General features: G+C 34.8%; 1 non-coding gene across 1 annotated transcript; it reads left to right on the forward strand.

Annotated features, from left to right (window-relative positions):
* Nucleotides 1-31,639: 31,639 nt before the first annotated feature.
* On the forward strand, nucleotides 31,640-31,742 carry LOC143436517 (U6 spliceosomal RNA). Its single transcript, XR_013106485.1, has one exon. It is a non-coding gene; the product is annotated as a U6 spliceosomal RNA (small nuclear RNA).
* Nucleotides 31,743-72,089: the final 40,347 nt, after the last annotated feature.

The following is a 72,089-nucleotide window of genomic DNA, read 5'->3' on the forward strand; positions in this document are numbered from 1 at the left end:
ATTGTGTAAATTTGGTTTTGTCATGGAATATCTTGGTTTCTCCATCTATGGTAATTGAGAGTTTTGCTGGGTAGAGTAGCCTGGGGTGTTCTCTTAGGGTCTGTATGACATCTGTCCAGCATCTTCTAACTTCTATAGTATCTGGTGAGAAGTCTGGTGTAATTCTGATAGGTTTGCCTTTATCTGTTACTTGGCCTTTTTCTCTTACTGTATTTCATATTCTTTCTTTGTTTTGTGCACTTGTTTTTTCAATTATTACGTGACAAGAGGTATTTCTTTTCTGGTCTAGTCTATTTGGTGTTCTATGGGCTTCTTTTATGTTTATGGGCATCTCGTTGTTTAAATTGGAGAAGTTTTCTTCTATAATTTTGTTGAAGATATTTATTGGCCCTTTAAGTTGGGAATCTTCACTCTCATCTATACCTATTATCCTTAGGTTTGGTCTTTTTATTGTGTCCTGGATTTCCTGGATATTTTGTGTTAAGAACTTTTTGCATTTTCCATTTTCTTTGACAGTTGTGTCAATATTTTCTATGCTATCTTCTGCACCTGAGATCTTCTTTTCTATTTCTTGTATTCTGTTGGTGATGCTTGTGTCTGTGACTCCTGATTTCTTTCCTAGGTTTTCTATCTCCAGGGTAGTCTCCCTTTGTGATTTCTTTATTGTTTCTACTTCCATTTTTATGTCCTGGATGGTTTTGATCAATTCCTTCACCCATTTGGTTGTGTTCTCTTGTAATTCTTTAAGGGATTTCTGTGTTTCCACTTTAAGGGCTTCTACCTGTCTACCTGTGTTCTCCTCAAATTCTTTGAGAGTGTTATTTATGTCCTTCTTAAAGTCCTCTATCATCATCATTAGAAGTGATTTTAAATCTGAATCTTGCTTTGCTGGTGATATGGGGGATTCAGGACTTTCTAGTGTGGGAGAACTAGATTCCAATGATGCCAGTTACCCTGGGTTGCTGATGCTTATATTCTTGTGCTTGCCTTTTGCCATCTGAATCTCCTTAGTGCTACCTGCCCTGTCTCTGACTGGAGCCTGTCTTTCCTATTATCTTGGTTGCATCAGAACTGTGTGGAGTGGGTGTTACTACTGGGGTAAGAGCTGTGGCCCCAAATCTGCTCAGTGCTCTGGGCCAGAAGTGACTTCCTGGGTCCTTATGGGTCCCAGTTACTCCCTGTTTAGAATCGGCGTTGCTGTCTGCTTACCTAAGATAATATAAAATATCTGGGTTAGAGCACCTAGGAGACCCGCTTCCTCTGGGTTCTATCATTATTGTCTTTTTTTGATTGCGTGCTTTTGTTTTATTTGTAACAATCTGACCTCTTTTACTCTTATAGGTCATATTTTAACACTGAGTTGCCTTCACTATCAAATAGTGGACAAATAAATTCATGTAATTTTAGAAGTGATTTGGAGCCAAACCTTATTCAGTAGTGATTCTGGGTCTTTTGAACAGCCTCAATTGTTCCTTCATAATATCCTAATATACTAAATTACTAAATATCCTAAAATCACAGCTGTTTTCAACAGAGTATGGAGAGAAGTAGACCAACAAAGAAAAAAAAAAAGATAGACATCATGGATACACAATGATGCCAGGCATTACAGGGAAAGTTTACAAATGAATCATTGCTAAAATAAAGTATGAGGGAATGAATGTAGTATGGAGAGGAAATTTTTTCTAAGGATTGAAAAATAATAGAGATTGCATAAAATGAAATAATTTGTTTATTACATTTTTTTGTGACTGCCATCCAAATTTTTACTAGAGAGTGAGATTTTTTTCCTTACACATTCCATTGATAAGGATTTACATGAATGTTGAGAAACATCTGGACATCTTAGTTCAACAATTAATTTAAATTCAACTAGTAAAAGGAAAAAAAATCTGGCTGTTGCATCATGGAACCCACAGTGGAAGAATGCATCTAAATCAAGAAAGATTTTTTATGGTGTACGTACATGAAACATAAGAACTTCAGTATTCATGTAACATTTCCATACTACTTAGTACCCTTGGAGTTAAAATATGTGCTATACTAGGAAAAACACCGAACGTACCACTTATATAAGCACAATTGTTAAGTGTCCACCACAATCTTACCTTCCTACCAGTTAACTCTATTTAATTAATGATACAAATTTTGCAGATGAGAAATTTGGGGTTGAATATCTTTTTCTCTTTTGATTGGCAGCTGTTAGATTTTATTACTGGAAGAGGGACAATTTGTTATTGAGGAAAATATGGTTAGCATCACCTTGCTTTTTATTAAGTGTATATTTATAACCTTTAGAGGCAAATGTACTCTATCCACATGACTAGCATTTATTGTTTTATGTTCTGCACGCAAAGCTGCTTTTCTTAATAATAAGAAACAGCTGTTGTAAGCACAACAATGAAGGCAATGGGTCATACATGTCTAAATTGGATACAAAGGGAGCCAAGGAGGATGAAATGCTTTAATTCTGTCTCACTCTTCCATGATTGATGCACTCTAAGAAGAATTGTTACATACCGTGCTGAGATTAAACAGATGCTAAAAGGGGCTCATTCCAGTGTCCATTTGTTAGGCAGCTGTGATTTACATCACGCTGATTCCAATGAGGAATCAATATTTCCACGACAGTAAGATTGACAGAGCCTACACAGTACAAAGTGAAAAATAAAAGGAAAAATATTATGGAAATTCATAGATGTCATCAATTGTTTTACGAGGTAAATATAAATGTTGTTCTACCATTAGGTAGCAGCCATTGGTTTGTTATAATAACAGTTTCTTTAGATCACTAATTTCATCTAAGGTTTGATTATTTGCTTAATAATCATCAAGTTATTGAAATAAAATAATGGTGGCTATAAGATATATTGAGTGTTGAGCATTTATTGAAGAAATAGGGATAAACTTATAATTCAAGACATGTTGTACATGATGATTGCCAACAATTTAGCTTCAACTTTAATGCCTGCTCTCATGAATTTAAACATCACTTTTGATTATGATTTTCATATGCTGATAGTTAAGTGCTCACCATAAGGTTAATATTACATGGTTTGAAATGTATTTTTTATTTGTATGGCATAAATTTTGAACAAGAAATTTAAGTTATACCTAAAATGCATTAAAATTTACATAATTCAATTACAAAAATTTTCTAGGTGAGAATATAATTATACATGTATTTCCATTGTAATTTTTGATTTGTAGTAAGGTTTAAGGTATTTTGAAAGGAGCATTATAGGCAATATTGTTGTCTTATACAGGAAAATTAGCCTTACAGAAAATGTAACATTATGTGAATGGCTCACTGTTTTTATTATATTGGCATAAATAAGCATTTTATTAGGATTTTACAAGTGTTAACATTGTTGATGTTATAAACACAAATTTTCTCTGAATGACATGTTTTAGTGAATGACTGCTAAAGCTCCATACCAAGGAAGCTATAAACCTAATGTTAAAAAAGTAAAAATTTCAAACCCCAGAAAAGACATTGTAAGTATCTAACAGGTGTATGACAAGATGTACAATATTTCTGGTCACTAGGGAAAAGCAAGCACAGCTACAATAAAGATTACACTGCACGAGTTGTGACAGTTCCAAACAAAAAGGTGTCAGCTGTCAGAAGAACATAGAAAAACTGTAATATTTCCATACTGTTTGGGTGAATATAAAATGATTTAGATAGTGTCAAAAGGAGAATAAAGATTGCTGCAAAAGCACGAAGATTCCTGAAAAGGTTAGCGGTAACAGCCATAGAATCCAGCAAGCTCATTTTTTAACATTTATCTAAGATACAAAATCAAGATCTTCAAGAGATACTTGCATTTTCAGGTTCACTGCAGCACCATTGAAATAGCCACTTTGCAGAAATAGTCACAATATTCATATACAGATAAAGAAACTAAGATTGTTTTTTACATACTGGAATGTTATGTCAACTTTCAGAAGAAAAAAAAAATGACATTTTATAACCTGCTAAAAATAGAAGCTATTATTACCAATGTAATATATCAGGATTAGAAAGAGAAATGTTGCATAATTCTACCTATGAAAACCATAGGGTTGCCCAAATAATAGTAGTAAAATGTAGAAGAGTAGTTAACAAAGACTGGCAGGAAGTGATTTGTCAACTGTTGTACACTTATCCTAACATTTCCTTTGTGTTAGATGCATAATTCAGAAAATTCCCTGTGAAATGATTACTTTTTTTTATTAATATTACATTTGTACTTCAGTATTAAGCATATAATTACTATGTTAATTTTCTGCAGCATTTGTACACATGCATACATCTTTTCAGATATTAACACAGACCCAAACATTAATAGAAGATGGATATGTCTGTTTACTTGATGGAGGTTATAATGTCAAGGATGTATTGATATAGCGAAACTTATTAACACATATCATGTTGCAGAACTAATTACATAATGATACCTCAATAAAAACATTAAAGGTGAAAATTCAAAGTGAAGCTAAGAACACAGTAATAATGACTCAGAGGTACAGCATCATGCATGAAACATTTATATTTACTATACATGATATATATTACATGTTTTAATATTTGTAAGTTTTAATTTTCCTAATAAATGGAAACAATTTTATTGAAGTAAATTTATATTTAATTTAGTCTTTTTTACCTCACTTTTATTAACTTTCTGAAAATTTCAAACAGTTTACTTTTATTTATATTATCAAAATTTATTCAAAAACTTCTTTATCCAACTCTCCCCCAAAAGGAAAGTAGAGTTATTTGTGTTAATTTTGTATATAACATATTTTGTTGATAGTGTCTCTCCAAAATCTCTTCCTAAATCCTTCCCATCTCCCTACCCACCCAACTTTATATTCTCTCTCTCTCTCAAAAAAAACCAAAACCCAAAAACACAATGTATTTTAATAATAGTTACTCCCTCTCTAAAATCCTCCCAGATCTACCTACCTTCCCTTTACTCATGTAACTTTGTGTTCACATTTTTGTTGTTGTTGTTGTTGTTTGAATATCATCAAGTATAATTCATGCTATCCAAATACACTTGGGTGTGTGATCTTCCAGAAGCAAATGGTTAAATCACAAGGGACCACACTCTTTACAAAAAGCTGTCTATCTCTCAGTGGCTATCAATTGGCAAGAGTGTTTCCAATATCAATGGCATTTCATGAGCAAGTCTTTTTTATCTATTCTGGATTTTATATGTCTTTTGCTTGCATCACTTTTGCTCACATTATCTCAACTGCAATGGATTCGTATATACAATTGCTCTATTTTGTCTGAAAAAAAAAAAAAACTTTTCTTATAGTCATCCAGAACTTTTGACTCTTACAAATGTTCCAACCACTTTTCGACAAAGATTCCTGAACCTTGGAAAGTGGACATTGCCATATGGATGTCCCATTTTTGTCTGAGTTTTCCATAGCTCCTTATCTTATGAACCTTGACAAGCTGTGTGTTGTTATATTGACTGATACCTACTGTACAAAAAAGCTTACTATTGTTGGCTTGGAGATGCATGAATTTTAGAGTGAAACAAGTAATTACAGGTTTCTTTTATATTATAACCATTTAGCATAGTGATAGTAATAGATTATTCCCTAGTGCCTATGACCTGTTTAATCACATGTATTTTGTTTTATATCAGGTAAGGATATCAGCGTGTGAATCAGGCCTCAAATTCAATCAGAAACTACTTGGTTACTCCCATGAACATTCATGCCAGTGTTGGTTATTGGGAATATCATAGTGTGTTGTTATTGTAGCTCACAGCAGTCACAACTGGGTAAGGCTGGTGGATGTTTTTCTCTTCCACTAATATGCACAGTTCATTCCAGTACTAAGGAAGATAACTTTGGTATCATTAGCAAATTAATAACTACTGTATTATTATTATGTTCATATATTGTATTTCCTCTTGTATCGTAAAATTCACATTGTAGAGTTAATAAATGAGTATGAGGTATATTTGAAACAAATGAATTAGAAGAATATGTACTATGCAACCATCTGCATTTTCATTGATTTTCAGCACCTCCTGTATGGGAATTTTACGTAAATCATAATTCTGTTCTACGATCAGCTCTCTTAAACTACATTGTATCTCAGACCCAGATTTATGCTGCAAGCTTTTGAGAATTTTTTTTTTAAATGTAGAGTTAGAAGCTGGAAAAGCTATTGTTATTTACAACTGAACATGAAACTTGCTTATTAACTGATTTCATCTCATTTTATTGAATCATGGCCCACAGCTTCTTCATATTCTCCTTGGATTTGATATTGTATTATTCTTTTGATTTTTTTTATCATTTTATATATTCATATTTCCTTTTTCTTTCTCCCACATTAGTTTAAAATAAAACTAAGTGTGATCCATATTTTTCAACCATAAGCCATGAAGTTTTTGCATGCATGACTTGAGGGTTGTAAGAAATTTGAAAAATTTGAAAGCATTATTCACTTAGGTGCTTTTGCTCAGCTTTAAAATACCTTTCAAATTTGAGCCATTAAAATCACAAATAGACTCAATAAAATTTTATCTTAAAAGTAGAACAGAATATTTCATTTCTTTATTGTTTTATCTCTAGTTGTTATTAAAAGTTAGGACATTTTTATAGTCTCTGAGTTTGCCCTGACATCACAAGGAGCTGTGAGGGACACCAAGAGATTCCTGCTTCACATTGAAGGTCTTCAGAGCCCTCAAGAACAACCATCTTGGACACTGCCCCACCACTTCCCTTCTAGTCAGGTCTTCCTGAAGCACATCCAGGAAAGCTGTGCTGGTTATAGCTCACTGATCTCAATTGTTTGGCTCTGGTCTCAACCTTCCATCCTGAAGAACGTTGGGGAACTCCAAGAGCATTCTTTTGTACTGTAATATCAAATGTTATTTTTCTAAGATTTTAATTATGAAGCAGAAAACAAAACTCTCAAGTTTCAGCATGGTTGCATAATGGTTATTATATAATTACTAGTTCTTTTTCCATTATCTTCCCCATTTAATATCTATAACTGTGACCAAAAGCAGCCTTTTATATTTCTAGCCATTTTATAGCAATATTCTTTTTTCTCCTCTTTTCACTATGTGATGTTGAAATCTCGAGCTATTGGATAGAACAGAAACAATCGATATTTTTCACTTAATGGATCCGATGGAAAACACCAGAAAAGACAAAACAATCTTCTCTCAGTTGTCTCATTCAAAAACAAATTTTATAAAAGTCATGTCTATATCCCCTAAGACAAAACAAAAGAAGTAGAATGTTTTTTTGTTCTTGTCAGATGGGAAAATATAACAATACTTATTTATTTTGTGAAGGAAAATTCCTGAAAAGATAAAAAGACTTGTAGAGCCTCATGACTTAAATATGAAGGGTATTGAGAGACTGGATACTTACAGTTTGAAAACTTAATTATAATATGTCTCAGGTGATGTTTAGTCTGTTACATAGATATTCCTTTTACACAAATCCTATAGCCCTTAATGTTCTCACAACAGATAAAATTTTTGACAAATATTAACCTGATACATGTATAAAATTTTAGCTGATAACATCTGAGCTCTGTAGCTGAGAAGTCTCTATTCAACAATATTACACCTACCTACTTAATACTTACATTTTTTAAAAAATGCCTTGATTTATAAGTTCCTTTGTTATGTTACTATAAAACTCCACTAACTCCATTAAGCTACTTACATGTTGGATATATAGCATAAAAATAATCTAAATTATTTTTTCCTGGGCTTTGGTTACTCAAAGTTTACTTCAGAATTAACTTCATCTTATTATTTTGAGTTGAAAGCTATGGTTTTGTACAAATAGTTTGAATTTTAGATTTTCTTTCTATTGAAATCTCATTTTCGTTATAAAATAGTATTCATTATCTACGCTAGAAAATAAATATTATTTCTATTATAGATTTTCATTTTAGTGTTTTCATGTTTAAATTTTAGTGCATATTGTTAAATAGAAAATAAGTTTATTCTATAATTTATTTAAAATCTTGTATTTACTAAATCATATCGCTACATATTGAGCATAAGTTTGCATTTCTAATATATATATATATACATACATACAAACATGATGGCACAGAATCTAACATAAAAATACATAACAGGAAGGAAGAAAACTGAAAAATGACATTAATCTGTTATAAAGGATAGGAAAGTATACTAGACTCTTTAAAGTTAAATGTATGAATATAACATGAGATTATTCATTAGCTATTAAGTTTGGTGTATTGGGCAGAATTGTGGGCAGGAAAAAATATTCAGATAAAAAACAACTTTATAACTCATACTTTAGTGAGAAAATGTTTTCTTAATGTCTAAAAGTAAAATGAAAAACAATATCATAATGCTTTTTAAATTTTAAAATGTATTATTCTTCTTCATTTCTGGCAAATATCTGACCATTAACCTAAGGTTGCTACCTGGAGGTGGGAAAAAGTGCTTGCAATCTTACAGGTCTGGTGTTAAATTCTAGCTGTCATCCAAAATATTTGTGGCAGTGGATCCAAGTTTTCTTACCTAAAAAATGTTAAAAGATTGATTGAGTCATATCTAAGGCAACATGTAATGCGTTCAGCAAATAAAGCTTGTAGTTGATATAAGAAATTTTCCTTTCCATTTCTTGAAGAAGCTGAAATATCACACTCTAAGGAAAGGCTCAACGTCGAGGAAAATGACTTCATCAACAAAAGCCTACCCTTATTTTTAAAAACAAGAAGAAATAAGTTACCTTTAAAAATTACAACGCAATGCTGTCTGGTTTCAGAAACTGAGATTATGTTTAGTGTTCACAAAACTTCAGAGTAGCATTATTCATACGCATTCAATCAACACAGAGAGCGGCAGAAAACACAAGGAAAAGTAATACTGTATTGATTAGCAGTCAAAATTCCACATGCTGAACAGTCATCTAGCCGATACTCTTGTAGAAAATAGTTTGCTCAATATTTCCAGCTGTGCAAAAAAATTCACTCAACATTTTCAGATGGGCAGCAGTTTGAATGTTCATCTTTTAGCTTCAAGTCTTTGGGAAATAAAGCTTATGCCTCTAATATTTTCTGGCTTATTTTTCTTTTTGGCATAGAAAGAGTCAGGTAAACATTTAACAAAACATATTTACAGCTACACAGTGCTGTATTTCTCTGACAAATTCATTATTGTGCCTTTACTTTTCAGTGTACACAAATACGATTTAATGTCCCCCTTTTCTGTCTCCAGTCTATGGCTACTCAGTATGATGTTAAAATATCAAATATTTAAAGTTACTTCTGCTTTTTCACTTATTTTATTACTTAGTGTAATGCCATTTCAATATGCTTGAAGTATTGAAATTAAATGAAAATTCATGTATGTGAATATATGAGTGTTTGAAGACTCTGTTGGGAGGGGAACTTGTGTGTGCACAGGTGTTGAAAACCAGAAAGGAACCTAGAATATGACCCTCAGGACCACGGTCCTTCTCCTTTGAGACAAGGTGTCTACTTGTCCTAGAACTCAACAGTTAGGCTATACACCTGCCAGTGAGCTTCTGTTTCTCTCTCTCCAGAACTTAGATAAATACACCCCTCCAATACCTGGCATTTTATGTGGGTTCTTGTGTTGCAAGGTAAGTACTTTATTGCTATGCCTTTCCCTAATCCTCTTAATGTCCTTATACTCTGGAGTTTGTCTTATAACAAAATGCAATCTCTCCTGATCCATGTATAAATGGAAGAGTATTCTCTGATTTTGCAGCTCCACCTTGTGAAATAGGCTCAATAGGAATAAGTGTTGATGGGTCTTCTGATCCTCAGTGCTTATCTTCATTCTTATTCAATTACTGAAAGCTAACTTTTAATTTCCTATTCACTTTTAGTTTTGAATACTTCTCTCTCTCTCTCTCTCTCTCTCTCTCTCTCTCTCTCTCTCTCTCTCTCTTTCTCTCTGCTGTTTCATGACTATTTCTTCAAGCAATTTTCTTTTTTATTATTTTTACTTGATTGTTTTTTAGAAATCTACGGATATTTTAGTCACATCATTTCCATACTAACCTTCCACCTCCTCTCAAAGCCTCCCACACACTCTAACATTCCCTATCAAATTTATTCTATAAATTATTATTTAACACACACATACATGAACATACATGCAAGCATACACACATATGAGCATACACACAAGCACCCACACATGAGCATACACACAAGCACACACACACACATACACACACAGAGCACTGAGGTCATTGACTGTTATTCTTATGCAATTATGTTTAAGGCAGAAAACTTAAGATTATATAAACTCTCAGAGGGCTAGTTCCCAACAAAGAAAAAATTCTACCTCCCTCTGTCAGCAGTTATGTATGTCCTGAATTCTTAACCTAGAAGTGGTGTCTTCTGAAATTCTCCTTTCCACACTGGTATCTCAAATGATGTTTTTACTGTGTTTGTCTTGTTAGGGTACCTATATCTGAGATTTCACAAAGTCATCATCCCTATGATGTCTGGAAGACAGTATCTAATTGGCATCCTGGACCCTTACCCTAACCATCTTTCTGCCCTCTTCCCTGAGATACATGTGTAGGGGTTGCATTATAGATGTAAATATTGGACATAGGCACTACTCCGTGGTCACTTAATCTCTGCATTTTGACAGGAACAGCTATCGTCTGTGGGCATGATGATAAGTGTTTAGAATATATTGGACAGGACATATCAAAGGGACTTTCATGAAAATACAAGACATTTTCCTAGTTTTTATTTTATTCCTAGACCAAGAAATAAGACCTATTGAATATAACATGAACCTTGCACATGGGACTTGGAGAAATCCAACTGGAATTGACTTCGAAGCTTCCACCCTGAATATTCTGAATATTCTCAATATTCAGAATATTCTGAATATTCTCAGAATAATGAAAGGTGCCATCTAGGCCAGCTATTAAGGGGCAAAAACAATTATTAACAGCTCTACTTATCTGGAAGCCCAGGAAGCACAAAATCCAGCCAGAGGAGCAAGATGTCTGCAATCGTACAACAGTACTACCTACAGTACGCAACAGTTGTTTCCTTGCACATAAGGGCCACTCAATAGGAGGGAAAACTTACCTGGGAATGAAACCTAGCCAACTACCAGTGACAAGAAAATGCATAGACTCTACTTTTGACATTTTCTTAAACACAAACAACCGCTTCACAAACTGAGATAAACTTTTAGGGATATGACATCATTTTGGTGAATTAAATCGTCTTTCAGAATTTAAATTACTACTTATTTCTGAGAAATTTTACTGCCAGAATCTTCCCTTGCCTGATATTATTAAGGTCAATGTACATTTCTTTTGATTAGATTTTAGATAACATATGTTTTATTCTTTATGTATATTTTTATTCAAACTGATACTTTATTAACAACATGTAAGATAATAGAGTCATTGCATCAACATTTATATTTAAAGTGGTATTCAGATTATATAATAATAATAATGTTATCATTGATATTTTTGGTTGAAATCTCCAGCAAGTTTTTCTCAACATTCTTCTTTAAGTTTCCCTTTTCTTTCTTTCTTTTTTATTTCAGTCAGCTTTTGAGTTTATTTTATGATATACTTTTATCTTCACTTTTGACTAATAAGATTTTAGTTATTTTCAGTTTTTCTGTTTATTCCAATAAATGTCCTAGTGATTTCTTAAACCTTTTGCAACTAACCTTTATATAGCATTATATAATGTCAGTTACTGTTCTAGGATGTTCTAACTTTCCAGTTCCCTCCTATAATTTACATTTGTGGTGAGATTTATATATATATATACACATACACACATACTAATATATATATGTTATATATACACACAGATGTATATTAGGACAGAAGATAAAAATGACTGTGGAAATATCAGATTATATAATAAAAAGCCATGTAAGATAAAAATTAATGGCATGAACATCCTGCAATTCCTATAGGAAAGTAGAAATGTTATAAATCACTTTGTAAAGTTAAAAGACATTTATACTCCAAGTTATTAAACAGCTGATATTGTTTTTAAAGAGACTGCATGTACAACAGTAGTTCTTTTAGAGTATTTTAGATAATGACAATTCTTTAGGTCTCTGTGACATGGATTTTTTATTTTTTATGCAGTGACAGTTCAAATTCTGTCAAAGAGGATGCTCAAGGCCTATTTCTCATGTATTTCTATTTTAGGCTGGGAATCAACCTTTTCTCCCTGGAAACCCAGTTTATATTCCACCCAGATTTTATAGAGAGCTGATTCATGTAGTGTGTTCATCAATCTTCATCTCCCTCTGGATAAAGCATGAGAATAGATGGACCGAACTATATTTATCTCTCTAGATATTTACATTTATATTGAAAATCATAATTCGACATTGCCCCCACCAATGTCATTCCAAATCTACAAGGTTTACTTGCCTTTGTCCTTTGTTTTATTTGTGACACTTCCCCAGACAGTGAGACTCCTGGCTGACTACACACAATGCATTTATGTATTAGAATTACCTCCACCATCACTCACACATAACAGATTTGTTGTAATAACCATATACAACATAGATACCCTTGTCTCTAACTAGGTTCTGAGAGTTTGCCAGGCTTCTGGCTAAGATTCAAATACCTCCTTTCTACTTACTATGAGTCCCATTTCCTACGGTGGTACTGTATTATACTCTATCTATCTATCTATCTATCTATCTATCTATCTATCTATCTATCATCTATCTATCTACCTACCCTCTGTTTGTGTTTGTCTGTCTGTCTATGGATGTGTACATTTTATATCTGCCCCTGGTTCCCGAGATAGAATTGCTAAATCTTTGCAGAGGAGCTAGTAAAATGTCTGAAACAAGTTATAAGATAATCGTTTGCTTCTTTTGTTCTACTGCAGCAACTTTAGCAGGCCTTCTTAATAGTCTGAGGGGGAAATGAATTGCTAAGCCAACCAAGGTAAGATTACAGATGTGGTTCAGCTAAGCAAGGTTTATAGGGGCTCACAGGGACTTAAGTGTCAACCATTGGTCTGCATTAGGCTGTCTGCATACATGCTGTGGTTGTTTAGCTTGTTGGTTTTGTTTTTTGTTATTGTACTCAGAATAGTGGGAACGAGTGTCAGTTAGATTTTTACGTTGCTCTTCTCTGAAGGCAAACAGAGGAATAATGAGTATGGCAAATGGGAGGCTGGGAGGGGAGAGAGGGAAAAGAGGAGACGTAGTGTATGCGAGAAAAATAAATGAAAATAAGTTGATGGATTAAGAATTGCATTTTTCAATATTCTGTCTCTTTTGCTACTGAGAGAGTGTATGTATTAGTATATTCTAGAGAAAATGTGTTACTAGTTTATGGTCATAACCTCTGCCCAAAGTCGGGTTTGAGTCCTTGCTTTCAATAAGCCAAATAAAAGAGACAAACTAAAATTAAGGCAGAAAAAGGAGATTGATTCAATGTGGAAACAATAAAAGAGGGCAAGGGGATATAATGAATACTTCTCCACCATTGTGAAGTGTGGTGAATGTTTAAACACTTGGCAAAGGATATTCAGACACCAATAATGAACATATACATGTACCTGGTACACACCTACATAATATAGACACTTACATGTAGGTAAATAGGAAAACCTCCTGCCCATCTAAATTAATTTTTCATACAGAATGTACAGATGTCCCGGATGATTTGTGGGTGGATGTATTGAAAATAGTTTGTAAAGTTTGAATGGGTGGAAGGTGAATGAATGGATCCTATCTAAACATACATAAGGTTGCCCATGTAAAAAGTTCTCTTTCCAGACACTTCCTGCCAATGTTCTGTAAAAATGGAGAAAACACTTTAGGAGAGCATTTAATCTGCTAGATCTATTTGCCACAGAAGTGTTCAGCACTAAGAATTGTTCACTTGAAAACTTACTTGTTTGTTTTGAAAAGATTGGCACTCTGAGAAATCAACAGAATTGGTGATGGTTATGTTTTTGGATTTTGTAAATGTAATGATATATCTACTCAAGCTGTACGGAAAGAGTAATTACACTTTCTACTGAATTACTTTTATTCTGAAAAGAGACTCCAAAATTATTAAGGAGCAGAGGGGAATGTTTTAGAAAAGTTGGAATAAGATCATGAGGAATGTCTAATCCCAGCACTTGAGAAACCAAAGCAGGAAGATCCAGGTCCATCGTGAACCACATGACTTGTGAAATCTGCACAGGAAAAAACTTCTCTTGGACTATAGGTCCTCAACAAAGTCAAATAAAGGTAAATGAAATTCAGGAAAAGTATTTTAGAGTCAATTAATATGGTGTATGGTGCAGAGAGACTTGCACTTATTTATGCAGAACATGATGTTTACAGAGTGATGGAGCCTAGGGATCCAAACACTTCAGGATTGAGTGCAAGCAGAAGCAAGAGGAAAGACAATAGTGCGGAAGGTAATGTCCCAAAGTGGCTTTGTGCAGCATTCAGGATGGGAGATGTTGGAGGGAATGTGCACACAGCACATTTAGGATTCAGGATGACAAATGTTGGCAGAAATGTGCACATAGAATCCTGTGGAATTCAGGAGGGAGGGTGTTTGTTACAGGTGAAGTGTTAAGACAGGAAGCTACATAATTCAGGAGGGCAGGTGCTCCAGGTGAGTTTGAAAAAGTATGTTCTGCAGATCTCCTCTTCAGCAGGAAGTACTGGGCCTTTCTGTTCTATTCATTCCTTCTGATCATTAGAATAGATGAACCCCCCCCCCCCCACTGTCAAGAGCAAAGACATCAGCTTTATTCACACCCTGTCCTTCAGGCTTTGCTTCCTAATTGGATCCTGATGGCATGACTGGATCCTGAGCAAAGAAGCAAGGCAGGAGCACCTGGGGTTTGGAGACCTCGGGCAGACTTTGAGCATTAGGAGGAAAGACTATTGGGAGCCAGGCTTCAGTGAGATGACTCTTTGATCTGAAAGAAGAATCCTATTTGAACCTTTATGGGATGAGCATACATCATTGGCCAGGGCCAGGGTTCTAGGGATGCCTCATTTGCCTAAAGAAGAATTTCTGATACTGTTGGACATGGCCTTATAATAGCAAAGCAAGTTTAACCTGGCTACTGGGCTAAGCAACCTCCCCTGGTGGGAAAAAGGTGGGGGGCACAGGGTTATGTGTATAGGACAAGGAGGCCATCAGCAGGAAGCAATCCTACTCCTGATGATGTCAGGACAAAAATTCTATGGTGTGGACACACCTCTACCCCACTCTTGCTCCTTGCATGCTCCCTTGCCCCCAACCTACCCCACAGCTCCCTGGCCTGACAACACTCTACACTTTTACAAGCTTATGAAGACTCTAAAGCTCTGTCAACTGACACATAAAATGAACTGTCAGAGAAATGGATAGGTATGTAATATACAGTAAGAAAACTGTAGGAATTCTACTTTTTTGGGGTGTGTGTGTGTGTGTGTGTGTGTGTGTGTGTGTGTGTGTGTGTAGGTGGTTAGTGTTTAAAGAACTAAGATCAAAAGACATTTCTAACCAGGTAATGTTTTCTTTATAGAAGCCATGCACATCAGTGCATGAGAATGACATTCTAATCTACAGAAGAGAAAATTGTCATTTTATTTCCAGCATGTTTGTTTCAGTATTATTTAAAAATAATTAATCTTTTACGATAAAAGAAATAATTTGCAAATATTAAAAAAAACAAACCATAATAATACTTTTACTCTCAGGATTTAACGTTTATTTGTTATCACTATTAATATGAAAGCAAAGTAAATCATTGAAGAGTTATTCATGTTTTTTTTTATGCTGTAAACAATGAATCTTATACCTGAAAGTGAATCTAGAGAATGCACTTTTGAAATCAGGTGACCTATTCTTGTCCTCAGAACGTCTTCATTTATGAAACTGATATTTTTCAACTTGAATTTGCTGGTGTATACTGAGTTGGCACCAGCTCTCTCGGTGCTAGAGAGAACTGTAGTCAAGATAATCCTCTCAGATTCTGTTGTCTAACATCACACAAGAGCTACTGCTAAACTGATATGCAGTGATTAAGATAAAGGAAGCAATCAATGCTTTTCAAATAAAACACAGCAATTTATCTATTGTACCTTTTCTTACCCTTTTCACTGGTAATTTTTAACACACTTTGTCAAATAGCCATGTAAGCTGTTTCCAAGTCTTAGAGAAAGGAATGGTGTTATGAGAAGTCTTAAATTAGAAACCTAAGAATATAATGACCACAGGATAAATAATACTGTGGTCGTATGTTGCTGTTAAACACCAGGGTCTTAGAATTAGTCACACTATAAAAGAGAAGCAGGCATGCTGATACATTGTATCAGTAGCAGTATTGAAGTAGTTGAGTCAAAGTATCACCAGCTGAAGACAGCCTGGGCTGCATAGCAAGACACTATCTTAAAAATAGAAGCAACAGTTACAGAAGATCAAGAAATATTAATTATACATATATTAAGTGCAGGAGAAATAGATTGTTTTCACATAGATACAGGATTATTTATAGTAAGTATGGTTGCATTTTCTCACCTAATCAGCCAAGACTAGGGATATTTTCATCTGTTTTTGTTGTTGCAGTTGTCCTTGCTGTTGTTTTTTGTTTTGCTTTGCTTTTTAATTTTCTTCAATATTTAGCAAGCATACAAACAACATAATTCTAAATAAAATTAAGTATTCATGGATATTGATATTAAAATAACAGCTGTAAGGAATTAGTGGATAACTATTGAGTATGCCTATTCTGTCTTCAACCTGGACTGAGAGCCATGACCTCTCTGGGGATTATCCAACATAGCTAATTGTGCTGTTTGTGGTAACTCAACAGCAACATGCCTATGGTCATTCAAAGCTTTAGCTACCCACACTAGAATAAGAGGGTAGAAAGATTAATTTGAGGCAAGAAAATGACAGTGTCCTAAAACATACAGTTTTCTTTTTATACAGAGAGCAATTTCCCAGGTCAATAACAGGGTTTGTGATGACAATAGTTGGAATTTGGCTTCAGCAAGGTTTCCAATGGCAGAAACTATTAATCTCCTACAGACTAGCACTCATTGCTGGATATTTCATTTATTTCTTTTCAGAATATCAACTGGAAATATGAATTAGGATAAAAGTCTATAAATAAATGATTTTATGAAAATTGAGCATATAAACCTTTATGCAAAATCTTGGCTACAGATTCAAATTTCAATTTGTAGTAATGAAAAACCTAAAAACCAAAAATTTGTGTTGTCTTCTAAGATTCTCAATTATTAGAATATCTATATTATTTATCCTGCTTTTATTACAAATTTCATTCATTTTCTATCAGTAAGGACTGTTTATATTAAAACTATAATTTAACAATTTTTAGCCAAGATAGAATAAAATTACATAAGGTTTATATTTAAAATGCAGTGGTTTATACTTTATATAGGACAAATATGTAAAAACAAATTGAAACTAAAGTTTTATAATTAGAAATGCCTCTTTGTTGTGACCGTTCTATCTGTCCTCAACACCAGCACATAAATGTGAGTTGTTATTTCCTTTACACAATATCTAGGGGTCTCTTAATGACAATCTGATTATATAGAAGTAATTAAGTGGCTAGAAGATATGTTTTATACAAAATAGCCTTAGGTAAGATTCAAATAGTATGAGGAAAGGTGAGTAGATATTATAATACCAAACAGGAAAAGGTACTAAGTGGTCTCAGGTATTTTGCATGCTCACTTTTGATTCTATATGACCTATAGTTCCTATGTGTATAACAGTTATTCTAAACAATGTAGTAGAAGTAGGCACTTTTCTCACCTAAATTTATAAGAAGTTTTTTTTTTTTTTAAATAAAAAATGGGAGTAACTGTATGTCCCCTTTATTCAACCTTCAGAGTAGAGAAATTGTCTGCTGCAAAGATGTTTATCATTAGTCCATTCAAATGAGAAAAAAACCTTTCTAACATGATTAAAAGTCTGACTGTGATATATGTATCTTTTCTTTTAGATGTCATAAATAGTGTATAAAGAGTTGTGAGGAAAGTAAGTGTGTGTTTTTATTCCTGTGACCGTGATGACTGGAAAAGCTAACAACAGTGAAATAGTGTTGTCAGTAAAAGAAAAATATAAGGAAGAAATAATTCAATGATATGGACACTATTCCAGCAAAATATACCGTAAGAAAAATCCAAAGACAGAAGAAAAATGAAAATAGCTTTTCTTGGTTTGGGAGTACTTAACCTCTTATCAGTAAACAGTTAAATAGGAAGAAAGGGCAGCAGATTAAAAAAAAAAAAAAAAAAAGGAACTAATTACGATAATGTAAGCATGTAAGCTCCAAAGTGGGCAAGTGAATGAGTTACGATCAGTTAGGCGTTGGAGCAATTTATTGAGAGACTAGCTCTCAAAATGAGCAATACAACCTATTCCATGAAAGAGTCAAATATTTTTATTTGGATTGTTGTTGTTAGCCACAGAGAGGGTATGATCTTTCTGGGATTATGATTTGCCTGAACAATAAGTTGTTGGAAAAGACAAAAAAAAAAAAAAAAAAAGAGTGAAACCCATAATATTATGTTACTTCTTTTCTGCCTTCCCTATGATTTTATTGTGTCCTGATAATTGGTTTTTACTTTTAGTGTATTAGTTTAGTCTGCATGTATTATATTAAGCCTCTCAGGTTGGCAGTAATTTTGAATATTTAGACTAGATATTGAGCCAAGCCACTATTACTAGTTTCACTTAAATTCAAGATTCTACATAACCGAATACAAGGAAAAATGTGATCTGCATTAATGAAGACTATTCCATGCCTAATTTTCAAATAGAGAGTCAAATGATACTTTTAATAAGCACTCTGATAAATTTGGCTTAACTCAATTGTCTTGCATAAGATAATTGCACATTTGCTTTCTCAGTTTATAGAATTTGCAATATTATCTTTGTCTCTTGGGGTTGGTAAGTAAAACAAATGTATTCATGAATTTACTAGGAAACATATATAGATATTACATATACACAGAATACCATATCAGTTAAGAGAAAACAGTCTGTTTTCAGACCATTCAAGTTTAGAAAAAAATTGCTGTCTGGAGGTCTTTGGTGTGATCATGTCTGTTCTCAATGTTCTAATGCAGGAATAGCTAATAGGTCCATAACTACCCTTACAATTCCAATATTATTATAATTTTACCCTCCCGTATGCACATCTACAATATCCTACTCACATTGTATATTTCACCTATTACAGTTTTTATTTCTTAGTTATATTCAGAGTTTGGCAAACTACACATCTGATTTCTACAAAAATGTGATTCATTGTGGTCAATATGATCAACACAAACTATAACATTTTTTATTTAATTTTCACCCAACGTAATACACCAATGACAAATTTATCTGTGGTTTGAATGGTTTTAATTATATACTTGTTAATTCATTGTGCCAAATGACATTTTGTCTCTCTGACTATCAATGTGGATTTTCCTGCTTGGGATTCTTACTAGCAGTAAGAAAACTAACAGATTATTGTTTTTGCTTATTCTGATACTTAAATTTTTATTAAACACTTTACCTGCAGGTAGAAATGATAGATCATTAATACAACTCTTCTCAGATTGTTAAAGCCAGGCAATTTCTTAAGAAGCTCTTTCTTTCAATATTTACCAAATTGTAAATATTTAAATATGTAAATATTTACCATGTTAGGCTATTCTGTATTACAGTAATTGATTGCATTTTCTTGATTGACAATTTTTCTAATTGCATTTTCTTATAATTTATTTTTGAATGCTGTCATTTTTATTTAAAATATAATTTTAAGATTGTAAGTTGTTAAATAAGCATATTGTTGTCACATGACCTTCATCCTGTTTCCCCTTTTTGTCTATGGCTTAAATAATTCTGGTACATATCCAAACACTGAGAAATTCATGTCAGTGCAATAGTAATTACACAGGAATAAACTTTATTTGGATTTTAACATTTTTGAATAATGTAATTTTTCTCTTGCACTAACTGAACCTAACTCTTTAAGTAAGTCCACTGATAACTGTTGTGTTTTCCTGAAAAACCTGGAATTAGAAATTTCAGAAAATGACCTCACAGAAGCAAAGCTTTTCTTCGAAGTAAATCATATAAATATTTCCTGATAATGTTAGGTGAAATAATTTTGTCCCTACCAGATTTTCTCAATGAAAATTAATAAATTAGAAGTCCCATACCCAATTCCTTATAACAGTAATTAGTTCTAGCTAAAACTGAAGGAAGAGGGCACTAAACACTATGTCTTTTTTTCTGAGATAATAATTTTATTATACCATTTATCCCAACACTTTTCCCTTCCCAAACACTTCCATATGCTCCTCTCTGCCCTACTTTAAATCTCTAACCTATTTTTAAAACCAATTTTTATTGCATACACATATGTGTATGTGTGGTGGTTTGATTAAGAATGGCCCTCAGATGGTCTCATATTTCACATACATACTTGTATGTATATTTTATATCCATGCTTGTATGTATGTTAGGTATTGACACTATTTGAAAATATTAGGACATGTGGCCTTATAGCACATGGTATGACATTTTTTGTAGGTGGTGTGTCATTGGTGGTGTCCTTTGGAGTCTCTAAATCCCAAGATGGAGCAGGGTCTCTTTTTTAACCATTGACTGCAGATCTTGGTGTAGAAGTCTCAGCTCCTTCTGCTGCATCATGTCTCCCTGTATGTCACCATGCTTCCTGCAATGCTTATAAGGAACTGTATGAAACTCTGAAACTGTATGAAAGCCCCAATGAAATGCATTTCTTTATAAGAGTTGTCATGGTCATCATGTCTCTTCACAACAATAGAACATTAACTAAAACAATATGCACACACACACATATCTAAATATAATCTGCTCAGACTTTAAAATGCTGTCTCTATGTATGTTTTCAGATCTGACGATTTGGCACTAAACAAAACAATGGTGTGTTCTTTGCCAGGAAAAGCTAACTCTCCCATTTTCAAATTTTCTCAGTTGCCTATAGTTCTTTGTGTATGGTTGAGACTTTGTGAGCTTTTCCCTATCCAATTTATTCTGTTCAGTGGTGTGATTCTTGTTCAATTTACATTTGACTGGTCATGTTCATGAGAATTTATGCTTGTAGCTTCTGACATTACTAAGAGACACAATCTCCCAGCAAACTCCCCAGTCCTCTGATTCTTATAGTCTTTCCACCCCTTTCTATGGCCTTTCCTGAGTCTTAATGGAGAGAGGTTTTGTAGATGTATCCATTGCGACTAGGCCATACAATCTTGCATTTTGATAAGCTGTGATTTTCTATAGTAATCTCTGTAATGCAGCTGCCATTACTCTCTTCTATATGCCCAGCTTTCTAGCTGTGGTTTCATTCCTTCTGTTTTATTCAGAAGTAAAATGCAGGTAGATTTTTAAGTTTTTAATGTTTTTTTAAGGTTTTAGGCAGTCCTTCTTACTCTGTAGTAGTGTCAGATGATCCACACTATCTTTTCTTTCTTTCTACTATAGTCACAAATCATGCATTCTTTTCTCTGAGAAACCCAAGTCCCTTTATTGAACCTAAGTCCTTTAGAAAGGAAATTCTTGAGATCTGATATACTTGCCATTCTGGGATGATTCTATGCTTTCGACACCTAAGGTAATGTTGGGGATATTGTAATAACCCATGTGACCTTAAATCTGTAATTCTTCCTGTTTGTAACCATCCACATGTATAAAGCTAAAATTAAGGTCACGCCTATTTCAAATAAAAGTCTTGAAATTATTTTACTAAAGGAAGGCTCTGAGACAGATAGAATAAATAGTTAGTTGTAAATAATAGTAAAGAAACTTTGAATAGTATCATGTCCTCCAAGCTACTCACTAAACACACCTCAGCACTACAACAACCAGGATAAAATAAATGAGTACTATATTTACAAACAAAAAAATACTGCACATAGCAAAGATTGTATGCAAAACTATAAGGTTTACATTGAGAAGCCTAAGTTTTCGGAAATATTCATTAACACTATTATAGTTGAGATTTTGAATTGGGAGATAAAACGTCTTTACTCATTCAACCTGACTTCTTTTGGTGTTAAAACAAGAACAAAAACAGTTGTTGGGTTGAATTGAAAACATGTTTTTGTACATTAAATGTCTACTGAGTCTCACAGTTGTGCACAATTATATTTGTATGAACATTTTGACAGTAGCATTGGCAGAATTTTTGTAGAATTAAAATTATATTTAAGAATTCAGCTTCCTGTGGATGAATCCCCTCTGAGGTAGAAAGATAATTATAAATGTCTGGCCAACTAAAATTAGGTTTAATGTTGTAATTTTTTATTAAGTAAAGTATATGACGAGAAATCTGAATGGTGCCTCTGTATTTTTGTTAAAATAATTATAATATTTTTATTTTCTTAAAATATAATATAATATATAATTGTTATAAATGGATTTAAATGAAAGGTGCTTACTAATTTTAGATTAAATAATATTTATTGAAATTTAATTAATCCTATAATGGCTAAGAAATGTTGATTAAAAATGACCATTTCCATAATACAATATCCTTGAATAGTATTTTATTTTATTATTACGTAATACACTGAGTGTCAGTTTTTAATACTGTGGTATTACACTAATACTATATTCTGATTCTTAAACATGGTCAATATTATATCCATGGAACAATGAATGTTTAATAAGTAATATAGCTTTATGTAAACTGTGTCATGTACTATTAGAGAGCAATAATCATGAAAAGAGTGAAAGAGGAAAAAGAGAGAAATAGAAACACACATCCAGAGAGAGAGGGAGGGAGGGACAGGGAGAGGGAGAGGGACAGAGACAGAAACAGAGACAGAGAGACATAGAAACATGGAGATTCAGATATCACAAAGAAAGAGGACTGGAAATAAGAAGAAAGGGAAAGGTTGATACAAGCTAAATTGCCAGAAGAAAACAGGAGGAAAAGTAACCTGAGAAACAAAATATAAAAATCTCAGCTTCATACATTAGTCTTAAGATGATTAAAAAAAGATTGGGCTATGAATACATTATTTTAAGAAATTAAGCAATAAATAAATAAGCAAACAATTGAATAAATAAACCTATTTCACTATATCAGATATTGAAGGAGAGTTCTTCCACTAGACTCTAAAAAAATCCTTGAGCATAGTTTTACATGAATTTTAATTTACTAAGAAGTAAAAAAAGATTTTCTAATGTGTCATTATGTGAGACCATCAGTATATATAACATTTTTTTTTGTTAGAGACAAGATCTCCCTATGTAGCTCTGACTAGCCTTGAACTTGCTGTGTAGACTAGACTATCTGCCAAAATAGAGAGTTTCTCCATCTCTTTCTATTAAAGGTTAGAGTTAAGTGAAATATTAATATGTAATTAAGAAAAAGGACCCTTTTAATACCTCATAAAACAATCTTCCATGAATGGTGGGTACATCAGTGTTCCTTTGAAACACAGGAAAATAATTAACAATCCTAAATCCCCCATGTCTTGTGTTTTCAGGTATGACATACACTCGGCCCTGGCCAATTACTTTCTAAATCAGCAATTTTAAGCAGTTAAAATCACCTGTGGCTGGTTGTAATTCCTTGTATTTTTCCTATTTGGAACTTGAAACTTCACAGTTTTTTGGACTTTTAAATACATGTCTTTTACCAATTTGGTGTGAAATGTTATACACACACACACACACACACACACACACACACACACACACACACACATTCATTATTTTTGTATTATAGGCTTTCTTCTTTCTTTCTTTTTTCCTTTCTTTCTTTCTTTCTTTCATTTTTCTTTCCTTCTTTCTGTCTTTTTTCGTTCTCTCTTTTTTCTTTTTGTGAGGAACAATGATAGCCACATCTTTAAAGCTTTTGTTTTGTTGTGTTTTTGATACTTTCTCCAATCTAACCTGTAATATAAAACTCTAGGATAGAATCTAGTGATTTCCTTATATCTTGTAAGTTAAAGTTTGGAGTTTTTTGTCTGTTTGTTTAGTTATATTTTAATTCTAGGTATGGAGTAATATTGTTTCAGTTTAAGATTGTTGCATGAATATTTTGCTTTTATTTAAGTCAAAGTGTGTTTTTATGTAAGTACAATTTATTTTTTGTTGTCTACATACTACACTCAAACTCTGTTAAAACAACTTTCTTCTTAACATCATTTCCTGTTTTTCTGTAACTACACACACCATGTCTTTTTCTGGAAATCACAGACTGATACCTTGTTATATTTTGTTATTTGTAATTCATTTATTCCAAAGTTGCTAAATTCAAGGGGCTAATGTTGCTGTGCCAATGGCGGTTTGCTCAAGAAACATTAAGCAAGTTGAAGGAGCTGCTTTCCAGAACTTCTATGGAATTGCCCACACTCTATATTTCCCTAGGATTTGTTCCTGGTCTCTGTTCGGTGACATATGCCGTGTGAGTGCCCCAATTTCATTGTCAAATAACAGCCTAAAGACAGAGAAAATTCAACAGTAAAGTTTTATCTCATGTCCATGGCATGGGAGGACTTATCACAGAGAGCTTCTGAATGTACAGAAACTTTTCTCCATGACTGTCAAGGAATCTCTGAGGGTGAGGCTGAGAAAACACAAAAGGTAGCAAATGCAAGGCACTCTGAAATCCTCAGGGACACTCCTCTCCCCTGTGAGACTCGCCAAAAGAAAAGGTGTACATTAGTCTCAGTTTTCTCTTCCCTGTTCTTCTGTTCGATGTTGTTGACCCTAAGCTAGTTCAAACAAACTATAATCTATACCCTATCTCAGGATATTTCAAAGTCTGTCTTCCAAAGTTGGCCAATTGTTATAAGAAATATGATAGAAAATGGGTACTTTTACAACTCTATATTCTTTTGAATTTTAGATGTATGAGTGTTTGGTTTGTACGAATGTTTGTACACCATAATGTTCAGTGCCCACTGTGACTAAAATAAAGCATTAGATACTGTGGGACAGAACAATCAATGATTGAAAGCTACCATGACGGGGTAGGCAATCAAACCTGGTTCCTCTGGAAGAGCAGTCGGTGCACTTAGCAATGCAGACATGTCTCCAGATCTGGAGATAACTGGTTTATGAACATGACACCGGGGATGTTTGCTTTCATGTAGGTAATTTTTAAAGCCTTATTTTGAGAATATAGTGCATATTTGTTGATTGCCAGGTTAATGAGCTTTAGTTAGATGTTTTAAATCTTAGGGTGAAGATTTTGACATTTTGTGAACAAAGTATCACTCTCAATTTTGTTTCCAGATCCTTTACGCTTGCTATAATGTTTTTCTTTTTTAAAACTCATATTTTAAATATCTTTTTTATTAACATCTGCATATCTTTTTGAACGTCTTTTAAACCTATGGGTTTGATATAGATATATTCATCCTATCTACTTAGTGACACACCCAAAGATGTGTTGCCCAGTCTCCCTAAATGACCAGGTTGGATAATAATTTCCATCCTTATGTGCCTACCTTAGCATTTTGAACCCATATAATATGCTTCTCTGGGAAATTTGCAGTCAGGCAGCATTATAGACTCCAAAAGGTCTAAAAGTTGCTAAAAATATATCAATTATATTGACTATTACTGATTAAGAATAGGTAGTTCTTTCACATTCCTGTTGTTTTATCTCATTCACCAGTATACCCCTATCTTGTCCGCTTTCCAGTAAAGTATTATAATTGACTGCAAACTTTCTATCCTAAAGCATTTATTCAATCATAAAGTTTAGGTATAATGTGTTTCCTTTAATTGCAATCTAAGTTGGAACATTCCACTATGGACTGTATAGTCACCCAAATGACTTTTTCGCTCAACTCCAGGCATTCTATTTAACTTTGACCCTTGTTTCATTATTAAAGTGTAGCTGTTCTATATTATAAGTGGGAAAATGTTGTTAAACAATGATGCTCCATGGGTTAAATGTGAGAGCAATACTGAAGGTATTGTTAGTTTACTAGTAGTATATGTAGTTTATCTGTCTGCCTGTCTGCTTATTGGTCTGTCTGTCTGTCAGTCATCTATCTATCTATCTACCTATCAGGCTATCTACCTATCATCTGTCTACCATACATATATCAAATATATAAATACTAACACACACATGCACGTGTGTGTGTGTTTAATTAAATATAGATAAAGAAAGATGGAGAGCATCACTTATGAGTATAAGAGCCAAGATGTATCAGGATGTATCAGGAACAAACTGGCATTTGAAACACTACACTAAGTATGTATTAACTAAGCATGTATCTGTCTTGTGAATGGTTACTGTTGTCTATACCTAAGGCCCATATGAGAGGGGAAAATAAATTATAAAATGGTGAACTCAGGGCTTTTTTCTGAAGCTGCGAAACTTGTAGTCTCTTGCTTTTGGATACCAGAGTTACAAGTCCTTGCACTTGAGACACAGAGATTTGTACCAAGTCTCCCCTATCCAGATTATCAAACTGTTGGGTTTAGACCAAACTAAGCTACAGGTTTTCTTGCATTCCAGTTTAAAATATCATATCATGGACTCTTTTAAGTTCTATAATCTCATAATAAATATGGTTTTATATATCCCACATCTAATCTGTCTTTTATTCCTTTTTCCCCTCCTCATGTATCTCTCTATAAAGTTGTTGCTTTTTATTTGGAAGAACTTATAGAAGAATTCACTTGTATGAGAAGACTTAATGTTTGATGTAGGCACCAGAGATAACATGTATTTTCACATGAAAAGTAAATCTTACCCATGATTACATATTCTTCACAAACAGGATATTTCTCAATGTGCAGGAATCCTGGATTTGCTGAAATAGTTTTCAGATATGTTATCACAAACTTAATTTACTTCTATAGCTGGAAGATATTCACTGAATACTCACATACTTCTGGTGGACCAATTTTTTTTTTTATTGTCAAGAGCAAATTCTTAAGGAATTGTATTTCCTTTCTATGAGTTGATACAGGAATGATGAGGAAGATACAATAATAAAATAACTAGAAAATGAAATTTTCAAATAGGAGAGGCACAAAGGAAAAGCCAAATTTATCAGCAATACTTGTATGTGGTCTGGTCACGGTACGGAAATGAATGAGGACAAAAGGCCATACAAGGAGAATTCACTTAGGAGGACAGCAGTAAGCCAGACATCCAGTAGTTTGTAAACTAGATAACAAAAATCTATTCATTCTATGGACATTTTAAATGACATTTTCACATCTGATTTCAATAAAAATGCTTAGTGAGAGCCAGTTCTTCAACAAAACAAAACAAAACAAGAACAAATATTAACTACAAAATGCTTTAGATGTAGTGGAGAAATAATAAAGCATGTAGGACCACAGAATCATGTGTACTTTCACTGAACATCTCCTTAATTTGGAAAGAAGTCATTGACTGGAAACCAGACCTTTTACCTGGTAGAAGCTTGCAGTTAGGAAACAAAGAAAGGTGCTAAACAATTACTCTCAAAAAAAAAAAAAACCGTACAATTTTTTTTTAAGCCAAAGGTCTTGGATAACTCACTGAAAGTGTCCATGAACAGGAAAGCACTAGAAGAGGCTATCATAATCATGATTCATCAAATGAATGCAAATCAAAGCCAAGTGCAATATCTCAAAGACAGAATAATAAGAAGATTGTGGGAAAACTCACTCACTTGGTTTTTGGAAATATACAGTGTTAGAACCACTTGGGGAAAGTGTCTAAAAGTTCTTATATAATTATGTCTACACCTTCCCCAGGAGCCAACTACTCCAATCATGAGTATTTACACAAGAACAATGAAAACATATGTCTATAGAATACTTGTATAAGAATGTTCACAGCAGCTTTACTCATAACAGACTAGACTAGAAACATTCCATATGTCTGTCAAGAGATGAATGGATGAATGTGTGTGTGTGTGTGTTAAACGTAAGAAATTGAAAACTGCATAGACACACACCATGTTATATAATGTTGAGCTTCAGAAATTCATGTTGTATGAAAGAGTACATGTGCGTGTATACCTCTCTCTAATTTGTATAGCAAATATATAATTTCTGAATAAAGAGAACTCAACCCAATCATTTTTTGTGCATATGTAACAGGAGACTGTTGTAATGGAATATTAAAAACTGATTTTTAACATTATATGTCCACTTGACTAGGTTAGAATCAAAGGAGCATTATTTCAGGCTTCTTAGTGTATCTTTTAGAGAACTTCTATATGAAAAGGAACATTCCAAGTACATAAACTGTTGTAATTACACACACCCATAATATCCACTCTATTGAGAACTTGAATAGAACAACAAGTTAAAGCATGGTTAATAATATCTTGAGCTGGGACATCTAAATTCTTCTGGTTTCCCAAATCATAAGTCAGTTCATCTGTTTTTTGACCAGACTGGGGGTTTTATTATTGGTTCACTGATTATCAAGCTTTCAAATACAATCATACCACTGGATTTCTTTATATGATTTTCAGATTGCATTGTGTATGAATGCTTAGCCTCTATAATTCTGTAACCCATATCCATAATTCTCTCTCCCCCCCCGTCCCTATACCCCTCTCTCTTTGTGTGTATATAAAACAATCTTCTATCCAAAATTCCTTTTTGTAGAATCTTTCTTGGGTTATAATAACACTGCAAATATCATTAATGTGATAAATTAAGACTATGCTTTCCTGAACCTGAATAAATACTGGGGAGAGAGCTTGTTGTTAATGGTATTTTCTCTAGAAGTATACAGACCTGAGTTTCATGTGGAGAACTGGAAGCAGCGATAAGCACATGTAATCCTTGGACACTTATAATACCATGGAAGGAGGGCCAGGTGGATCTTTGGGACTTGTTGCACAACTCGTTTAGACAAAATTGTGAGTTCCAAAACAACAAGACAAGTTGTCTAGACAGAGAAAAATGTGTATGACACATAAAGATGTGGCTGTCCTCTGATCTCCTCATGCGCCTCGAAAAACACATGAGCATACTCATGCAATGACACACTCAACTTCACTAAAGCATATTTTATATTATATATTCTTTAAGCCAGTTTAATAAATGTTTTATGCATATACCACTTTGTACATTATGAGACATTTAAAACTGTTCTTTCTAAATTGATAATTATAGAATTTTTACCTATGAAAATATATTACATAGGATAATTTTCAGAATTATGTAGACTATAATATGCTATTTTAATATCTCCTAGATAATTGATTTAATTTGTGAAATTAGAGACTTCTGTTTTACAAAATTAGCAATATTTATTTTGTAAACCTAGCCAAGCCCTCTGGACTTTCAGTTTTTCATAGGAGCACGTCTAGTTTGTTTATATTTATTTCTTTTATCAATGACATTAAGAAAACTTTATAATAATTTGCTTTAGAGCATATGAGTAATCATAATATTCTTTTCAATGCGATGTCTGTTGTGGGAGAAATAATAGTATTAGAAATGACAAAATATCTACAATTTTAAAAAGTGATTTAAAATTTCCCAAACTATTTTTCAAACATTATTATGTAACTTGGAATGGATTTTGATATTATTAATACTAGATTTTACTAAAAACCATGAAATAACCATATGCCTCAAATCCATGTAACTATTACTTCATCCATATTATTGGGAACAAATATTATTTGGTATCCTAATTGGACATTGGAAAGAATATTTAAATAGATAATTAGCAGTTTATTCATTGATTTTCAAATATTAATTGTATGTCCTGAAGGTTTTATTAAACCTTTGAGTAATAGGTAGAGCTCCAAGAATTTATTTTAAATATACCACTGTAAGGAGACAAATATTAATAAGAGATATTTTTTTGGCCAAGGTTAAAAATTAAGCTTTCTCCCTGGCTGTTTCTCTTCTAAAAGCATCAGAGCATATTCACCATATGTTATTGTTTAAACATCTATGTGTTCTAATGCACACTCATTACTGCTGAGAAAGGCCATTTGAATGGATTCACTATAGACTTATAATTTAAATGTCATTTGCATTGGTTCATTTAAAAGGGGAGAGAGATGGGAATCTCTTTATGAAAGCTGTCTGCACTGTAATACACAATCCCTGCTGTTTTTCACATTTACACTCCAGGCTTTCTCCAAGTTGTTTGATTGAACTTGTCTCAACCTCAAGTCTCCAAGTGCCCTGTGACTTTTCATTCCGACAAGTGAAAGCTGGGAATTGTCAGAAACACCTACATCTACACAGCAGTTGAAGAAGCTATGTCCAGTGTGCAGGTGCAACCGAGGTTAGCTTATTTTATTTGCTGTCATTTATACATAAAATAATCTCTTTGGATGAAACGCAGAATCACACAGTCAACCATGATAGCTAGAAGGAATTTACGAAGAAGATAAGTTTATGAGTGCAGCAGCATTGCAACACTGGATTCATGATCCTGAAGCCTGTGCAGTGCTTCCAACATGTTTTATTCCTCCTTTCTGGATAATGTTAATTCTTTCTTTCTGAATTGCACAAGATATATCTTTCTACAACAAAATATTACTTATCAAACTTGAAAGATTTAAATGTATTTTTGCTAAAACTTTCAAATAGTTTCCCCTGTAGTTGAGTAAATAGTATAGAAACTTTTGCCACACGAAGAAGCTCTATCATGTTAGTTTAAAAAAAGAAAAACATTTGTTAGTTAAAGCCAAATTCTTAGTCCTCTTTGTTTGGTTTCTTGTCTTCTAGTTCTACATACTTTATTTTGCAGAAATAAATCATTTTAATATCATCTCTATAACACATAGTTTTTGGAAGGTTTGCACTGTCATAAGACTGGCATATGAATTATGACAATTCTCCCATTAAAAATAAGATTTAAAGCTACTAGTCTTTCAAATTGATCATACCAAGACTCATGTGTATAATGTTTGTAAAATTGATGAAAAATTGGCATAGAGATGTTTATTTCAATTATTTACAGTAAAGAAATTAAAGAAATGCTTACACTGTTTTTCTAAAAAATGACATTATCTAGGACTCATTGAAGGTATAAAACAGTCAATTTTTTCCCTTTTCTTTAGTATGCTTAATGATATTATAAATGAAATGAGAAGAGAGAACAGAATACCCACGGGGGGGGAGATACAGAGACAAAGTGAAGCATGGACTGAAGAAAAGGCCATCTAGTGACTGACCCACCTCAGGATCTATCCCATATGCAGTTACAATGTCAATTTTTGATGCCTGTAGATGAAATAGTCTTTGAACTCTTTTATTGCCTAATAACCACGTTGTATAATTATCAGAGCTACTCAATATTCAAATAATTACTATTGTCTTTTGTTTGATTTAAGATTTGTGAATATTTTTGTATATACTTTTGTATATAATCTTAGATGGCTGGATATATTCTGCTCACAGTCAGGAAACAGAGAAAGAAATATATATATTCCAGGTAGATTTCAATGCCCAATCTGAATGCGGACAGCTCTGTCTCATGGAGATGTAGCAAAAACAAAATGTATAGAGGAAAATAAAGAGGGCTCACTGCATCAGCACACACACACACACACACACACACACACACACACGTATATATATATATATGTATATATATATGTGTGTATATATATACATATATATATATATGTATATATATATATACACACATATATATATACACACACATATACTCAAATTGGAATGCTACAGAGAGGTTAGCATGGCCCCTGTACAGGGATGACATGCAAATTCATGAAGTTTTCTATATTTTTGCTATCCCAAAAGATGATTCCTGTATGTAAAATATATTCTACTAGCTGGGCTTCTTTACTGGCCTCAATGGGAAAGAAAGAACATAGCCTTGCAGAGACTTCAAGTATCATGACAGAGGAGATGGGGGGGGGGCACCTGCCATGAGGAAAAGGGGAAAGTGGGATAGGGGAAGGATTGTGGGAGGTGGGACTGGGAGGGGGACAATGAGTGGGATGTAAAGTAAGTAAATATATATATATATATATATATATATATATATATATAATTTAAAATATTAAGGTAGAGAAAGAAAGCATGATCACCAATATTTTTCTTTCTCTCAATTTCCAGAGTGTGAACACAATGCATCCAGCCATGTTAGGCTCCTGCCACAGTGCCTTCTCTCTCCAGAACTGAATGTCTTCTCAATTCCTGACCCTCAACCAACTTTTCCTTTCTTTCTTTGTTCCATTTGTTTATTTGTCAGGTATGCATGCTGTCATGCCAAGAAAAGTAACTACCACTACTGTATTTAATATCTATTATAACATAATTTTTCACTTTCCTTGCTGCTTATTACCTAGATTTAATGAAGATTTTTTGAGATCAGATACTATTTACTTAGTTATTAAACTCTTAGAAACAAAATACTCAATCAGAAGAAACCTGTCTAGTGTTTGTGGATTTTCATGAGCTACTGTTAAGATGAGTAAACAAATCAGTGAGTACTAGATTTGTCTTTCATACAGTTTACTTATCCATAAACTATGAATGTGCCTTTTCAATCAGGCTTGTGTGGTAGTGTAGCCATGATCTGCTTTTAAAACTTCACAAAGTTATAACTTTGTACAATAATTCACAATCCTTACAATGTAGACCTATGCTCACAATTTGGAGAAATTTCCCTTTGTATTCTGGCAACTTACTGTAATTTACATATATTGTTTTTCTGGACATTTCCTTACAGAAACTCTCACCACTCACTACAACTTATGCTCAATGGTGTTATCTCATCCAGCTATCTCAGTATGATGCATTGCTCCAAAATTAGTATTTTTGGTTAGTACCCTTATAGAATCAGGAGGTAGAGGGTTTATGGAGGGGAAACCAGGAAAAGGGATAACATATGAAATGTAAATAAATAAAATAATGAATAAAAATTAAAAAATATTTTTACATTATTTATGTTCTTAAACTTAAGACAACAAAAACAAAACCAAAAAAAGGTGAAAAAACTAAAATGGTAATTAGAATAGCAAACACTGAAAAGCCATAACAACAACAATTGTATCAGACATCATTATCTTTCTAATAATGCTTCCTCTGAACCCTACATAATTCCCCGTGATGTATGCCAATAGAGAATTGTGTGTGTGTGTGTGTGTGTGTGTGTGTGTGTTCATTTAATTTTAATAATTCCACTAATAAGTTTTATTAAACTCAGATTCATTTTTAAATGAAGCAATTCAACATAAACGTAAGTTTATAAAGATCTTATTGTTGGAATTTGTATATTAAAGATGCCATGCTTTTGAATGCCTTGTCAAAGAAGTGTTCTCAGCTCGTTCTAAGATACACATTTTTATGTTTCCCTTCTGAAATATCAGGAGCACATAAGGAATTTATCTTATCCAGACTGCATCCTGTTCTAAAGGGTGCCTTGGCAGGATGCTATGGCTTTAAACTTTCATAAAGTGCGGCAGACAAGTGATAGTTGGTATGATTTACGGTGAGAATTGATTTGTCCATCCAGGGATGTTTTGTCAGCTAAACAGAAAGTGTTCGTTTCCATGTCTAGTAATTTTAGAGGAATGAGTTTAGCTAACCACACTGGAGAGTAAGAATGCTGTAATTGGAATGTATAATTTAGTCAAATTCACACAAATAAGGAGAAATCTGGTTTTAGTCTAGTCATAGGGAAATAAGGATTCAATGACAAGTCTGACAAGAAACAAAAGAGCACTAGAGGATGAGGCTATGTCATATGGGGATGTGTAGTCGTCTCAGTAAGGCCCTTTCTAAAGTATAGTAGATCAAGGGCACCCTATTCCTAATATAGATCTCACAGTTTAGGTGAAGATCAATATTATGAATGCTTAGAAACTTTCCACACTTCCATTTAACATTAATTGCATCTGACAAGTGTTTCTCTAGCGCTGTAGTCTGGGGTGTCAGATGCCTCCAAAAATTATTAAAACATAATTGCACTACTTAAATCTGGACAGTATACAAATAGAGAGCAGATACAATATCAGCACACACACAAAAGAAAAATACTGAGAAAAGCAATGTACTTCCATACACACACATGTTATTTATTTGGATTCTTTTACATATTATTTTTGGCACTTTTCTTTTTATTTCCTGGAAATTTAACTTTACACTTCTTTACGTATAATTTTTATAAGCACATTAGTTATTATAATGGCATTTTGTTGCTTAAGAAAAATGTTTTGTGCAGGCATCATTTTTTTAGTTTTCCTCAGCTTAAAGTCTATAAAATAATAAAATAAAGTCAAGATTATTGTATGGGAAATTGATTATTCAATTACAATTTCCTAAAATATTAGTGAAATGATTTCTATTTAATTTACTTTTCATAAACCCACTCTATTACTTAAGTAAATATCATTATGAAGTATGAAGTGAAATGTTCTTCTATATAGTTTAAGGTTGCTTATTTGATTACCTCTGAACAATAAATCAAAGATATATTAAATAAGAATGCTTATCATTGGTTTTATTACTTAAAAGAAAATAATATTTTGTTGTATCTTTTAATGGAATCTTTTGTATTGCAAAACTTGCATGCATAACTTACTGTCTACAAGCTTCCTAATATAGGCATGACCTCATAGAAGGCTAATAATAACTTTGTAAGAAAAACATGAATGATCTCCTGACTATTTGCCATTTTGCAATTGGGATGACCACTTGAAGTTTTCTAAAACAATCATGGTTATATTTTACTCCAAAACAATAATATTCTATTTTAGTGTGTGTTATTCATATTTTATAACTATAAATGAACATCAAATGTGAGGCATTTTATAATGTTACTATCTATTGGAGCCCTCAATTGAAGCTAACCTGTGACCAAAATAATGAGACATTTATTAAATGGAAAATAAGTATGTTATATCAAAACATTACATGTGAAATTGGATTACATGCATTTTTTTATTTATGAAAATATGTTAGAGCAAAGGACCCCAAATATTTAAGCAATAAATGGATACCATGATAGTTAATATTGAGAGTCCACTTGCAGATTTAGAATTAAGTAGAAAATAGTTGTCTGGTATACCTAGTATAATCTAGTATAATCTAGGTTAGGTCAGCTCCCCCTAACCATGGTGGAGTTATCTTATTTTGATAGTTAATGTGGTAAGACCATCTAAATGTTGGGTAGGACAATTCCCTGGGTATGGAATACTAGCTTGTACAAAATGGAGAAAGTAAGCTAAGCACTCAAAGACTTGATCACATTCTTCTTTTCAGTCTTAAATGTAATAATGTACCCAGTTATGTTAAACTACTCTTGTCCTTAATCTCCTGATCTGAAACTATGAGCCATAGTTCTTTCTCTTAACTGATGCTGTGAAGTTATTTTGCCATTGCAACAGAAAGGAAGTTAAGACATACCACTTAAAGTTATTAATCAAGCATGAGCCTCAAATAGTAAAATCAAGTATTACTCAGAGATGTTAGAGCTAAAACAGTGTTTCAAATATGTCTTTATATACATATTTATTCTAAATCCAGTGTACTAATATTTATGGAAATTTAATAAATGGAGTCACCAATTATCTTTATGCATAAAATTCTTCTGCCTTGTCTTATGCTGAAATCCCTAAGCATTGGGGAGAGAGATTTGATGAAGACATCCCATTTAGAACTAAGTGCACCAACGTCTCTCACTCTCGGCACACTGTCAAGGTGTGGGTTTCTCATCAACTGCGAGAAGAAACTTCTCTGATAGTACTGAGAAAGACACTAATTTATAAGAAACAGTTTTGCAGACACAACAGAACTAGTATATTCATATAGACCATGGCAGCATGCATAGAATCTATATAAGTTCAAGTCAAATAAGGTCCCCAAACTGAAAGGAAGTGGAAATGGGGTCCTTAAGAACAAATTGGCAAATGATACTTTCTGCAAAATGAAAAATAAGTTGTTTTTATGATCTACTGACTTCTTCTTGCGTACTACCTCCAAATACTATTATTATGAATGTCATGAAATTTGAATATGCAAACATTTATATCTTAGATTTCTGGTCCTTATTGGTATTGGGGAACATTTTTGCATCCACATGAGAGGTACACTCATCCCTTCCTCATAGCTGCTACAAGTCATCTAAGCAAGGTAAATGTTGGTGAAAATTATGTCTCTCAAATCTCTAACTTCTTATCTGATCCCTTCAAAGATTAGGGATTCAGCATGTGGTTTGGTAGCTAAATTAAATAACTGTAGCACAGGATATGTATATTTTTTAACATAGTAGCAGAAAATAAAGAGTTGGATACTTGTTCTTTCTATATGTAAAACTCCTAAAAATGACAAATTTTAAGTATATTTAAGTAATCATGTAATGACTATAATTATGTTATTTTATAGTTAACTCATATTTTGTCAAAATGACAACTCTGAATTATACGTTGGGAGAATCCATCTCTTTATAACAATTTAGGAGATGGATTTGGAGTGTCTACAGGATTCTCAGGAAGACAGATTAGTTCCTGGGATACTGGGAGCACTTGTCCTTGGCTATATCATATTCTGTGGGATTTGAGTTATTTAGAATGTAATCTCGGTTTGAAATTTAGACTTTATTTTTGCATATTGAACAAGTGCTAACTTTGCACAGGAGAGTAATTAAAAAACAATTCAGTAAATCTCTCCCTGTTCTCACCAGATCTCTAGTCATGTAGTCTTAGAAGGAGATTGATGTTGGGAAAGTGACTCACTATCACTTAAAATGAATTTTACTCTGTAGGATAAAGCTTCACATTATTTGGAAAAAAAAACTCTGATAAAGAAGACAGAATTTAAAAACTAAACTTCTTCATCAACTTTCATTAATTTTGTTACAATTTGTCTCCTAGTTAAGCAAGTAGACATTATATTAATTTATTAAAATAATATATTAACCCATTAAATTGTATTTATAATATTGGTAGATAAAAGACAAAAATGTGAAAAGTCTAGAAAACTACTATGCTCAAATGTAAATTTGATTGATTGTGTATGGAAAAACAACAAAAAAAACCTGAGGTGATAAATTAGTAGATGGAAAATATGCATGCTACTCATACATAAAACAAGCATTAAAAATCTGAATATGTGTTTTTGCATGTGTTATTTGCTGTTGCTCAAAGTCATTATTGACTATCAAAATCAGTCTTATTTTAAAGGTTCTTCTATTTTCTTTTTTGATATGGTATAATATAAAGTTAAAAATGTAATATAAACTACCAGTTTTAATTATACTTATATTTCTAATTTAAAATTCACCTTTTTGTGTCTCTGAAGAAAAATCATCTGTCTAATAAATGATAATACTAAGCAGATAAGTCAGTTAGACTTTTTATTTTGTGGAGATAGGACATTACAGAGTTTAATACCCCATGAATTAGTAAACAAAAACATAAAGGATTATTGACACAAATTTGAGTCAGGTAATTTTTATAAGTACCATGGATAACAGGAATTCTCACAATTTGTATATAACATCAGTTATCTCAAAGCAAAATATGGAAGAACATTTACTAGAACAATAGATTGAACTGCATGTGATGCCATTTTGTTTTCCCTTCTTTTCTTTTCTTTATAATAACTTTCCTTGTTGTTTTATTTATTTGCATTTTAAATGTCCCACTTCCCTGGTTCCCCTAGGCAAACTCCCTCTCATCCACCTTCCTGAGCCTCTCCCACCAATCCCCCATTCCCTCCTCACCAATCTAGCATCCTCTTACACTGGGGTATCAACCCTTCACAGGACCAAGGACCTTCCCTCCCACTGATGACAGAAGGCAGTCCTCTGCTACATATGTAACTGGAGCCAGACTGATGGTTGTGATGCCATTTTCTTAAAGGCCAAAACAATATCAAATACTGACCACGTCATATATTAGTTGATGTACCTTGAATAGTTTACCTATGATCCACCAACTGCTTGCCCTTATTTCAGGGTAGATGCTTTGCTCTATAAATCTATCATTCAATCAATGTGATGTACACAGAGTTCTATAGGATGACTGCATATTTTCAAACCAGGGATTGATTCTGAAAATACATTTGGATAATTAACACACTTGCACCACTGATATTTTATGTTCATTTGATGTTCTATAGAAAGTAGTATATTATGCAAAGTAAATGTGTTTGTTTTATAACTATAATAATTCTATGGCAAATAGAAAAGACAATGCAGGAATTATGAATTTAAGAATTGGTGTAGACATCAGTTCAATTTATTTTTCCTTGTTTAGTACTCTCTATTCTGGTTGCCCATTATAAGAAAAGGATCATCTGATATGTAAAAAGATAATTATGGGATATTACTGATTCTTTGATTACCTCATGTCATTAATTTTCTCTATGAGAAATCTGTTCTAAATTTTAGTGCAAAATTTTAATCTAAAATCCACTACTGTGTTATAAATACCACATAAGTATACACACACTTACACTCATCATATATATATATATATATATATATATATATGACAATCATTGATTGTTAGCTACAAATTTAATGAATATTTTTTGGCAAACATTTATCTAAGTCTTTACTTATCATCTATCTATCTACCTGTCTGTTATGTATTTATCTGTTAGCCTTTTTATCTATCTATCTGTTTTTCATCTAACATTTATTTCTCTATCAAGCTATCATATATTTATCTATCATTATTTACCATCTTTTATTTACCTATATCAATCAATCTATCTATCAATCAATCTATCTATCTATCTATCTATCTATCATCTATTTAGTTAGCTATCATCTCTTTATCTATCAATATATTATATATAAAACCATATTATCTATTTATCATCTATCTATTTATCATTGAATTCTCTGTCTATATCCATCTATCTATCTATCTATCTATCTATCTATCTATCTATCTATCTACCTTCTACCAACCATCTCCTGGTATTTATGGTGAATGATTTAAAATACCCCTCACTATGATTTCAAAATTATACTCATCTTTTCATATACACTTATGTAGTATTTGTACATAACTTCTATATACACATACATACTTTTATATAATCTGCAGATTAGTTCTTATATCTAATATGATACAAATGCTTTGTAATGTTACCCCTATTATTTAGTAATAATAACAAGAAAAATATCTGTCTGTTTTCAATACAGATACATATTTTGAAAATAGTTTTAATCTTTAAAGGGTTGAATTCAATGTATATATGTGCATATATGTATATATAAGTATGTGTGTGTGTGTGTATTTAAAGTTAAAAATTACCACAGCTATAGAACTTAGTCTCATATTTCTCAACTACAGGTAAATTTTTAAAGAGAGTATAAATATACTGGTAATTGGGGCTATGAAGATGGATCCATTAGTAAAATGTTTGCCATAAAAATATGAGGACCTGAGGTCAGATCTCCATTACTCATGTAAAAAAAATGTAATCACATCACTGGGAAAGTAGAGACATGAAGATACCTGGATGTTGCTTGCTAGATCATCTAGCTAGATCAGTGGGCTTGAGTTCAGTGAGAGTTTCTGTCTGAAAAAAAAAAAAATAACATAAAACAACACTGAGAAAAACAGATATCAACCTCTGACATAGCCAGGCTTTTAACCTGCATGTACTCACACCTGCTTCATTCCTGAGAACAAACATGTCTAAGATTTTAACTCAACCAACTCTGGTCTCAAACTTGACGATTTGGGCTTACTAAACAGAAATGATACTGTCTCTTCTGCAGTCAGGTCCAGGACAACAGCACAGTAGCACATACTTGTTGATGATGAATAATAAAAATCACAACCTATTTCCTTCTCTATTCTTTTGTATTTCAGTCTTTTAGACTCAACATTGGTGGAGAGTTAGAGACTTTCTGGCCAGCAAGCCTTGCGTAATCATCAAACCCCCTTTCATAGTGAAAGACAATAGGATAGTAAGGTGGCAAGCCCCTAAGATTAACCTATGGCCTCCCCATGGATGTCTACATATGTACACATATCCCTGGACACACACACACACACACACACACACACACACAAACCTACACACACTCATGTAGGACAATGAAATTTCACCTGTACAAAAAGTATTTAAATTCACTCCTTTGGTTGTAAATTGTGGGGACAGAATTAATTTCACCATAAAATGAAAGCTTCTCAAGGCTTGTAACTTTCTCACTTTGCTTATCCTTTTGCATTCCTGCCTTTGCATACTTGTGGATAAAACAGAAAATCTACAAAAGCCTCATCAACACAAAGGATAGTTGTGTTTTCTTTCTAATCCATGTTTGCACAGACTTTATTTATGTAAAGGTTTTCTTGTTTTGGCTCCAGAATGACAGCTTTAATTTTCTTCCAAAGAGAAATAAAGGACTGAACCGAAACAAAGTAGCGGAGGAGATCTGCTCCCAGTCTGGAAGCTGGCTACTTTGTAGGCAGTTAACTGTTTCAGTCTAAAAATTCAGAGCCGAAGATAATAAACCCAATGTAAGTTAGTCAGTTGTGTATATTAATGACATATAAATAATCATTTGCATTAGTTTTGTGCTTTACACAAAGTTGCATTACTTAAAATATCTAACTGCTCTAGAAATCCATCATTTTAAATATTACAAAACAAACAAAAATTAATAGTGTTTGAACTTTGTAATCTTTGAAAATAATTGGATTTTGTTTCATGTGTAATATCTACAGAGTCACTTAACATGCCAACTCAAGGGACACTTTTTTTTTTTAATATTTGACCTTCAACTAAGCAAGTTTTAGATCTAAAAAGGTATAAAACTCATTGGTAAATGTTATAAATATTTGGTCCTTTGATAATTCTGCCTAAAAGTTGAATTAGTGTTTATATTCCAGATAATTATTCTTTGGAATCAAAACATAAAAACAAACTTTCATTTTTATTTGAGATTAGGTAGAAAACCTCATAATATTGCAAGAATTGATCAAGGCTCCAGAAAAATCAGAGCATTAAATAACCTTAAACAGAATACTAACCAGGAATAGAAATACTTTACTGCACTGGTACACTATAAAACAAAGTGGCAAAAAAAAAAAAAAATAGCAGTAATTTTTACTGAAGTATGTTCTTCAGACTGAAAACAGAACCACAAAAGTAATGCTAAGTATATTTCTTAATTCAAACAGATCGTTAATGAAATGTATTGCATCCAATTCAAGATGAATAAGTTTCTTTATTCTTGTTAAAATTACTGGGAACATCGATCACAAGATTTGCTATGACCTTGAGTGTGTGGATTTGAAAATAATTGCTATTTCGGTAGCAAAGAAGTGACACTGAGTATATCAGTCACACTCCAGGGAAGGCTTCATTCCCAGGATCAGCAGAGCAGTACAAATCAGACCCCATGACTTTTTTGTGCTTGTTTTGTTTAATTTTGTTTTTGTTGTTAGTTTATTAAAAAAAAATAAGAATATGTAATAGATTGCGTCGGGTTAGGTGAGGATCTGTTTGGAGTTTGGAGAGAAAGGAGTATAATCAAATATATTTATGAAAATTTCAAAATTATGAAAAATAAATATTTACATAAAACCACAAAAAGACCCACATTATTAGAGATAAAACAACAATGGAAGAGAAATTTTGAATCCTGGAAATATGAGGAAGAGGGCTGACTGATCAACTTAAATGAAGAATGGCTCACACCATTGAGACCTTGGAAGAAACGGCTGCTGGTTCTAAATATTACAGGACCAGACAGAGGCTAAGCTCCACTTAAACCATGTAATTACTGGGATATTGTTTTCAAGAATCTGATCAAAGCTTACCAGTTCTACACAAGGGACTTGGAATACATTCAAATATGTTATTAACAATGCTTTCTAGCCTCTCAAAGAGTTGAATTTGTTACTTAAAAAGAATGTTGTGGGGTTGGGTCTAAGACAGAAGCTCATGTATAATAGGCAATTGAGCTAACACTAAGCTACTTCCCCAAAGAGAGGTTCTTTGTGTGTGTGTGTGTGTGTGTGTACCTATAAATTTAAGAATAGGTGTTAAATAAAAGACTTTAGTTTGTCTTGGTTGTTTTCTCGATCTGACTAGTCTTCAGGACTATTTTCTGACCAGTTTAGTTGGAACAAGAACATAGTACCCACCACCCATAAAGCAGATCATAGCCAAAATCTATGCTTTCCTCAGCCTTGCCTGAGATTGAGAGTTGACCTTACCCCTTAGCTATTATCAGCAAATTTGTTTTATTTTACTTGAGCATTTGAAATTTGATTTTGCTTTTAGATCTGCTGTAGTTTTAGAGAAATAAATCATACACTTCAATATCTACATAAAAGAATGTTACTGCATACAAGAAACACATTTGCTCATTCTATGGCAGTTTGACACTTGATTACTTTGCTTTTTCTATGCAAGAATGTAGACATAAATCAATTCATTCATGTGAGAGATGTGTCTCCTGTAAACTTTCTGTTAATGAGTTTATATGGTTTTGTGGCATAGGGTAAGCTAACTATTAATTAACTATCATATAGATATAAACAACTTAGCTAAATTATGACAGATTGACAAAGTAAATCTCTTCAGCTTGGATCTGTTTAACCAGCTTCTGATATCTTTCAAAATAATGTGGGTGTCACAAATATTAAGCCCCAGAAACAACAAATAGATGAAGCCTCTCTTCCCAGAGTGAAAAGTCCTGTTATACTGTAGATCTGAGCCCTAGATTTTGTACTACGATGCTGCTGTAGCTCTGCATTTACTATAGTAGGGTGACCCTTGTGGTTAATAACGACTTTGAAACATATATGAAAAAAATCAGTTTTTCTAGTTTGTACCTTTGTCAAAAACTAGTGTTGCTTTAAACAGGAACGTTTTAATTGTTTCTATCCTTCCTATTTATATTTTGCACTACTGCAATTTTTGCCAGTACTGCTGTAACAAAGTCTCACAATGGAGATTCATTATGATGTTGTTTATAAGCTAGAGGCTCTGAAAGAAACAAAGTTGCAGTAAGCTGGTTCCTTTTCCCAGATCAACCAAAGTTATCTTCTGAGTGCTTTGTCTTTTATAGCATTTTTTCTGTGTTATTTTTGTAAAAAAAAAAAAAAAAAAGAAGAAGAAGAGGAGGAGGAGGAGGAGGAAGAGGAAGAGGAAGAGGAAGAGGAAGAGGAAGAGGAAGAGGAAGAAGAAGAAGAAGAAGAAGAAGAAGAAGAAGAAGAAGAAGAAGAAGAAGAAGAAGAAGAAGAAAGGAAAGGAAAAGAAAAAGAAAAAGTCTCATTTCTGTAGACATGCATCATACTGGGTTTAAACCTATCTTAATGACTTCCTTTGAACTTCATTGCCCTTGATAAGACTCAGTCTCGGTAACTCACACCATGAGTTGCTGGGATTGGGACTTCCACACATCAATTTGTGGCAGGACATAATGTGTACAGTAGCACTAATATAAAATTGGCATTTAAATCACAAGGTTGCTGCAAAGAATCAAGGTGCTCAATTTTATTTTCTTGTCTTTATTTTCCTGTCCCAGCCTTAATCATCCTGAAATTGACCTCAAGAGAGTAAGAGGCAAGGTTACACAAGTTCAATTTGCAAATCATATTCCATGTTTTACTGCTGAAAATCACTTAACATACATTGATTATTTCCTTGGATAGTTCCAATTTTGAATCATTTCAGTAGCATTTTTAGCAGCCTCAGGTTTTATCTATAAAATCATTTGTATTGGTTTTGTCACTTGCACTTGGTAGTAGATAGGACTGAGTTCTAATTAATGCTATTTTCTCAGCACACTGTTTCTTTACCACAATCCAAATGCTTTTTTGTCCTACCTGGCTTTAGTTGTCGGTTTGTGGTAACCTAAAAATCATCTGAGAAGACAGTCCATGTGAGGGATTCCCAAGTTATACTGACCTGTAGGCATGTTGTTACCTTGATTCTTTATTAATATATGAGGAGCTAGCTCACTGTGGCCCTTACCATTTCCTGGACACACTATGCAGTGCTACAAAATAAAGCTAGCTAAGATGACCCCCATTTAACAGGCATAATTGGAAAGGGGGGAATTCATGTAAGCCTCCCAATGTACAGACAGTAATGATAGTAAATGGCTTCTGAAAGTATTCAGAGTTAGTTTCCTATGGAATGAGCTCATTAACAATTTGTGCAATAAAAGGATGTCAGTCCTGGACAGATGTGCATATGAGCAACACTAGATAAAGTCAGGATGGTGTATGTCATGAATAAGCACATCTAATTATAATAATTCAGGAAGACAGCAAGAATTTAGGAGGAAGAAGTAAGGGCATAGAAGGAGTTGGAAGAGGGAAGGAGGCCCAGGAATCATTTTGATTCAATGCTCATGCATGACATTCCAAATGAAATAAATGTAAAAGAAAGAAAAGAAGAAAGGAAAAATAGAAGAAAGGAAGGAAGGAAGAAGAAAGAATGAAAAAGAAAGACAGACAGGCATAGCATTTAACCAAGCCAGCAAGAAGTGTTTCTCTACATTTTCTGATTTAAGTTTTACCTTGAGTTTCTGGGCAGAATCCCCGCCCCCAACATAAGACTATATGTAAATCAAAATAATCTCTTCCCTCCTTAAACTGTGTTTAGCCATGGTGTTTATCATGGCAAAAGAGTAAAACCAGACCTCCCCCACTAATATTTCTTTTCAGTTATCTAGAGAATGAAGAATTTCTTTTCTACATTTTTCTGGGGGCCCGTAGCTGTGGCATGACCTAGCCTTAAAGTCCAGTGCTATGATGACCATAACTAGTAAGTACCCCCACTATGTCTACAGCTTGAGAGATAGCATATATATATATATATATATATATATATATATATATATATATATATATATATATTCATTCTAGACTCTAGGGACTTTTCTTTTGCTTCTGCAAGAGTAACACTATATGTATAAAGCCTTCTATGTTTTTCAAGTTATATTCTTCTAGGAATTTTTTTTGGATCATTTCCTTTTGTCAAGTTATTGGAAAGGAAATCTGTGTTTTGTGTATACAATTAAAATTACAAAACTTTTAACTTTCAAGGAAAACATACATCTTTAAAAGGAGATATGAAATTAAGGTTTAGAATTGTAATATTGAAGCAAGGATATTTTGTAGCTTTGAAATGTTTTAAATCAATAGATATATCAAAAGATCAATAACATAAAACAAGTGTTTATGAAGTATCTTTAAACTTATACATTATTACAAACCTTGGGAAATTATTTTCCTCATTTAAATGTTGTAGTATTCTTAAATTAAAAAATCTTTACCATTTTTTTATTTCCATAAATAATTTCCGAACAATGTGACATGAAGTAAAAGCTACACATTCTGTTTATCCAGCTGGTAGAAGGGAGAAATTTATCTAACGAGAAAGTTTTATTGTTGTTGTTTTTATTTGATAATACTTTACATCAGTATAAACACAAAGTTAGCTGGCTAACTCCTTAACAAGACTGTTGGAAGTTAGATATATGTGATCAATTATTGAAATATTATAGCTGCCCTCCTGCACATTGTCATGTCCCTTCTCAGGGTATACACTGCTCATATAAGAATAAGATTAAGGCCCCGTGTTTTGTTCTGTTTGAGCTAAACTGTCCACAATCATGCATTTGTTTTGCTTAGTTTGTGCAGAGAAGGTATAACATATTCTTATTAGAGATGCACATTGTGCACTTGTCTTACCCCAACAAGTATCTTGTTAACAAGAACTGTTAGTGCTGAACATTTTCTTTAACATTGTTACAAATAATCATTCTAAAGTCATTTTGAATTAGTTCTCCATGCTGTGTCTGTTTTCTCGGTTATCATACATTCACTGAAATCTAACATTTTATTTGCCAATGTAAAGAATAACTTTGTATCTAAGAGAGAGAAGAAAGTTTGTTCAAGACAAAAACTAACCTTCCTATAGATTTAGAAATGGGAATATGAAACTGAGTGTAAGGGATTTTTACAAACCCCATATGGCCACAGATGGACATGATATTTTTTCAAGACTATTTCTCCATCTATAAAGCTTTCAGAATTATTAGTATTAATAAATGTAAGAAAATATAAATCATTTTTAGAGCTCTAGTGTGCTATTTCATATTGTTGTGTAACCTTCTGACCCACTTAAAATGAACACGTAGGGAATCTATTTTAATAGCTTCTTCCTGTAGGCTTGAGGGATTTGATCAGGAGCACTGATCTTAAAACAAAAGTGTACTTGGGTATTTCAACTTGTTTCACGATTTCTGTGCCAGAAAGTTTCATGTTGAGTTGGCATCTCCTAGGAATACCAGTGAAGAAACAATACAGAAAGAGGTAAGAAAAGAGAAATGTTTGCTCAACACTCTGCATGCTGGAACAAAGTGCAACATCATTTACGGTAGGTTTCCTCCTCCCAAAGTGACAGGTTGCCATAAATCACTAATTTCTCAATTATGAGAAGGAAGATGGAATATGGAATAAGGTCATGTTCAGTTCAGAGCAGGAAAACCAAAACAATGTGCTTGTTGAACTTTACATAATATTTTACCAAATCTCAGAGGAAGTTCAACAAGAGTATATTATTGTTGTTTTATTTTAAACAGATAGGACATAAAAACATTTTTGCTTTGTTTCTAAGATATTATAGGATGATCTAGAATAACTTTATTTTTTATTATATTAAAATATTGGCTGATTGTTTTCAATGCTTCAGAAAATAAACGTTGATAATATTTTTATATATTTAGTCTCCATAGGATAGGTATTTCTTTTAAGTCTATATTGATAGTCTTAGCTTTATGCATTCAGGTTTTTTTTTATTTTAACCTCAAAATTATTTAAAACCTTTACAGGACTACATAGTGAAAATGCATACACAGATAGATGTATATATATATATATATATATATATATATATATATATATATATATAAACTCATTCTGTATAATATTTCCATTTGTGTATTTTCAAAGTTGGCATAGGGTGTATAACAGGACCCTGGGGAATCTAACAGCTGTTTTCAAACAGAAAGATTGCTGAGCTAGAAGAATGAGAATACATATGTTTGAAAGGATTCCTTTTCTTTTCGTGGTCCCAATGGGGCTCTTTTATTATCAATAAAACTCTTATATCTCTCACTTGTCCTACATAGAGGAATGACACAAAGGGCCACAGACAGGTGTAGGACCGTGAAAGGCAGCCTAAAGGAGGAACTGTATGGCTGTGAAAGGCAGCCTGGTTTCTGGTTCAACACAGGCTAGAAAACACTAGAGACCCCCAGGTGATCCTAAGGGCCCGCATGTGTTTCGTCACGCTCCCAGATTCCATGCTTCTGACATGAGGCTGCAACCCTCTATAGATTTGTGTCCTTTAGTCACTTAGGGCAACGCCTCTACTATCCCCTCCACAGGTAGAGGGTGTGACTACAGGCCATGGAGACTCAAGACAGATCCTTCTATTAATGAAGTACCTAAAGGCCAAAGGGGTGTAGCCAATTAAGCTTTTTTTCCCAGACCTTCCTACCTGCAAACAGTATTTCTCAGACCCACCCTGAGAAAACTGGGATAAAGTTTCTCATCTACTTTCTGCCATGACAATAAACATCTTAAAATCATGGACTGTTCTTTTCATTGGGTCTGCATGGGGAACAATGGAGTAGCCCTTCACCTATAGAGCCACCATCTACTCTCCTGCAGAAGATCTGTGTTTCCAGCCTTGGCAACCACCAACCCAAGCCAAGCTAACCACTGCGACCAAGCCATGAACTCTCATCCCCACGGGACACAGCTTCTCTCCCTTTCTCTCCCCTTGGGCCATGGGCCAATCTAGCCCATGACCCACACTTTGTTCTCAACTTTTCTGTGGCTCCTAAGACCCAGAGAATTAGACCAGCTAGCTCCGGCTCCCCAGGTACATCAGACTGCACTCCAGAGCAGGGTTTCATGGCTTCACATAGCCCTGTGCCCACCAGCGCTGGCGTGGGGAGAGTATAGTCAAACTTCCTATGCCTCTGTCTTCCCAGAGTGGCCTTAGCCCCGTGGTAGTACACACTTTAACCCAACAACTGGTCCAGGACACACTACTACCCAACAGACAGGCATAGAGATGAACTGTCTGATATTTAAAAAATTGCCTTATATTTCTCTCTAAATATATTAAGTCCAAAAGACTAGGGGTTGAGTTTAGTTCTCTAAAAGAGCTGACATTTCACTTTTAGATTTAGTATCCCAATAGAGAGGAACATACTTTCTGAATAACATTATTGGAACTTTAAGGCTTATAATGTCTATCCAAGGCAATATTTTTTCCTATAGAATCCTTACTGTACTTTTAATTCATTTAGCCCAAAACATTTATTGGCTATTTCCTATGTTTAATCCTGTTAATCAATTCGAACATGGCAGTGGAATTGACATTTCCTGCCGATAATGCAACTGAAAGCCATGTGAAAGAGATGGACAAAGTTAAATTTCAGTAGGCTAAAACGAGAGCCTTCATCAATAAATATAAAGTGTAACCTGAGAAGGGAGGCTTCGAAGCAGGAGTCCAACAGAAGGAAATACATGCATTACTGTTATTTATGACAAAAAAGTAGCATGGAAGACAGAGCTTGTTAAGACTGCATCAAAGAATGCCTCTTATTCACCCAGGTACAGTCAGAGCTGGAAAACCACAAGCTTCCTCTACTGAAACAATCCCTGTATAATTTATAACATGGATTCCAAAGAAGAAAGAGCCAAGTTCAATGTCTGGCTCTCCTCCACTCCCGTTCGGTCTCTAATCAGAAATCTCACTTCTCTACTCATAGGGAAAAATGGATAACTTGTGGATGACAGGGCCCTGAGGTGTTTTTCTAACAAATTCCTGCACATGGAAACATGAAGAGTTATATTATAAACAGCAGTTTACCAGTGAAAACTTGAGGGAAAATCGAGGGATCATACAGAGTCTTCCTGAGGGCACTCAACATGACTGCTGCTTCACATGTCTACAAGTCTCATTATGAACAACTCCCAATTCGGTGGCAATTGGGCTCTGATATCAAATCACTCCCCCCAAACAGCATGTAATGAAAACAGTATAAATAATCTTGATAATGATAAATATCCTGGGACTTTTTTGGCAATGATATTAAAATATCATTGGTCATAACTCACTTTAAGACATAATAATTGAGGATTTGTTATTGAACCTAGGAAGGAAAGAATTGAAGTGGGAAAAATAATCTTCTCATCTGGTTTCCTTTATGGAGAAAATGTTCAGTTCATTCATAGTCCCACAGAAACTGAGGTAACTATAGTGTTTTGTCAATTCAACAATGACTTTTTTTTTTTTTAAATTTCACAATAGCATATTTAAAACTAGTGAATATCTCTAACTCCTTTTCCTATTTACAAATCTTTGTTGACTTAATCTTGTGTTTACTATGAAAAAATTAATAGATATATCTCTTTTTTCAATGTATTCTATACATCTCGGTAGCCTTGTTTTAGTATACAGTTCTAATAAAACTTACATGTCAGCACTTAGACATACATATATGTCTATAGGAAAACCTCAGAAAAGTCCATGTAAGGCAGAGACAGGGTCACAGGAGTAGGAAGGCAGGTCTCTTCCTGAAGTTTTCTGGTTTGAGAAAATTAAGGACACGGTTCAGCCACAAGCCTATCTCAGTAATCTTACTGTGAGGAGCAACCAACTGCTTGTTGGTTTCTTAAAGAAAACGTGTAATACACTTAAATTATGATGAAAGAAAAAAAAACTGTTGCTTTTACCTAACTGCTGATTGTCAGGTAGCAAGTTTCGATTTCATTGCTTTATGTCACAGTATCAGATAAAAATCAACACTTACGTTGAAAATGTTCAGCAGATATTTCTCAAATGCTTTTGTTGCCCTTCTTCATGAGTACTTCAAGAATATATTAATTTGACAAAAATAAATTCCCAGAGTTTTATTTGTTTTTTTTCTTCAGTCTGTGAATGTTTTTAGGGGTGAGGGTGTGTTGGTTTCTTTTGCATTTTAAGGAGAGAGATTCAGTGTTCATTTGGGTTGGAAATACAGAACAACCTATGATGACTTATTTGAGTGAATTGAATGTCTGAGAAATCATGCATATTTGAAGAAAACTTGATAATTTATACCAAATAAATAATTTAATTTTGAAGCATGATTTATATGCAACATAATTTTAGATAACATATCATGGTATATTAAATAATTTTAGGATGTCTATTGAGCAATAATTTAAAATACTGAGGGATTATTAATAGTGAATTAATTTCTTCTCACTGTCCTATATGTGTGGTGTTATATTCATATGGTGCATAGAGAAATATGGAAATATAATTAGCATTCTTATTTATCAGACCAGGGAGGGCAGAAGTGGCCCAGCATTGGTTAAAATTGAAGCTAAAGCTAGACTACCTTGTTTACTCTTACGTCTGCATACTTTTTTCCATAAATCAGAATTTAAAGTTAGAAGTCTTCTTAGAGATTAAAGACATTTTTTATTGAACCCAGTATGTGGGACATTGGACTTTGAAAACTTAAATAAATTCATCATTAAGACATTAAAAATATAAAGATGGCTCAGTAGATAAAGCACTTGCCAAAGTTCAGGTTCCATTTAAATGGCCAGGAACAGGTCTGTGGAGTGTATCATGGGTATTCTATACCTGTTTGGCTAATATCCACTTATCAGTGAATATATAGCATGTATGTTCTTTGGATCTTGGTTACCTCTCTCAGGATATTTTCTATTTCCATCCATTTGCCTAAAAAATTCATGATGTCTTTGTTTTTAATAGTTGAATAGTATTCCACTCTGGAAGTGAACCATACTTTCTGTATCCATTCATGTTGAGGGACATCTGAGTTGCTTCCAGTTTCTTGCTATTGCAAACAAGGCTGCCGGCTACTATGAAAATAGTAGAGCACATGCAATTTGCTCCTGTCTAAAAAAAAAAAAATACAGGGACAAAAATGAATAAAATGGTACAGAGACTAAAGAAAGGGCTGGCATAAACCAGTGACCACCCCAACTTGGGATCCATCCTGTGGCTGGGCACTAATCCCTGACACTATTACTGATGCTATGTTTTGCTTGCACACAGGACCCTAGCATGGCTGTCATCTGAAAGGTTCTACTCAACAGCTGACTGAGACTGATACAAATACCCACAGCCAAGTAATGGACAGAAGTTGGGAACCCCTAAGGAAGAGTTAGGAGACAGATTGAAGAAACTGAGGGGGATGGCAGCCCCACAGGAGGACCAATGGAGTCAGCTGGTTTGGATCCATGGGAGATCCCAGAGACTGGGCTACCAGCAAAAGTTCATTCACAGGCTAGTCTAGAGACCCTGGCACATATGTGGCAGGGGGCTGCCTTGACTGGCCTCGGTGGGAGAGAATATGCCTAATCCAGTGGAGACTTGGTGTCCCAGATGAAGGGATGCCAGGGGGTGGTGTCCTCTCAGAGGCAAAAGGTGGGGGAATGGTGGGAGGAACTCTGCAAAGGGGGTTGGATGGGTCACCATTTGGGAAGTAAATAAATAGAATAATTAATTAATAAAAATAGACAGAAATATTCAGTAGTCCCTTTGTAATCTAAGAATCTCCCTGAAAACAATAACATGAGAATTCATAGAACAAGCTGGCTAGCTGGCCTACACTCATAGGTATAGTCTAAATTCAATTGAGAGACCCTGCTTGGAAAAACAAAGCAGAGAGGTAATAAGAAAAACAGCAGATATCAAGTTGGGACTCTGTATGCATATCACACACCGTCCACATACATTTGTGTCAATGCAATATGAATGCATATATGCACCCAACACACACACACACACACACACACACACACACACACACACCTGCAAATAAATGAGAAAAAAATAGATTTAAGAATTACTATTCAGTGTTTGGGGCACAAACTACAATAAAGAATTACCACAGTGAAAAATCCTAGAGTTTTCTGAGAATGCCATTTCTAAGGCACGCATCATCGCCCCCAAAATGAGTCATTCTAAAACCTAGAAAAGATAAATATGTATGATTATGGATTTCTTACTTCATATCAGCAAATATGCTATTACAGAACTTATGTCAGTGCTAAAGAACCAATCAGAGTTTGTGATTAGTTCACATTCTCTCTTTGAAGTACCAAGATAACTATTGGGCTTACTGGGAACTAATCATTCAATACATTCCAAAACTGTTTTGTTGGCGTCATGGAAACACTTGTTCACAGGCTAAAAGATTAGACCTTTTAAAATCTCAGTTGCTACAGTTGTGATTAGAAAAAATTGTATAAACATTGTGCTTTACCTCCAGAAACAATGAAAGCATTGTATAATATCGACTATGTGTCATGGAAAAAAGTTAAATGATATTAAGGAATATGTATATCACCAGCAGACAGATTCCACGGGATAATTATTTGCAGACTAGGGTTACTTTTGTCTGCAAGAAAAAAGTATCTGTTAAATTTTTTCTTAAATGACACATTTCATGTTTCAAGACACTTCTGGTAATTAGCATAAACAGAAGCAGATTCTTTGAGAAGTACTGGAAGAATACATTCAAATCAAAGGTCCTGTCACAATTATTATGTCATAGTGACGTTTGCACAGTTAATATACTTGGACCATCTACTATGCAGAATGTACTGGGAATTACATGATAGCCAGTACAGAATGGAGATTTCAAAGTATTTTTCCTACTAGATTCCACTTTTTCCCCCCAATAATTATTTTGAAAATGAAGGAAATATCCTACAGTAACACACACATACACACACACATACACACACACACACACACACACCACATACATCACATTTACTATCCCTTTAGTTTCCCCCAACTGTTGTATCATTTTTATAGTTTACTTTTACTTTTTGGGTTAATTAGAAAATTGGCAGGCAGGGGCTTCTAAAATGTTGAAGGAACATTATTTATGGATTTCCTTTCCTTGAACTCGTACATATATTTGTTATACAAAATGAAAAATGACGCTCTGCTCTAACTCAAATGGTGTAATTGGATACATGCCAAGAATTGAACTTCCAGTATGTGCTCTTGTTGGGATTTGTCAACTTATCTGTGCCAGGAAAGTAAAAGATCAGAATTTGTTTGGATTACCATGTCAAAGAAATGTCATTCTCTTTGTTGGAACAATAGCATATAGTTTTTATTCCTAGCATCAAAAAGTGTTTGAAGAAGGGGAAAGAATATTTGTTAGTATCCACTGAAGTGGGGAAGACATTTCAAGCAGTACCTACTTTGAATCTGTACTTACTTTTGGAACTGAGTCTCAATACACTTCCCCAGGTCCCTCTTGTCTCTCTCTCTCTCTCTCTCTCTCTCTCTCTGTCTCTCTGTCTCTCTCTCTCTCTCTCTCTCTCTCTCTCTCTCTCTCTCTCTCTCTCTCTCTATCTTTCTCTCTCTCTAATTTTTTTTTTACAGTCCAGTCTTTATCCTCCTCCTGGTCAGCCTTCCAACAGCTCCTCATTCCATTTCTCCTCCCCTATCTCCAAGATGATGTCTCCCTTACCCCACTTTCTGTGCTAACAATAGAAAAGCTCCTTAGCTCAAAAAGCCACAGTATCACAGGCCGGCTAAGACAATCACATCTGTCACACATTCCTAGAGTTGAGTGATTCTGTACTAGCCACCTGAATCAAATTAGACCAATCAGAAACGTCTGTGTTTTCCAACTGGTAACAAAGAGCAGGTGAGTTCCCTGTTGGTACTGACTTTGATGCATGAGTCATAGCTATGGGTGACCATATGTCCAGTAGAAAAAAAGAGAAGAGTATAGAGTTCACATAGTCAAAATGAATGGATCATGATGGCCAGAATTTCAGAATATGCTTGTCTTCACAAATATTATGATATTGTTGCAGGAATTCTCATCTTTACACTTAGCAAGGTGCTTTCAAGTTATTTGATTGTAAATATAATCTGGTTAATAACAATAGCAACTCCCATTGTGCAATGAATTTATTTCACCTAACTGATTCAATCAGTAGTAGAATTAAAGGATATTCAAAGTTATATGTTCCCAGAAACCTGATAATAATCTAAGGGCAGTTAAATTTGGTTATTATTCTTGGAATGTGTTCCATGCCAAGTCAACCAGCTATTATTACATATTCAGTGGGGAATTACAAGGGAAGTAGACTTTCTAGGAATTTCACTTTTAGATTGATTGTGTTAGGTTTAGTTTTGAGAGATTCAGTGTTCTAAGGATTATGTGTGATCCTTAGCTACACTTATAAATATTAATTTGTGTTTATTGAACTCACAACTCCCAGACACACATATGTTTCTACAGGATTAAACATACTATCTTGGGAAACAAAATAAATCTTAAGGTACTTATATAAATTAGAAAATTTTAGTGATTAATTTGTTCTTTTTTGACTAAAATTCTTTCTAGAAGGTCTATATTATGTAATGTGAAACCGACAACATGAAACATGATACTATAAAATTAGAGTTAATTGTAGCTGGTTTTTAAAATATCCACTTTTCCTTAAACTCCATCTCTAATGCTTTCTTCATACAAGGAGACCCACATCTAATAAATGCAGGGAGTTACAGAAAAAAATCAATAGAGACTGGAGTTATACTTGGTGCACACAAGCACTGAACAGGTTTATTGTCTTTTTTTCTTTCCATTTATATCAGTCCTTGCTTTATTTAGTAGTGACATTTAATGTTTGGATTAACAATATTGTTTCTGGCTGCACAGCTGCCCCGAGGAGGACAAGGAAACAGGAACACATCTCTCTCATCCTCACCAGACAAGTGACCTGAAGCATTATTTTTATTGGGATGGATTCAAAATTGTTCTCAACCTCATAAGAATTGCCTTGTTCCACTCTAACGTAGGGATCTACATTCTTTCTTCTTATTTATTTAACTTTTTGTAAGGTCTGTTGAATACCCTTTTCTTACTCTCGCATGATGTTTATTTAATGCTGATGATATAGTTTTCCTTATTGTACATCAATAGATAAATAAACTTCATTTCTCTAGATGCAAAGCAAATGGGTGGTATTGCAATAACTGGAACTAAAACTGTTTGCTGTGCAATGGATAATTAATGTATAATTTTATGAAAATTCAATTTTTTGGTAGAACAACTCCTCTAAATACTACTCCTTAAAATTATAATGACAGAGACATAAAGGGATATAAAAGACCAAATACTAAGGAATTACTATTAGGCATTATTAGCTAGGTAATTTCATTATAATTATAGTTAATGCTAAATTTTCAGATCTTCTATGCAACAATAGGTCTATTTCATAATACTGTCCTGGATTGGATATTTCAACTGTGTCCCTTCTAGACACACAGTTCTATTGTGCTTCCATTCCATGGGAATGTAATAATCATCCTTTTAATTATTTTCCACTCATGTGATTCAATTATTTTTAATAGTGTTCTCAGGTTTAGCAATGTCTCATCTATTATTTAACAATTAAAACTTTTTGTCTTATTTCATTGTTACAATTTTATTTTGCAGAGATTACTATTGACTATTTATTGAAATAATTTTTAAGTCTTTTAAACACTTTCTTAGAATGTTTGCCTCATATGTTTTTATTGATCATGTTTTGTGATTGACCATATTTCTATTTTAGATCTACGTATCATCTCATTTCCCTTTTTCATGGTATGTTTTGGCTATCTTTAATATTAAAATTTCTAATTCATTTTATTTTATTTTAGATGATCACTTTTGTAAGACACTGTAGAATGATAAAAAGAGATGAATTAGGGTTACGCGATTAATGCATGATTATATGATATATTAGTAAGGCTTAATCTTATAGTCACTTGTGCATGAGTGCCTATGTCTATGCGCATGTTGGAGAAAGAAGCAAGTACTCAAAAAAGAGTTAATTTATGGGACATAAGTAATTACATATTTTAAGAGGACAGTAAATGGTAAAAGCTAAGGTATTTATAATAATTGTTCCTGTAGATTTATGTCTCATCGTTATATTTCTATTATACAGTATACATCTCCCACACCTATGGTAAACATAAATAGGTAAGTGTGCATTTCTCCTCTTTCTGTTCTAGTTGAATGCTTTTAGACATTTGTTTGCCAGCACACACATTTTTATATGTATATGTATGTACACATAGAGAGACTCTTAATATATAAAACCATATTAGTTCTTGTAGGACATGTTTCTAATTATATATCTGTTGTACACAAGGGACATTTTTTTTTCACTTAGAAATCCACTAGGTGGCATTACAAACTGTACTGTTTAATAATGAGTTGATTAAACACATAATAAAATTTTGTTATTAAGCACCTGTTTATAATTTCTTTCGGATACTCTGAGATATCACGACTTTACCTTCATTTTGGATAGTAATCATGTGAGACTTTGGTTAAAATTAGCATTCATAGAAAATTTTATAGAAAAATCTATAAAGTCGTTGAAGTATCTCATAAGACTGAAGGACATTTGAGACCCATTACTCTGTTATATTCTGACTCTCCTGGGACATCATAACATTCTCAGAGGGTTCATATTTCAAAAGCACACCTGTTTTTAATGGATACTGTCTGAAAAAAATCAGAATAACAATGAAAACAGCTTAAACAATAAAACTTTTAGAACACTTAAATAAAAGTTGGTATAGTTAATTTGAGGCAATATGTTATAGGGAAATTGTTTGTTGTCACTCATCCTTAAAACATTGAGACATTTAGATTTTCAAACTGTAAGTATTCACCTGAAGAATTGTTTCAGTTAGAGATAAAGTGAAAGTTACTTTCTGCCCCTGTTAGGTATGGCTTTTGATTTATATTCATGAATAGATGATTTGGGTACTGTCTCATAAGTCTTGAGAATGAATATGTACATTGTTGGAAGTCCTTATGAAAGGAGATGAGAAAAAGGCTTCAGAAAAGGGACAGAAAGGCAGGAATAAGTGTTTGTTAAATATGGATTTTAAAGATGTATTGGGACTGGCAGAATTACACTTCCTGTTTTGAAATTACATTGCTGTTTTGGCAGCTCTGAGAGAAATGGGATTTCAGATGAGAGGGACAGATTAGGTATCAGCTCTGCTCACTGGCAGGAATTTAATGGGAAATTACTTTAATTGAAATTTGCTAGTAGAGTCTGGAGGTTGTTTGAGAAATTCTTCTAGTCACATGAATGTGCCATGCCTGGTTATACGTTTTGCATATCAGAAAAATAGATGTTTCGTAAGTTTGAAAAAGAATACAGAACTAGAATTACTTTAAACAATTCTATTCACAGAGAAAGTAAGGAGCATAACCCTACATTAGTACCATTCTCCTCTGTCTTAAATGCCACATTGGAAGCTAAAAAGAGTGTTTGGAGGTATAGATAGGTAATAGATTAAAAACAATTGCTAATAAATGGAATCAAGGATATAATAACAGGGCAAACATGGATTTTTTTGTCGTTAGTGGCTAATTTAGGAGACACACTAGTGATGTACTATAGCAAATGAAATGTATCTCATTCTTCAAGGATGGAGCAAGTAAAATTCCATTTAAACACAAGTCTGAATGTTAATATTCTGGATAGACACTTCTATCAGAGGACATTGAAAACATATTGTAAAATTAAATAAACTGTCATGAAACATAAAACAACACCCTCCCTCAGGGAAAGAAAAGAAACAAATAGAACATTCATTTTGTATTACACATTAATTGTGACAGAATTTCAGTTGTTATATGCCACTAGAGTAATTGATTTTGTAAGTATATTTGGGACATAATTGCTGTTATAGCCTTCAGACTTATTTTCTATCAATAGCTATATCTTAATTAACACTCAGCATCAATAAAACCCAGACCAGAAACTTCAGATTATTCTTTAAATATCTTCCGATGTCATATTTCAAATTGTCAACAGTGCTAGTTTCTGCCTTCCAATTATGTTTAGAATCCTACCACATGAATTCTCTAAAGCTACCAACATGATCTCAGAGGTCCATACCGCTCATGATTTCTGCTATGTTTTACTAAGCTTCTGTTTCTATTATTGCTACTTCTCCAGCTTACAAGCTGATTGTTTTAAAAAACCTGAGATCATCTATTCTTAACATCCCATAATAATCTATTACATAAAATCTGAGGTCATTTTATTATTTATTAATCATATGTGTCTGTATGTGAGTATGCGCACATGAGTGCAGGTGCTATCACAGAGCCAGAGGCATTAAATTCCAAGAAGGTCATGTTTACAAGCTGTTATGAGTTGTCTGAATTTTGTGCTGGGAACAAACTCAATTCCACAACAGGACCTTTTATGTGATCTTAACTGCTGAACGACCTATTTAGTCCCACCAAGATGTACTTAAATTTTTTAGGCATGGTTTTAATCTCTCTCTCTCTCTCTCTCTCTCTCTCTCTATATATATATATATATATATATATATATATATATATATACAAACCTTACACACATAGCTCTCTATTTGATCCACTAATACTATATTTCTTCTTTTGATAAAATAGGCAAGTTGAGAATGACATGATAGAATAGTAGGAAAAAAAGCAAAAAGCAGATCCTATGTGCACCAATCTTTGTGATACAAAGGGTTTTGTTTACTTGAGGTACTCTGTCCTCTTTGCCAACCTCTTCCACAAGGTTTCCAGAACAACGAAGGGAGGAATTTGAAGACATTCCTTTCAGAGCTAGATATTCTGAGGTCTTTCCCATTCTTATTATTTTCTGGCTATGCTTATTTGTAATTGATATCCTCATCTACTGCAGGATAAAGTTTTTCTGGTGATAGCTAAACAACGCAGTGCACTAAGGTACAGGTGAACGTCATTGGGAGTCGTTTTATTGTTAGTTTTTGTTTGTTTCTTGTTATTTTGTTTTACAAAAGTAGTGTTTGATTTTTACCCCAGATCTCTACTTTTAGGTTCTTGGCCACCCAAAGGTGTAAGCTATGGACTCCATCTTTCAGAGTGAGCCTTAAAGCAAATCAGATATTGCTTGGCTCCTCCCACAAACATTATGCTACATCATACTAGCACATCTTGCAATAAGAACACCATTGTAGATCAAAAGGTTTATTCCTGGGTTGGTGTTCACATTTGTCCTTGGTAGCCTGCTGTTCACATTTGTCCTTGGTAGCTTTCTGTACCAAAGATATTAGAACTGGTAGAACATAGGGGTGAAGGCACCAAATTTAATTCTCCAAGTTCAATGAGTTGTATGTAGGTTGTCTTCAAAAATGGGCCTTTTCCAGTTGGTTTGTAGAGAGCAACACTTACTCTTGACAAAAGTCAAGTGGTGTTTTAGGCCTCCCATGGAAATCCTTTGGCTATTGCAATTAGATCTAAACCAATTCCAGGACGAGAAGCTTGATTCAGTGACAAGGGATGTTCAGTTGGGGCTTGTCTTTCTCATTATTTGGTGAATTCAGTTAGATTGTCTCCTCCTTCTATTTCTATTATTCTTAGATTTTGTCTTTTCAAAGATTTCCAGATTTCCTGGGATTTTTTTATTGTACCAATTTTTAAATCAAATTTAACATTTTCCATGACATACCTATCCATTTCATCTGTCCTATCTTTGAAGACTGAGATTATATAGCCCATGTCTTATATTCTGTAGTTCTTGTTCAAGTCCCTAAATTTTTTTATCTCTAGAAGTTCCTCTGTTTGTGTTTTCTTTATAGATCTTTTCCTCCACTGTTAGGTCTTGAAAAGTTTTATGTTTTCCCTCAATTGTTTATCTTTTCCTGGGTTCCCTTAAGAAATTTATTCATTTTCTTCAGGGTTTTTCTATAATTATTTAAGCGATTGATTGATTGATTGATTGATTGATTGATTGATTGATTTTCTCTGATGTTCCTGCTCAGGTTCCTAAATTTTTCAACTTCAGATTATCCTTGGTTTGGGTTTTTCTTTCTTGATCATATTTCCCTTTCAATTTTTGGACTGCTTTACTCTGTTTGTTTGTGTTTTCATAGATTCCTTTAAGGGATGTTTTCATTTCCTCTCTAAGTTCATCTATAATATTCATGAAGGGTGTTTTAAGGTCTTTATCTTGTGCCTCAGCTATGTTACAGTACGCAGAGATGGATTGCTTGGCTCTAGTGTTAGGGTCTAGTTAGGGTCCATGAATCACTGAAGAATGATATCCCAGACTCGAATAGTATGCCAAAACAAAGAGGTTTGATTCCTGTGTGCAGGGGATCAATTCCATTGTGATGGAAGGACTTCCAACTGAATCTTCAGATTCAGTTTTAAAGCCAGAAAGTAGAATACTAGGGATCTATATCTTTATTGGCGGGTGCTATCACTGTGGTTTTGGGTGATGCTATGATTCAGACTAACTATTTCTACTTAATGCCAAGGAGGGTTAGCTATTGCCCCTTTGGCCTTAAACTTGGCTAATTGTCATTTCACAAGCTGGGGAGGGCTCCCTTTTACATATGCCTGTGGTTGTTCCAGTAACTGACTTGTCCAGTTCTGGGAAGTAAAAAATCAGGCCTAGTCTCCTAAACTGCTAGTTTACCGCCTGTCCTGGAGTCAGTGTGCCTCAGTCCAATTTACTTCTTTTAATGGAGACACATTACTGCTATTAGTTATGATTCGGCTCCAGTCTAAGCATCTGGGGTTGGGTAGATTGTAATTCTAGGTGCAGATGTCTGTTCTCATCTTTGGTGAATGGGTAATTTTTTTCTCTGATTTCTGTTCTCCTCTCTAGTTATTAAAAGCGTGACTGGCTGTGTGGTCCCTGGTACAAAATTTCTCTGGGATTTTCATAGGTATTATAACTGGAGGTTCCATGTATTGAGTTCTGACACATGGGAATGGTGTTAAACTACCCCTAGGTAGGAGGAGATCCACAGGAGTGAGAAATGTAGGGTGTTCAACCAGGATCTGCTTAGTTTCTTGAGAATGTGTTCAGAGAGAGAGAAGACACAAAGGTTATTCTGTTACAGAGCAGATAGTGAGACTAGGAGATTAGATGTGGAGCAAAGGAAGAAGAAAAACGATTAGAAGCCATTTTTACTATATTAATTCTGCCAATCCATGAGCATGGGAGATCTCTCTATTGTCTGAGATCTTCCATTTCTTTCTAGAGAGACTCAAAGTTATTATCATAGAGGTCTTTCACTTGTCTAGTTAGAATTATCCCAAGATATTTTATATTATCTGTGGCTATTGTGAAGGGAGTTGTTTCCCTAATTTCTTTCTCAGCCTGTTTATCATTTGTATAATGGAAGGCTACTGATTTATTTGAGTTAATTTTATATCTGGCCACTTTGCTGAGATTATTTATCAGCTGGAGAAGTTCTCTGGTGGAACATGTGGGGTTGCTTATGTATACTATCATATCATCATCTGCAAATAGTGATACCTCTATTTCTTCTTTGCCAATTTGTATCCCCTTGATGTCTTTTTTTTTTTTTTTTTTTTTTTTTTTTTTTTTTTTTTTTGGTCTTATTGTTGAAGATGCCTCAGTCCCACTCGGGAGGGAGAAGAAAGCAATCATAAGTAGAGAGGGAGGAAGGAACCTGGGAGGGAAAGTGGACAGGGGTAGGGGAGAAAGGGGAACCTGATCTAGCATTCAGTGAGGGAAAAGGACTAAAGCCCTGGGTCCAGCAAAAAGAATGGAAACAGGCAACCTAGGGAGGTAGGAGGTTGGAGGACCCTCCAGAATGCACCAGGGATGTGGGATGTGAGAGAATCTCAGGACTCAAAGGGAGGGATCTTAGATAAAATGCCCGACAGTAGGGAGAGGGAACTTATAGAGCTCACCATCAGCAGGAAGACAGGGCATCAAGTGAGGGAAAGGGTTGCCATTCCACAGTCAAAACTCTGACCATAATTGTTCCTGTTTGAAAAAACTGCAGGGTTGGAAATGCAGAAGAGCTTGAGGAAAAGAAGGTGCAGTGACAGGTCCAAAGTGGGGTTCCAGCTCAATGGGAGTTCACTGACACTGTTACTGAGGCTATGGAGCACTCACAAAAAGAGACCTATCATGACTGCCCTCCGGAAGACCCAACAAGCAGCTGAAAGAGTCAGATGCAGATATTTGCACCCACCCAATTGGCAGATACTGCTGACCCTTGAGGTTGAATTAGGGAAAGTCTGGAAGTAGCTGAGGAGGTGGACGACGCTGTAGGAGGACCAGCAGTTTCAAGTAATCTGGACCCCTGAGATTTCTCAAATCACCAGCCAGGTAGACCACCAACCAGGCAGCATACACCACCTGATATGAGGCCTCCGACACATATACAGCTGAGGACTGCTGGGTCTAGGTTCAATCAGAGAATATGCACCTAACCCTCAGGAGAATGGCGCCCCATGGAGTTTAGAGATCAGGTGGGGAGGACATGGGTAGTGGGGACATCCTCATGGAGACACAGGGGGGTGGGGAGGAGATATGGGAAGAGGAAGAGTTAGAGAGTAGACTGGGTGGCGGAATAAAATAAGAAGTGTAAATTAAAAAAAAAAAAAAAAAAAAAAAAAAAAAAGATTAGAAGCTCACTTTCTTCTCTCACAGAGTTGCCTGTTGCCTTCCCAGAGAACTCTCTGATGGATTTGGTGTTATTATAAAAGGATGAGTATGGAGGTAGATTGGAGGAGAGAGATCTTTGTGATTTATTAAAGATGAGGCAGAGGAGAGGGAGAGGCACAGCAAATAGCCTGCTAGAACTAAGGATGAGATGGAGGAATGAAAGGGAGGAGAGTAGATGCGGGTGGAAATTTGTACTTAGCTTAACTGCTTCCCTGGCTGGAGTGGCCTCTGGGTCCCCAGGGAAGGTTTGCTTGAGTTGGAGATTGAAATAATGGGGTGAAAGGGGAAAGGAAGTTTGGGATAGAACATCTGTGTGATCCATTAGCAATGAGAGCAGAGAGAAAGAAGGACCATAGCAGGGTTTCTTCTAAGGAGCTGGGCATGAGACTGTGTATTGGATTAGAGGTGTGAGTGAAGAAGATGCTTGGTCAGCCTACCTTCTTTCTTGTCCAGAGGGATTTCATGATCGTTGAGAGCTCTATTTTGAAAAATATAACTTCAAATGGTTTTATTAATGAGAAGGGGAATTGTGTGTATTTACAATTAAACTCATCAGAGATCAGTCTTCCATTTGCTACATTGTTTGTTTTTTTGGCAAGGAGGGACAAATTTACTCACCTTGTACTGGCACTTACAGAGATACAAATGGCATAAAATGGTTGATATTTCTTACTCTGTGTAATGTGTAAAAGACTGCATACTGGTTTCAGTGGTCAAACTAGATTTATTCTATTAAATTGCTTGCTTTGATTTTATTAAATTTATGTTGGTTTGACTAAACATTGTGGCAGAATTAATATTAGCATTTACCATTTACAATTCATGATTTACCTTTTAACATTTGCCCTTTGCCCTTGGCCCTTGGCCCTTTGCTATTGGCCATTAGCCATTTACCACTAAACATAGAGAGCAATGAGACAAAGCATGCAATATGTCCGATGTAGTCACAGCTTAGGTAATGGAACATTCACAGTACCTATGCTAGATACCCGATTTATTTTTTGTTTTTGTTTCTGTTTTGAGATGAGGTAACACTATGTAGCCCTTGAGATTGTTAGGTATAACAGGCTGGTCTCACATTCAAACTATCTTCCTGCTGCTTCTTCCAAAGTGTCGAAACTAAGGATATTCAGCAGTTGACTCAGTCAGGTTTGTATAGTCAGCTGCTGATAGTGACTCTAACAGGGCATGGTTTGTAAGAGTATCCTGGACTTACTAGAAGGAGACTCTCTGAACTCAGTGGGGCTACCTTAGCCAAAATGACCATCAATGGGGAAAGGGAACTCAAATAGTCCACCTCCAGTAGATAGACAAGGCATCAAGTGGAAGGCACTTGTATTTATAATATCTAAACAGGAGTCATACAAGATGAAATATAATACCATGAATGCATGTTTAAAACTATTAATTAGTTTTTTAAAAATTCACTTCATTTATTTACATTTCAGTTGTTCCTCTTCCCCTTCCAAGTCCCCCCTCCCACAGTTCCTCATTCTATTCCTCCCCACCCCTTGTCTCTGAGAGGGTGCTCCCCTCCCACCAGTTCTCCCCGTTCCCTGGGGCCTCAAGTTTCTTGAGGATTAAGCTCATCTTCTCCTAACAAGGCCAGACCAGGTAGACCTCTGCTACATACATGCTGGGTGACCTGGGACCACTTGTGTATGCTCCTGGTTGGTGGCTTAGTCTCTGGGAGCTCACTGGGTTCATGTTTGTTGAGACTGCTGGTCTTCCTAAGGGGTCATTCTTCCCTTCAGCTTCTTCAATCCTTATCTTAATTCAACCATAGGGGTCCTGACTTCAATCCAATGGTTGGGTATAAGGTATCTGCATCTAGTTCAGTAAGATGCTGGTAGGGCCTCTCAGAGGACAGCTATGCCAGGCTCTTGACTGTAAGCACATCATAGAGTCAGTAGTAGTGTCAGGCCCTGGTGCCTCCACATGTGATTGATCCCACGTTGGGGCAGTCAATAGATAACCTTTCCTTCAGTCTCTTCTCCATTTTGTCTCTGCAGGTTTTTAGACAGGAACAATTCTGTGTCAGAAATTTTGAATGTGGGTTAATAACCCTGCCTTCCACTTGATGCCCTGTGTATCGATTGGAGGTGGACTATTTGAGTTCCCTTTCCCCATTGATGGTCATTTTGGCTAAGGTAGCCCCACTGAGTTCAGAGAGTCTCTCATCTCTTGGGTCTTTGGTACTTTCTAGAGGGTCCCCACATCTCCATCCCTCCAAGGCTGCATATTTCCATTCATTCTGGCCCTCTCAGCTTCTCTCCTGTTCTCCTGTCAAAACATGATTCTGTTCCACTTTCACATTCTTTCTTGCCTCTCCCACCCAGGTCCCTCCCTCCCTTTGCCTCCCATGATTATTTTCTTCCCCTTTCTAAGTGGAATTGAAGCATCCTCACCTGGACCACTCTGTTTGTTACACTTCTTATGATCTGTGGGCTGTATGATTCACTATGTTTTTAGTACTAACATTTTTTTTCTTTTTATTATACAAATTTGGTTTTCCTTTCTTTTCTTTATTCTCTCTCTGTCTTTTTTTTTTTTAAACCTCAGATATTATTGCCCTCCTGGTCCACCCTCCAACTGTTCCACATTCCATACCTCCTCCCTGCTACCTGTCTCCATGAGGAAGTCTCTACCCCCGACCCCCACCCCACCAGACCTCTAAAATACCTCAATACCTCGAGTCTCCAGTCTCTGGAGGGTTAGATGCATCTTCTCTGACTAAATCCAGATCCAGCAGTCCACTACTGTATATGTGTTGGGGTCCTCTTATCAAGTGGTATATGCTGCCTGGTTGGTGTTCCTGTATCTGAGAGATCTTGGGGGACCATGATAATTAAGACTGCTATTCCTTCTACAGGGTCACTCACTCTCCTCCTCAGCTTCTTCTAGCTTTCCCTTAATACAGGTACAGGGGTCAGCAGCTTCTTTCCATTAGTTGGGTGAACATATCTGCAACTGATTCTTTCATTTGCTTGTTGGGTCTTTCAGAGGGCAGTCATGATAGGTCTCTTTTTCTGAGCAATCCATAACGTCAGTAATAGTGTCAGGTCTTGGGGCCTCCCCATGAGCTGGATCCTACTTTGGGCCTGTCACTGGACCTTCTTTTCCTCAGGTTCTACTCCATTTCCATCCCTGCAGTTTTTTCAGACAGGAACAATTATGGTTCAGAGTTTTGACTGTGGGATGGTAACACCATCTCTCACTTGAAGCCCTGTCTTTCTGCTGGAAGTGGCTTCTACAATCTTCCCTCTCCCCAATGTAGGGCATTTCATCTAAGGTACCTCCCTTAGAGTCCTGAGAGTCTCTCACCTCCCAGGTCTCTGGTAACTCTGAATGGTTCTGCCAATCTCCTAACTCCTGAGGTTGCCTGTTTCCATTCTTTCTGCTGGCTTTCAGGGATTTCAGTTTTTTCCCCCACCCAATATCAGATCATTTTTCCCTCTCCACCACCCATCTCCTTTCCCTCCCAGGTCCCTCCCTCACCCTTTTTTGGTTCCTTTCTTCTCCCTCCCAAGTGGAACTGAGGCTTCCTCACTTGGGCATTTTAGCTTGTTGACCTTTTTGAGTTCTGTGAGCTGTACCTTGGGTATATGGCTTTTTTTTTTTTTTTTTTTTTTTTTTTTTTTTTTTTTTTTTTTGCTAATATCCACTTATTAGTGAGTACATAATGGTATGTTCATACATGTCTTTTTGAGTCTGAGTTACCACACTCAGGATTACATTTTCTAGTTCCATCCATTTGCAAAACTCAGGATGTCTTTGTTCTTAATAGCTGTGTAATATTTCATTGTGTAAATGAACCACATTTTCTGTGTCTATTCTTCTGTCATGAGATATCTGGGTTGGTTCCATGGTTTGCTTTTCTAACATACTAAAATGAACTGTTGAATGATGAACATAAATTCTGTCCTTAGGATGAATTGTATGTTTTTAAATTGGCTTTTTAAATGTAAAAAATAAATATTATTTTATTTTATCTTGATGAAACAATTTGGATATTAGATTTCAAAGTCAAAAGAACAAAAATTATTCTAAAGAATAATTCAATTTCATATAAAAACTAATCCCTTGTAACATTTTCTATCTAGGTGACATGGTGACCACAGATTTAAATTCTGTCAAAATTTTTACACCTCTTAAGTTAAAATATTTCTTTTTGTTATGGTTTCTTTGTTTTACTTATAAAACTATAGCAGTTGCCAAATAAATTACATGCTGAAGATGTAAAATGTAATGATTTGGGATGTGTTTACTTTCTGAAACAGATACAGAAGCCATTCAGCAATTCTACCACCAGTAACACTACATTAACATCCTCAAGCCTTTTTCTCCATGTACTCTGTGCCTTGGGCTGGATTGATTCCACATCTCACCTGCTGCAAAATCAGAACAGCACCTAGGTATGGTCCTTCTAGGAGCTCAAAGTGTGGATGCTTTGGTCCAGAGGAAATATGGAGACAAAATGTGGAGAAGATACTGAAGAAAAGTCTATCCAGAGACTGCCCCATCCAGTATACAGTCACCGAACCCAGACACTATTGTGGATGCCAAGAAGTGCATTCACAGGAGACTGATGTAGCTGTCTCCTTGAGAGCCTCTGCCAGAGCCTGACAAATACAGAGGTGGATACTGGCAGCCAACCATTAAACTGAATACAGGGACTCCTATGGAGGAGTTAGAGAAAGGACTGAAGGAGCTAAAGGGATTTGCAACCCCATAGGAAGAACTACAATATCAACCTACCAGACCTCCCTCACCCGACCAGAGCTTCTAGGGACTAAACCACCAACCAAAGAGTACACATGAAGTGTCCCAAGACTCCAGCTGCATATGTTGCAGAGGATGGCCTCTTTGGGCATCAATGGGAGGAGAGGCCTTTGGTCCTGTGACGATTCTATGCCCCACTCCCCTTTGTAGGGGAATGCCAGGGTGGGAGGCAGGATTGTGTATGTGTGTGGTGGAATACCCTCATAGAAGCAGGGGAAGGGGGATTAAAATAGGGGATTTCTGGAGGGAAATCTGGAAAGGGGATAACATTTGAAATGTAAATAAATAAAATACCTAAGAAAAATTATCAAAAAAAGATAAAAAGAAAAAAGGAAAAGAATCCATTTACCCAAGAAACAACACTTAATGGCGCTTTCTCTGTATGGATTTAGTTATTGAATCTTCCAATTTAATGCTTGTTGTCAGAACTGTCATAATTTTCTTCCTTTATAGTTTATGTTACAGTCGTTTCATCTCTTTGTTTGTTTGTTTGTTTTCCCCATTTTTCCAGGAATGGACACTTAAGATGATTATCTGGATTGCTGTGAACATTTCTACAATGAACATGGCTGTTCTGATTCAACTTCCAGTTAGCACATTTTTTTTTCTTTCCTGGATATGTGCAAGGATAAGCCTACTAAGGTAGTTTTGTTTTCAGTTTCTTCATTTCATCCACTTTATTATTAATTATTATTTTTGTGATTATTTTATTAACCATTCTATTCATTATGTCTCAAATGATATCCCACTTCCCAGTTACCCCTCCACCGACTCCCCCATCCTGCATCTGCCCTCCCCCTTCCCTTTTACCTGTATGAGGGTGCTTCCCCACCCACCCACACTCTCCCACCCACCACCACTCTAGTATTCTGTTACATTGGGGCATCAAGCTTCCCCCGGACCGAGTTATTTATTCCCTTAACATCCAGATCAAAGCTTTCCTTCCCTCCTCTCCTTCTCAATCTCTACCTTTCACCTCCCCACCTCTCCCTAAATCCACCCCTCCTTCCCTTCTCCACAGAAAAGAGGAAGCCTCCCATGGATATCATCCAGCCTTGGCACATCAAGTTGTAGTAAGACTAGGCACATCTTGTCCTAATGTAGGGAGATAAGTCAGCCCCTTATGGGAAAGGGATCCAAAGGCAGGCAGTGTAGTCAAAGACAATCCCTGCTCTGGCTTTAGGACTCCTACATGAAGACTCACCTGCACAAATGTTACCTATGTGCAGAGAGCATAGGTCCTTTCCATGCATGCTGTCTAGTTGGTCATTCAGTCTCTTGAGCCTCTGTGAGCCTCTATGAGCCCAGGTTTGTTGATATTTTAGCTTTTCTTGTGGTTTTTCTGACCCCTCTGGCTCCTTCAACCCTTCCTCCTATTCTTCTAAGGATTCCACCCTTCCACTTAATGTTTGGCTGTGGGTCTTTGCATCAGTTTCCATCAGTTGTTGGGTGAAGCCTCTCTCATGACAGTTAAGCTAGGTTCCTGCCCATTTTGTTGTTTGTTTGTTGTGATGACTACAGACATTTCTTTTCCTACCAACAAACAAGTGTTTCACACTTTAAAATTTTCAGCAAACCACTTTTTATTATTTATTGATATATATTTGTTTTCACATTATTATCTGCCTCTGTGTCTGTGTGTGAATGTGTGTGTATGAGTGTGCGTGTGTTGGACAGAGTATATTGTATGCATCATAGTGCCTGTGTAATGCTGATTTGACAAAAATCACTTTTCCACATATGCTTGCTTCCTTGTCCAAGTAAGGAAGGGTCAAATTTCCTTGTTCCATTTTCCCTACCTCCTTTATAATGTTACAAGAAAGTGTCTGTGGAAATCTGTCTGGGGCCATGCCATTTCCCTTCAATTCAAATAATGTAAACAGTGGAAATAATTTAAACTTGTGTCATTGTTCCAAGCCATTTGCAAGATGATCAAACTCAGTTCCAGGGTTTCTCATTCCATGAAAAGTAGCTTAGATTTCTGCAAAGTAAAATACCCATATGCAAAAATAACGTAGCTTTCAGCATAGAGGAAAAATTCTGACATGCCAACACATGCTTTTCTGGTTTTGTGTTTATCTCCAAGATATTATATGATAAAAAACTAGAGAAGATGAAAATGTGTTTTGCTCTGAGCAACCTGATACAGTATTCATTTGGTATGACATTAAGTTTCACAGGCTTTGAAACTATTAAGAAGATCAATATTTAGTTGTTACCTTTAAATGTGACACTAGATTTAATATAGTCAGTCATCAACTATGTAACTTTGATCTATTGATGAGCCACTGTTATTAACTCTTGATTATTATTTGACTCACAAGCTATCCTTCTGTCTAAATGCTAATAGATACTTCTTTATGTCATTCATCTCTACCATACACCATTCCTCACTCTCCATTGTCGGGCCTAACAGGAGATCTAATCTCCATTCCACCTTCACTCTTCAGTCACATACACAGGTGGAGGATGTGAACAGGCCCTAGAGAGATTTACATACTAATGAGGTACCAGAAGGCCAGAGGTGGAGCTGATTAAACATTCCTCCCCAGCCGCTCCCCCATTCTGGGTTTTAGGGGGTATGCATCCAGATCCATCCATGTCTGCCATGTGAATAAACCCAAGGACTTCCTCCTGTGTTGGGGCCGCCATGAGGAACCGTGAGGAGCCAGGAAGAGTCTTTTAGTTAATGAGCAGCCAGGCCTAAGCTGGAGGAACCCAGAGCGTTCCCAACCCACTACCTACAGCATGGCGGGAGGAACCCTGGGTCCCCAGCCTTATTTTTTTTTCCTACACTCCATCACAAAGTCATTTCAAAAATAACATTTTATACAATGTGATTTCTTTGCCATTTATTTAACTTCCACTACTTTCTATTTCTCTTGTTTGTTCTCAGCTCATTTAGAATGTCATCTCTACCATGGTCTTCATCTAAAAAGCAAAAACAAAACATGTTTACCAATGTACATGTATAATTTGCTTTTTCTTTGTCCCAGTTTAATTCTGGTCTATATCCTATGGATTTTCTGTTTTCATAGTCCTTTAAGAATAGCAACAACTACAACCTTCCAATAAATCAAAAGATTATGTTCTAGACTCAGAGAAATTTAGTCTTAGAATGTGAAGATAATACAGCCTATAAAAATATACCAATGCAATTAAATTTTTATGGGTTATTTATAGACATTTCAAATGTTATCCCCCTTCCCATTTTTCCCTACACAAACACCGTAACACCTCCTACCTCCTCCAACTCTATTAGGGTGCTTTCTTACCTGTCCACCCACTCCTGCCTCAATGCCCTAGCATTTCCTCTTCTCCCACTCATGTCCCATAAGGCAGTCCTTTGCTACATATCCAGCTGGAGCCTTGGGTCCTGCCATGTGTACTCTTTGGTTGGTGGTTTAGCCCCTGGGAGCTTTAGGGGTCTGGCTGGTTGATATTGTTGTTCTTCCTATGTGGTTGCAAACCCCTTCAGCTCCTTCAGTCTTTGCCCTAATTTCTCCATTGGGGTACCCCCACTCAGTCCAATATTTATTTATTTGGCTGTGTGCATCAGCATCTGTATTGGTCAGGCAACTAATGTTTTAAGATCATAAGGGGAAAATGCTACACATTCCTATAAATACAAAAAAAATGAACTTCAATATCTTTTCATGAGAATAACTTTTTTTCTGAAAAAAATTAAAATATAATAATTATCTTATATGTCTAAATCTGCACACTAATCATTTCTCAATAACTGAGAAAACAGAAACTGTCCCACAATCTTGAACAAATAAAAGGTCTCCACTTATACTGATTCTGTTTACTTTAATGGAAGTCAAGCTAGATTAATCTAGAAAGAAAAATATATGAGATACAATTATAGAAACAAAAATGCCAATGATGTCATTTTTCCCATGATGGACAAATTAATGATGTGTGATCAAATGTGGAACTGATAAGTAATCTGAAAAAAGGAAGAAAGAAAGGAAGGAAGATGAAAGAAAAAGAAAAGTTGATTTTATGATACCACTACAAGGAATAATAAGTTTATAATTTTAATTTAATATTAAGTAGTCTCCTATTCATCACCCAAATGAGTTTCTTAGTACAAAACTATCTTCACATAAAGATAAGGATAGGCTTTAAACCTGAAAGGTTATAGTTGATATATGATTTCATTGTTTAAAATTTTCAGGCAAATGGATGGAACTAGAAAATATCATCCTGAGTGAGGTAACCCAATCACAAAAGAACACACATGGTATGACTCAATAATAAGTAGATATTAGCCCCAAAGCTCAGAATACCCAAAATTCAACTCACAGACCATAAGAGCTCAAGTACAAGGAAGAACACAGTGTGGATGCTTCAGTTTTATTCAGACAGGGGAAAAAATAATTTTGGGAGGTAGAGAGTGGGAGGGATCTGGAAGGTAGAGAGTATGGAGAATAAAAGAGTGGGCCAGGATCAGATGCAGGAGGATATGGGGCAGAAGTACAAAGGGTGAAGAATTTAAATGGAGGTGTGTAGCACTGGGGGATGGGAAACAGGGTAGCCAATAGAAAGTTCTAGATGCCAGGGACCCAAAAGGTTCCCAAGACCCAACAGGGATGACTGCCAAAATACCCAACAAAGGATCAAAAGAACCTGTAGAGACCATATCCAGTGGATTGAAACCACCCCCAGTTGAGTGATAGGGCCACCCCCTCCCCTTTACAAATATTAATTCAGAATTGGTCCTGTCCAAAAAAAATGCAGGGACAAAGAGTGGAGCAGAGACTGAAGGAAAGGTCATCCAGTGACTGCCCCACCTAGGGATCTATC

This window comes from Arvicanthis niloticus, chromosome 22 (genome assembly GCF_011762505.2).
Source record: "Arvicanthis niloticus isolate mArvNil1 chromosome 22, mArvNil1.pat.X, whole genome shotgun sequence".
NCBI classification, from domain to species: domain Eukaryota; kingdom Metazoa; phylum Chordata; class Mammalia; order Rodentia; family Muridae; genus Arvicanthis; species Arvicanthis niloticus.